The 51149-nt window shown below is 39.8% G+C and overlaps 1 protein-coding gene across 1 annotated transcript; it reads left to right on the top strand.

The window, feature by feature from the left end:
- The first annotated feature begins 15682 nt into the window (after positions 1-15682).
- Positions 15683-48243, top strand: LOC134576737 (B-cell receptor CD22-like). Its single transcript, XM_063435452.1, has 9 exons — positions 15683-15790; positions 18751-19110; positions 21589-21921; positions 31122-31415; positions 35591-35860; positions 37833-38093; positions 42677-42774; positions 47038-47112; positions 48121-48243. Exons 1-9 carry the CDS (start codon positions 15736-15738, stop codon positions 48241-48243), a joined length of 1869 nt encoding a protein of 622 aa, XP_063291522.1. The 5' UTR covers positions 15683-15735.
- Positions 48244-51149: the final 2906 nt, after the last annotated feature.

Here is a 51149-nt window from a genome sequence, read left to right as displayed (position 1 = left end):
CTTTTGGGCTCCCTTGTTTTAGTGCACTGTTCAGTTGGTTGACGATCCCGGCATTCACATGTGCAAACATCTCTCTCTCTATATATTAAGGAGGAGTTTATCAGTAGTCAAGTCACTTTTATTATTTTTTCCAGTGAGCACAGTCATCTGCATTAGTGAGTATACTCATTTTCAGCACTAACACATTAATTATTTAGTTTTAACACTGTTTTTAATTGCTTTCATCACGTATGTTTGTATACTCACTATGCTCTTACTAGTATTTAACACTGTTTTATTTATAACACTATTACTATTTATTTGTCTCCCACATTGTAGTGTAGGACCCACCAATAATGGATACTTTGAAAGTAGTGGTGGGCTTAACAACATATGGCCATATGGTGGAACCAAATCCCCATATTTATACTTAGTTAGGCATTTTAGTAGCCTTCTTTGTTTTTTGTATTGTTTTGTAGTCTGAGTGCGCCGCACTATTTATTTTTTCATTCATGTAATAAAAAGAGGGCAAAAAGAGTATGGCATACAGAATTATAAAGCCTACAAATCAAGCATATTACAATACATTACATATGTATGTTATGGAAGACTTGACATATTTAAGAACAGGTTGATGTATATATCTGGAGTAAGTGGATGCCTCCATTGTCCATTAAAATGTACCGAATATTGGAGTAATGATTGTCAGCACTGATGTGGAAGGAGTGACCTGCTTAATTACGTGACTTAAGACCTCATCTGACCATGCAGTAAAAACCTCAGATAAAGCCTGAATTTACTTATCGTTAGAGTATTGTCGTGAAAGGCTAGTAGGAGCAGATCAGGGAAACCTTGAACAGAGGTTAGGTCGTTATCCAGAATTATTACTGACAGAATTGTAAAATATCATTAGTAGTGTTAAAATATTTAAGTAAAAGGTGGTAAAACAAGTAAAATCGACCACTGTACTCAAGAAGCTTGATTACAACATAAAAATCTAGCCATAATCGGTTAAACTGTAGACCCTAGGCACAAAGCCTGTAATGGAGAACAAGATAAGTGATCAGTAACATAGTTATCAATTCCTGGGATATGGTCATATGTCGATAAAGTTGTAATTAGCAGCTGACCAAGTCAGTATTTTCATGAAGTGCATAAGACTAGATGTGCTCGAGGCACATGTAGATACGTGAGCAGAGCCATAGGTGATCCAAAATAATTTAAAAACCCCAGAGTTATGACATAAGAACTGAGGATAACTTAATCACATATTACCAACATAACAGTGAGTACAATAGTTCAAAATAATGAACCAGACTGTGAGTGAATACACGTGAGCACCTGTATATACCTATGTTTGCGTACACCCCACCCACCTACTATATACCTACGTATATATCTACCTATTAAGATATGTATGATGTATACTGTGGTTATCTACAGTTTGCGAGCCAGGCATAATACTAATCTGGTCAGTCGCCGCACCTGCTATAGAGGGGGCTAAGGTGAATGACAGTATAGAAACCGATATGTCTTCGTAAGGGGCTGAATACTGTAAGCTAAAGGAGGCATACCATAATGCTATGTCTAGATGAGAACTTGAATTGTACTAGTAGTGATAAATTGCCCTGAATGAACATAGCCTCTTCTATGTACGAGGAGGGAAGTGGTTCAACCTAAATATTATCATAATAAGATATATCACATTTATCTGCATGGAATGCATGTAATCTGGATCCTAATTTACTTATGATGGAGACAGATCATCAATATCCCGAACGTAAAGAAACATGTACTGAAAATGGAGTTATGTAACGTATGCTTGAATGCATATGGAGGACCCTGCGAGGGTCAGCGTAAGGAGACAGTCCCTTGTAAGAGTCAGAGGTCGAATGCATTTACAAGATGTAAGGGAGAATGGAGTGAGGTCTTGAATTGATATGAACGCGAATGAAATGTATGTTGATTACCTGAAATCCAAATTCATAGGGCAACCTATTTTTATCATACTGTATCTAACCAGCTATCAGCCTCTACCTGACTGGTATTTGCAATGATAGGACTATATATGTTATTGATAACCAAAGTACTGTTTGTATCTAATATAGTTCATCACGTGATATTCTAATAAAGAATTATTGTAACAGAATGAACTTACCAATACCTAATAATACCAGCCACATATCTTTAAACATATTTAATTAAGCGGCTTCACAGATTTACGTCCGAGTTAATTAAACCTGCTCAACATAATTATACAACAGGGCAGGTTTCCAATACTAGACACAGTTCTAATACTAAGCAGTTGACTCCCTTCTAAAAGCCTGTTTAGAGGTACCTACATACATATGAATATATATGCATGTGATTTGATAATTTGGTGTATATAGCTGTTACTGGTATCATTCAAAAGTTCTTCTGGGATGCGAGGTATAGTCCAAGATCTTATAGAAGTAGGACTCGCCATGTCCCTTGTGTGACGTTGTATCAGACCTAGTTGGAGTGCTGGGCAAGGATAGGAGTAGTAGTTGTGTATACCTTTACAATATACTGGCTTACTAGCTATGCCAAGTGGCGAAACCATTACAGAAGGTTGGTGACGTGTGAAGCCCTGCTCGGTGCCAAGCGGCTTGAGAGGCTCTATCTATGCATTGGGGATTTTGTGACCAACGAATGTTGTGGAGGGGTGTCGGCCTCTCAGTGACTTTTAAAGCATAAGATAGAATGTGAGTGACAGGTGAGTCCCTCTCTATGCCACCTTGCAAAGGCAAATAACTATGATTTGGGCTGATGGGCGCAATACCTCCAGATATGAGGATGGGTGTTGGCCTGGGGGGACCACTTACATAAGGCATAGAGGCCTGAGAAAGTATAAGCTAGTGGGGTCCTAGTGCACTGTTAGCCAGTAATGAAACTAACTAAGGGAGGCAGGGGAAGATATTGAATAAGTACGTGTAATTTGTCGTATCTGAGAATGAGTAGTCAGAATGCGGTATAACACAGAAGGTGGATTGGCTCAGATCTACAGGGGTAATGTGGGGTGTGTTTGTAGGAATTGTGGTATGTTATATATAAGTAGATATTCTGGTCTGCCTAACAGGATATCTAGCAAAGTAATGTACAACCATAAGTAAGAGGTTGTGCAGTAAATCGTAGATACCTAGCACCTCAAGATACAATGATGTCATGTACATGAGTGAGATGTAATGCAGCTCGTGGAGCCAACCGCATAATCTATAAAACCTACCTAATGATGGTAGTATAAGGGATATGATGAATAATGTTGCCCTAAAATGCTGAGTACTCCGTAACCTGTAATAACCATGTCATCACTAATTCCCTTGATACGAATATCCTCTAACCCATGACCCATATGGAAAAAACTAGTGACTAGCTATTGTCGTCCAGTCACTATTATTATCATTATTATTGGCATTTATATAGCGCCAACTAATTCTGCAGCACTTTACAATATTATGAAAGGGGGGGAAATTTGCAATAAATGAGACAATTACATTACAGATAGATGAGGACCCTGCTCAAACGAGCTTAAAGTCTAGAGGATGTGGGGTACAAATACACAACAGGTCAACAAGGGTGACAGCCACCAAACAAGGTGGAAAAGAAGCAGAACTGGAGGTGAGAGTGGAAAATGGCTCTTTAGAAGAGCAAGAGACAGATATGGATAAGTATAGATAAATTACTCTTGGAGTCCATAAGCATTTCTGAACAGATGTGTTATAAGGGACTTTTGATTGAAGACTAGTGGAAAGTCTGATGGGGTAGGCAGGCTGTTTCGTGAGAAGTCCTGCAAGCATGAGTTAGCAGTAAGGGTGCAAGCAGCAGACAGGAGAAGGTCACTGGCAGAGCGGAGAGACTGAGAAGGGGCATATCTACATATCAGTGAAGAACTGTAACAGGGGTTAGAGTTGGTAAGAGCTTTATAGGTAAGAGTTAGTATATAGGAAACAGGAAGCCAGTGTAAGGATTGACAGAGGGGCAAGGTATGGGAGGAGCGACGGTGGATCAGCCTGGTGGCAGCATTTATTACTGATTGTAGCAGGGCAGTTTGGCTTCTGGGGAGACCAACTAGGAGACAATTATAGTAATCCATGCGAGAGATTACCAGAGCATGAACAAGCTCATTGGCAGCATCTTGCATGAGAAAGGGTCAGAAGCGGGCAAGGCCAGGATCAAAGATAACACCAAGACATCGGGAAAAATAAGAAGCTCAGTTTTAGAGAGACTGAGTTTCAGAAAGCGGAAGGACATCCAATCAAAGATTGAAGAAAGGCAAGCAATGACACATTGTAGGACCACGGGGGAGAGATATCTTTGGGTGTCCTTCTGCTGCTGCAGTCTACTCTCAGTGCACGCCGAGGACTCCGGCATGCACAGCTTTGTGTACCTCCGACCGGCGGTCCTCTACACGCGACGCAGATTCCAGCTGAAGCTACGTGTGATTCTCTACAAAGCGCGCGCACCCGAACACCGGCCTCTTAAAGGTTCAGTACAATTGAAGTGGTTTAACCCCTTAAGGACCAAACCTCTGGAATAAAAGGGAATCATGACGTGTCACACACGTCATGTGTCCTTAAAGGACCACTCTAGGCACCCAGACCACTTCAGCTTAATGAAGTGGTCTGGGTGCCAGGTCCAGCTAGGGTTAACTAATTTTTTTATAAACATAGCAGTTTCAGAGAAACTGCTATGTTTATCAATTAGTTAAGCCTTCCCCTATTTCCTCTAGTGGCTGTCTCACTGACAGCCGCTAGAGGCGCTTGCGTGATTCTCACTGTGAAAATCACAGTGAGAGCACGCAAGCGTCCATAGGAAAGCATTATAAATGCTTTCCTATGTGACCGGCTGAATGCGCGCGCAGCTCTTGCCGCGCGTGCGCATTCAGCCGACGGGGAGGATCGGAGGCGGAGAGGAGGAGGAGAGCTCCCCGCCCAGCGCTGGAAAAAGGTAAGTTTTAACCCTTTTCCCCTTTCCAGAGCCGGGCGGGAGGGGGTCCCTGAGGGTGGGGGCACCCTCAGGGCACTCTAGTGCCAGGAAAACGAGAATGCTTTCCTGGCACTAGAGTGGTCCTTTAAGGGGTTAAAGGACTAATCACCTTCTAACCAACACTTGAAAAATAGAGAAAGTGAGGTTAGGTTTCCAAATGAAAAATAGATGGTATCCACCTCGCTAGAATTACCTCTATTATAAAAATATCATAAATGGTAAGAGACTTTATTGAAAACCAAATACACATAACATAAACAAATCCACGAATAAAAGGTGTGAACACAAAACGTGTGTAAGACAAAAAAACACAGCAATACACCTTTAAAAACCTGGGGTAAGAATAACCATATAAATGTATATATATATAGAGATCAGTACTTGTGCTATATACTCTTGGTTGAAATTAGTATGTGTAGACAGATCTCATATATATATATTAAATCAGGCTCAGAGTATAGTAAGAGCATTCATCCCATGCTCTGTCTCAAATATAGATGACAAAGTGCCTTATAATAATTAGACGCTGAACATACTGTGTCCAAGTGACAAGTTCTCTGGTCTATTAAAGTGACTAGTCTTGGCTGCATGCAGTAAAGTGGTCTAAAAAGCCCTTGTTAGCAAATTAGGATAGCTGATATGAATAGTCCTAATGGTAATGATAATAGCAATGTCATAGAGGATACGCTGTAACAAGTTTAAGAGAAACTTAGACAAAAAAAAAAGGTAAACATTTATAAATGGCCAAACAATATGGAAGTGTTGAAACAGTTTCTAACTAGTGCAAGGTGATACCAAGTTCTCAACCCCCACACAGTAGACTGACCAGCTGCCAGCAGAGTGCAAACTAGAGGCTATAGTCACTATCCAGCTACCACTGCTGCTTCAAGGCTGCCTATAATCATCACCAAGCTAACACTGCTGCTTCAAGGCAGCCTATCTAATAAGCCCCAAAGTACTGACTTGAACTTAGCGTTAAGACACTAGAGAGCCATAGCAAACAGAGAACATCTACACCATTATTAAGTTAAAAAACATAGTAGTGCATCGGCATAGAGCTCGACGCACGTTTCAGCAAGAATGTCCACTTTTCTCAAGAGCTGGTAGGCATCTGAACTGTGCCTGCTATAAGGGGGAAGTGGAACTCCTCCCTCACTGGGAAGCCTTGCAATCATGTGAAAACGGTGGGCGGTTCAGACCTCTCCTCTCATCTCCACCAGATATTAACAAGGTGCACAACCACATGGCAAAATTGGGTGTGTTTACATTCATTCCGATATAGTTAATATCGATAACCTTTTCTATGGCAACAGTGAAGGTTTTTCCTACATCTGTAGCCGTATCTCACCTTCTAACCAATAGAATGTGAGGTGGATATCTCTCCCCTATATAATCGCAGCCTACCTCTACTTCACTGCTCAGTTCTACTGTGTTTACTGTGGTGTCAAATTCAGTGTGCCTATCCTAGAAAATACATTTACCAAAAAAACAGGTAACTACAATGCAAAAATAAAGAGAAAACAGGGCAATATTGCCGTGTAGAAAGTTACATTAAAATCTGTAAATGCACACTAACAAAGCCAAATTTATTGAAGGCGTATCAATATATTGAAAGGTATCCTCATATCAAGATCACAGCATATAGGAGAGAAAATAAAGAAGTGATAGTGCAGAGTTTCTATAACAATATAGACCTTTTAATAAACATTGCACTTAATAGATAAAAGTAATAAATAGCCACACGGAGCTCCTGCAGCTGTAATTCATTATGCCGTAGTTTCTATTCCAAGCCTCATTTTCATGTGAGGTTTTTCATTTTTTTTAATTTAATTTTTATTTTATATTTATTCTTATTTTACTTCATTTGATCCACCTAAATGTCTTTCTATTAGATAGAGGTCTATCTAATGTTATTGTTCTTTAACTCATATGGGATATGTTGATAATCAATCTTTATATAATGTTCGTTTTATGTATCATATATTATGGACTGATATGTTCAATCATGAACATTGGAACGCAAGTGGAACACACTCTCCCTGTGATCGCCGCCTATATGAATGAAAACCAAAGTGAGGCTTGGCTAGCAATCCCGGAACGCATGACGCAACCGGAAGTACGTTGGAGTCCGAACCCGGAAGTATGTTACCTAGCCAGAACCGGACGGATTTAAAAGGGAGAAGTTCGGTTATTTTATTTTATGCCTGCATATGGACAGTATTGTGTCAGATGCCCCTGAAGAAGTTCATTATTGAACGAAACGCGTAGGTTTTTTTTTTTTTTTTTAGTGTTTTTGAGTATCTTTTATTTATATTTTTATTTATTTTATTTCTTATTTGGCTTTCCTGCTCCCCTGGACCCTGATATTGGGGTACGTTTTTATCTGAGCTTGATGTGCCTACTTGACACTTCTATCTAGTAAGTGTATTTGTTAATAAAGTGTGTCATTTTTTACTTGGATACTCTGCACTATTATTTATCTTTTTCCTCCTATGCATGATATCGATGTTCCACAAGTCCTGAAGTTAATACACCATTTTACTTGATATGCCTCCAATCAAACTAGTTTTGTGAGTGCAATCATTTATATCTATAACTTACATTCTGCATTCTTTGTATTGTAGATTGCCATTTTTTGGTACTTTGTCATTATTGCCTTGAGGATATAAGAGGAATCCTTTTATCTACAATACAGTCAATTAAGGGTAATTTTTGTGTCTTTTCACTAAATACCCACTAAGTGTGTTTTCTATCTGCACACAGGTGAATTTGTATCTTTTGTTGTTTGTATGACAGTAGCATGCTTAAGGGGAGCAGGGACAACACTAGATGAAAGAGAGCAGTTTAGGATGTGTGTTAAGGATGGTACAAGACAAGGAAAGAGAGATCTGATAAGGTGGGAAGGTACTGGATCAAGCAGACATGTGGTGGCACGAGAGAAGAGGAGAAGCATGGCAGGATATTGAGTCTAAGCTGGACAGACTTTAATCAATTTTGGAAGCAAATAACAAGCAGGAAGCCCCAACAAGCTCCACCACAGCCCCAACAAGCTCCACCACAGCTAAGCGAAGCAGTCCCCATTAAAATCCACCAACGCAAAAGGCGTCGAAGACGGGACCGGAGGCACAAACAGAAATGCAGAGCCTGCCCCACGTCAAGCACTCGCCTCCACCTTAAGCCACCACAATCCCGCACCGGACGGGAAGCACCACCGGGACAGATCCGACCACCCGACAAAACAAGCTTCCACCACCTCAAGCCGCGAACCCGGCACTCAGTCAGAGACTTGCCGTTGTTGTTCCCGGTATCAGGGACTCCCAGGGTCTGCACCTGGCACCCAGAAGGGATCGGATGAGCACAAGCAGTAAACAGCAGCCTGCCAAGCTTGTCCCACTATAGCCGATCCTCCACACCATGCCTATGATCACATGAACTGCTCTCTGCACATTAACTAATCGTAAAGTAGCAAGCGTTTAAACATGTCATTATTTCACCTCCTAAAGAGTTTATTGTCGTAGTTCCTTACATGCCTTTACCTTAACCGTTCATGTATTATGTTATTCACTAGTCTCATCTCATGGGGCGACTCACACTTGATTTATAACCAGTGGTGGAGCTGCTGATATATATACACAGTTGGTCTTTCACAACAATGTACTGCTATATACTAATACCCTCAGTGCAACTAGCCATGATATACGCACGTTCAGCCTAGCATGCTCAAATATAACACATTTATGTCTAAAAAAAAAAAAAAAACCCAAAAAATAAATAAATAATAAAAAAAAAGAATGCAGCTTCTGAATGAATCTAAAATGGGTGCTGTCCAGGAGGTGGGAGGGTCTGGGAGGGAGGGTCTGCTGCTGATTGGTTGGACTGTGTCTGCTGACTGTGAGGTACAGGGTCAAAGTTTACTCAATGATGACGAATAGGGGGCGGACCAAACATCACATATGTTCGCCATCCGTGACGAACGCGAACAAGCTATGTTCGCCAGGAACTATTTGCCAGCGAACTATTCGGGACATCTCTATTTAAGGACATGAGGAAATGGCAGAGATCAGATAGGTGAAAGTCATAAATAGGGAACGTCATACATTAACAAGGCTTTGAGTGCAAAAACTATCACTAACAAAAACAATTGTTTAACAAAACAAGAGTTAAGGATGAAGAGTGCAATAGTCATCAATTTAGCAGTAATACTGTAAGGGATGGAGGTAGATAGGAATACAATATAAGTAGGAAAAATAAGAAGTCCAGGTATTCTCAAGTAGAACATCCAGAAATGTTACCTCTGCTTACCTGCAGGGTTAGGTACTGTGAGTCATGGGAGTAGATTTTGAAATGCTGTACAGGGTCCAGGTTCTGCTTAAGACTGTTCCTGCAGGGTTTGGTACTGGGAGTCCTGGGAGCTGCCTACTCTGTCTATTCTTAAATCTAGCCCTGCTAATAGCCTAATGGCACAAAATCTGTCAGGGCTCAGAGTATCAGATTCTTGTGAGACACCAGATATTGCAAAAGTCAATAATAGACAGGTCCATCAGTATGTGGTATAAAAATGGTTACACAATAAAAAATATTTGAAATAATCATTTAGAAAATAAGCAGAATTTGTTTTGTAAAGAAGGCACCCATTTGAGCTGTGATGGTTTAGCTTAAAAATTCAATGTTTAGCTTGCAACGTGGAAATGCAATTTGTAAAGCAAAAACCCAATATAATATCTGAATATAATTATCTAAGCAAATAATGACTGTTTATGACTGGTAAAAAAAAAAAAAAAACATTACTATTAATTTTAAAATTTAATTCAGATGACAATTAATAGTTTATAATATTTTTATGTTTTTTTTCCAAAAAACTGGTTTATTAGATTTTATTATTTTTTTTTTTACAGAATGCAGCGTTGATATGTCAGGATATACGGCAAGTGTCCTCTTCTATGTAGTGGCAGGTAACCAAGTTGGAAATAAAAATGGAAACAATAATGGTGCAGTATGTTCCACACATGCGATAAAAGATATAAAATATAATAGATACACTCACAATCGGTAGAGCTTCTGCTAGCTCTAGGTTGTTAGGCGTGCAGCGGTATAATCCCCGCTTGCAGGATATAGATGGGTGATCTTGACGCAAATATCAATAGCTCGGAGAGAAGATAAAACAGAAATAGTGCTCTTAATAAAATCTTTGGTAATAAAATAAAATAATAAAATATACTCCCAATATATAGGGCAGACTAACTGCTCTATGTAACAGCGTAGGTGGTATAATCCCCACCTGGGATTCTTTGGAGTATTATATGCAGGAAATAAAAATAAAAGAAGTATACGGTATAAAATATATATAAAAGCCAGGTAGTAATAAAAGATGATGGTTTAAACGTAAAAAAGACCAAAATCTATTTTATTAACAGTATATAAAAACAGTAAAAATATCCAAACGCGTTTCGCCAATATAAGGCTTTATCAATGGATAGCAAACTAGGTAGGTTTGCTATCCATTGATAAAGCCTTATATTGGCGTTTGGATATTTTTACTATTTTTATATACTGTTAATAAAATAGATTTTGGTCTTTTTTACGTTTAAACCATCATCTTTTATTACTACCTGGCTTTTATATTTTTATTTCCAACTTGGTTACCTGCCACTACATAGAAGAGGACACTTGCCGTATATCCTGCAAGCGGGGATAATACCGCTATAAGCCATTCACACCAGAGCTGGAGTAAGCTCTGCCAACTGTAAGTAAGAATTCTTCTATTTTTTATACAATTGGACTATCCTCTATGTCATTGACATCTTCTGGATATCGTATAAAGTAGAACTTTGGACACAACGATACAGATCTCATTGGACTTAATATCATTATCTGTTGTATACAGTGGCGCAGACCCATCCCCCATTCTCTTGTTTTGTCTATTTATCTCCAGGGACAATAGAGGGAGTCCTTGTTTGGGACTGCTGCCTTTCTGATTAGCGCTGACTCTATTCCTTGTGGAGTAGAGGCATAGCAACTCCTGGAGTCTGGATGTTGGGGAAGCAGGGACTCCTTCCTGCTACTCCCTTCCTGTGCAGCAATTACCCCTGACCAAAGTCTTTTGGGTAATTTTAGCCCCGCCCCACCATAATTTTGACCTGCCGCATTGTAAGCCCCACCCCTCACCACAATGTTTTTTGTTTTTTTAAAATAATCTCTTGTGGGGATTTCATTATTCTCCACCAGGGAATATTAAAAAAACAAACACAATGTGTCGGGTAGCGAGACCTGTGAAGCCTGCATTTGGGGGGCACAAGAGGGGGCATGGCATGATGAAGGAAGGCCATGGCTCCCTCTGATCCTCTCCCAGCAAAGATTTTCCCTATAGGAAAGCAATGCATAATGCTTTCCCATGGGGAGGTCTAATGCGCGTGCCCGGTTATTGCCACGCATGAGCATTAGATCTCCCCCATCGGCTGACGTGGGGAGGAGCATAGGCGGAGCCTGACCTAGCACCGAGGGACACCGGCGCTGGATCCAGGTAAGTAGCTGAAGGGGTTTTCACCACTTCAGTGACATGGGATGGGGGGGTGGGGCACTCCAGGATTCTCTAGTGCCATGAAAACGACTATGTTTTGCTGGCACTGGAGAGTCGCTTTAATTATAGGTGCAAACAGCAACACTTCATGCCTGTTTGCAGCTGTAAGCAGTAACAGAGACCTTGCCATGTCATAAAAGAGACATGGGTTTCTCTCTTAAAGGAACTTTCCAAACACCATAAACACTACAGCACTACTATATTGTGCTTTGTAACGGATCACCTGTACTCCGGCCGAGTACCTTCCATTGATGGACGCTTCCTAGCTGACGCCGAGGACCACAAGCACCGCAACGGACACCACAACCACCGCAGACTCCACAGCCGCCGTACCTTAACTGGAGTCTCGCCGTCTAACTTCCACCCTGGATCAACCTCTGTCCTCCAGGACCATGTGGGAACGACCTCTCCTCCAGGAGAGTGTATCAGGAACAGCTCTTAAAAGAGCTAAGTGATTAGAGCTCAGGGGAGTATACAAAGTATAGCAATCCCCAGTGTGAATATAGCAGCTCCCTACAATAATGAGACAATGCAACGTATTGAGGGTTAAGCAGGAACAGAATGCACTGAGGCTTTTTTGCTTCTTATATACACATTTCCCCACACGGTTACCCCCCAGGTGGACCTTGTGGTACACAGGACACAAAGTTACAACAGCCAATTAATACTGTACAGTACGGTCAGACACTCCCAGACAAGGCACACAAACCCTCCCCTCTGCCTGTGATATAATTACTAAACACAATGGGCCAACTTAATTATGAACCAACATGCTCAAAAATCATGCAAATCCGTTAGTGAGTTAGCTGGAAGTCACATTTGACCGACCGCACGCACATTATCATGCCCAAAACAGTTACATAGATTTGGGCTGTGCGGCTGGTCTATTTCCAATATTAAATGCAGTGCAAATAGACGAACGTTAACCATTCATGCAAATGTCAATATTAAAGTGGCGTTCGAATTGTCGAACAGCGTTCGTGTCAAAGTCACAGTGATGGTAGAAGTTCAGCGGTGTTCGTGTCATTGCGTATCTGATTTTAGTTCCCTGAACGTGATGGCAAAACACTGCTGACCGCAATTGGCTAAATTAAAATGGCCGCTGCCACGTGTTCGTTTGTCGAATGGTGGCCACTTCGACTACTCCAGCTGTATCCGAGGTGCAAATTCACGAGTGCAGAATTGTAGCAATACCATTTAAAGGGCCAGAAACAGTATCCAAAGTACAATAGCCATAAATAAAGGCTTTGAAATGGCAATAACTCCCAGGGGCCATAGTCACATGGTAAAGGCTAGCCATTAGTCCTCTCCAGGCACAAGTGGCAAAGGGCACTTCGTCACATGCTTTGCCAACTTTCTAGGGTACAAAAGTTTGTTAACTTACCTGTGGCCAGCTGGACATCAGTCACAGCCTCCATGAGAGACAAAAGCTCCTGCACAGAGCTCACATTAGGTCCTAAAAAGTAATTCAGAGCCAATAAGCTAAACCCTGCACTACCAGCCTAGCTCCATGCAGAGAGCTTCCTGCTCATCTGGAGTTGACAAGCAAGATAAGTTGTTGCATTGTTTGCAAAAGGTTTGAATAGTTAACCTGGGAGAGTACCAGGGCACTAGTGACAACATAAGCATGCTGTAGTGGTTATGGTGTTTGGTGTTAACTGAGATATCCGATCCCCATAAGATACCAGAGAGAAGTGAAAGCACTGTACAGTGAAAGCACTGTATTTGTTCTGGTGAGTAGAATAATTCCCTTCAAGCTTTTTGCCATAAACACTGTCTTTTCAGAGAAAATTCAGTTTTTACATTACATCTTAGGCATACCACCATTGGCCAATCCTCAGATGGCTGCTAGAGGTGCTTCCTTGGGCAGTGCTGCACACTGTGTCTCCACTCTCTTGTCTAAGGTCAAGTAACAAAGGGCACTATTTCATAGCCAGATTTTCCTTAATTCTCACCGTAGTCTGTTACTGAAATTCTTCTAATCTACAAACATTATAATAAAGGATCAACAGCTTCCCCAAACCACACTGCTTGTTGGCCGAATGGTTACAAACTAGAAACTGTTAGCACATTGCATCACGTCTGTAAATGTAGCTGACTTAGAGGAGGATGTGGAGTAAAAGCAGATAACATTTCTTGTTTCATACAGTTTACACACAGATTGTTTGCCGAGCAAAACCTGTAAGTACATATACTGAGCTCTTTTTAGACTTTACTTCTCATGTTTTCAGTAATTGTGTTAAGCTAGTGGTTCCAGATATATTGTCATCACATTAAGGAATGTTCTTGTAATCAAATCAAATCGTTAATACTAATCCTTGAACTGATAGATTTATATATATATTCCTTAAAAACAAGTAACTAATATATAGTACATCTATTTATCTATCTATTTATCTATCTATCTAGTTTAATAGAAATGCAGGCTGCACTCTCTGACTTGTTGTTCCAAATAGCTTGCAGAACTAACAACAGCTCATCTGTTGATTTAGGAAGCCTCAGTTGTTTGTTTCTTCATGTAATCCCAAATAGATTTGATGATGTTGAGTCCAGGTCTCCTTGGGAGCCATAACTTGGACTCCTTGTTCTTTCTTACACTGACAATAGTTCTTATTGGCTTAGTCTGTAATATTAAATATAATGAAAATACAGCTGCTGATTTACAAAAAAAATTAAAATTCATTGCGTTGGACAGAGCCTGACCTTCAAGCTGACTAGATGTGTGGTACTGGAGCTTCTGCAGAGTTACTTGAAAATTGAGTATATGCCCCAGCTTTACTCCATCATGTGCCCATATTAGGTCAGGGGATCTCGGGCAAGTTACACAACATCCCTCCCATAGGTTTGCACTGCCGGGAGCCCGAGAAATCTAGGTGCGGCCTACGGGGAAGGAGACTGAGAGGCGGCCGATCTCCTTGCACCTGTGGTTAGGACCAGCAGCATCCCAACTCTCCCCCCAAATTGATACTCACTTGATACAAATCCAAACAGGATGGCTGACACCACAGTGCCTGTGACTTGAGGCCTAGTCCCTAGCCACGCAGAGAACTCAACAGATCCCTCATGCAGCATCTTAGCTAGACTAGATGCAATCTTTGCTTGCTTCTGGGCCATGCTCGAGGAGAAGATTCAACTGACTCACACTAATACGATCCAGGTAGGGGAAGAAGGGCACTACCACGGAGGGAGGCCTTAGGGTTCCCCTGTGCACCACGCTACTAAGCCACCAGCTGTCACTTCATCCCCCGACAAGCCCACACTGTGACTTATCCAGAGACTCCCCCCACTGCAAAGCCGAGAAACCGGCAAACTGCATGATATTGGAGATGCAGACCCCACCAGACACCCGAGCCGGCATGCTCTTTACCGGATGGAGACTAAGGCTGTGCTAGCAAGCGAAACCAAGAGGCATACTGTTCCCCTGATTTGGGACAGGGAGAAAGAAGCTCACCTATGACACAGCAGAGACAATCAATCAAGCAGACTGCACAAACGTGCAAAAAGTCTAACCAGCCTGGGCATAAGATGACTGCCCTGTTCTACCTCTCAGATGCTGCCCAAATGTGTGGACACTGTGCCCTCCTTACCTCTGACACTATAGATCTGTTCTAACAGAGCTTACACTACTTTCACACTAATGATTAGCACAGCTCCAGTATACTCTTATTCTCCACACCCTTACAGCACAACATAACTAATCTAATGGTAGCTTTCTAACTCATTCTCCTGTACTCTTTATGGTCTTAAGATCAGATCTATGTCTCAGCCTGTTTCCTAAAAATATAAAAATGTGCAACTTTTTATGCTATGACACTGTATATGTCTCTGAGTTTGCAATAAGCTTGTCATTGCTGCTATGGCATCACAAGCTTGTATGTCATTCCTTGCATAAAAATAAAGAATAAAAAAAAAACATAGTGTTATACAATAAAACAAAATAAGGAAACTGCGCAGCTTGAAAAATAATTATTATGCTGCCTCATGGTGCCTATAGTGTTCCTTTAAATAACAATTGTTTATAACTGGTAAAAAAAACTACAATTACTATTTATTTTAAAATTTAATTTAATGGAAAATCTGTACTTTAAAATATATTTTATGGTTTTCTCCAAGAAACAGGCTTATTAGATGCTATTAAAAATTTACAGAATGCAGCGTTGATATGTCAGAAGATGAATCATCCTTTTGATCCTGTGAAAATGTTGTTTTATCTTTTCATTCTCCAAGGTACGTTCATCTTATCACATAAATGTTACCTCAAAGCATGTGACCTTTCTATCCTATTACTGACTATAGTTATTTTTTGAATAAAGACATTTTATAAAGATTGAGTTACTAGAAGCAATTAACCACGAATCCTAGTAATGCAAAATAAAATTCACAACTTCATATAGGAATATAACATGCTAAAGAAAAATAAAATAGATTTGCTTGGATTTCAAATGTGTATTGTGTTTTTCATAATTTATTAGTATTTTGTGCATTATAGGCATGTGCATGGGTTCGGTTCGGCATTCTAAAATTCGGGATTTTCACAATTCAGGACTTCGGCAATTCGGCACTTCAAGACTTCGGAACTTCGGCAACCTCAGGAACTTCGGCACTTCAGCACTTCGGCACTTCAGCACTTCGGCACTTTGGAAATTCGACACTTCGGAACTTCGGAATTTCAGAACTTCGGCATTTCAGAATTTTGGGACTTTGGCACTTTGGGACTTCTATTGCTGCAGTTTAGTAGATAACTCCCTAATTCCCACGGTGTTAGGGAGTTATCTACCAAAAGGCTGAAAGGCCTAAATTGGTTTTTCAGCCAAATTTATTAATACTAAGTAAAAATTACTTAGTATTAGTAAATTTTGCCCCTACTCGCTATACCGCGAGTAGGGGCATGTCTATTAAACAGTGAGCAGCCTGTGGCTGCTCACTGTTTTAAAAAATAAAAAAATATTGCCACCCCCAGCCCCCACCCTTGAGCGGTGGGTGGGGGCCCTAAACAAGAATAAGGGGGGGCTAATGTCCTCCCCCCTGGCCTCCACCCCTGAGCGGCGGGTAGGGGCCCTAAATACAAATAAGGGGGGGGATCTAATGTCCTCACCCCTGACCCTCACCCCTCAGCGGCTGGTGGGGGCCCTAAATACTAATAAGGGGGGGACCTAAGGTCCTCCCCCCTGACCCCAACCCCTGAGCGGCGGGTGGGGGCCCTAAAAACTAATAAGGGGGGACCTAATGTCCTCCTCCCTGGCCCCCACCCCTGAGCGGCGGGTGGGGGCCCTAAATTGGAATAAGGGGGGGACCTAGTGTCCTCCACCTGGCCCCCACCCCTCAGCGGCTAGTGGGGGCCCTAAATACTAATAAGGGGGGGAACTAAGGTCCCCCCCCCTGGCCCCCACCCCTTAGCGGCGAGTGGGGGCCCTATAAAGAATGTTCCACCAGGTGACTAGGGATCCCCAAACCCCTAGTCACCCCCTCCCCCCCCAGAAAAAAGACCCCACTACCTACCCCCCTCACCCTAAAAATAATGAGGGGGGACCTATAACTAAGTACCTGTAAAAAAAAAAAAACATACCATTCATTGTTTTCTTTCTTCTAAAATCTTTTTTTTTCAGCCCCAAAAAAGGCTGAATAAAAAACCATAATAACCAACGCAATTAAAAAAAAGAAAAACAAGCGTAAAGCCTTGCCCCGCCCTGCAACTAGGCTCAGAGCACTCTGACAGGTAAATGAAGAGACTGAAAGGTAAGTCTCTACATTTACCTGTCACAGCACTCTGATTGGTTAGTTTGAAATCCACCAATCAGAGTGCTCTGTGTCATTTTACACAGCGTGGGAAAGTTCTTTGGAATTTTCCCACGCTGTGTAATTTGACTCATAACTCTCTGATTGGTTACTTAATCCACCAATCGGAGAGTTATGAGTCAAATTACACAGCGTGGGAAAATTCCAAAGAACTCGTGGTATAGCGAGTAGGGGCATAATTTACTAATACTAAGTAAGCTTTACTTAGTATTAGCAAATTTGTCTGAAAGACCAATTCAAGTCTTTCAGCCTTTTAGTAGATAGCTCCCTAATACCGTTATCTACTTATTCATTCCTGTCATTACATTGACTGGCCAAGTAACTTACATTATATATGAATGTATGTTACTTGATTCTTGTAAGTGTTGCAAATGCTTACAGCTGAATCCTGGCTATGTTTGTATACTTTTTATTTAAAATTGTATACAATGTAACATTCTTCTTCTTTCACTGGGTAAGTATATTAGTACTTAGGCAATACTGTGCTACGGAACTTTGACACTTCAGAACTTCGCCAACTTCGGAACTTCGTCACTTCAGCATTTCAGAACTTCGGCAATTCGGCACTTCGACACTTCGGAAATTCTTTAATTTCTGAACTTCGGGACCTCGGCAAATCGGCACTTTGGCAATTCGGGCATTCGGAAGTACCCGAACGTCCGAAGTGCCGGAACTTCGTTCGAATTCATATTCGGACTGAAACAAATTGCACATGTCTAGTGTATTATGTGTAGAACGTCCATGTCTTTCAAGTTTATATTATTTACACATTTTCCAAGCAGTTTGTAAATTTTTTATAAAATATAAAGATCATGCTGTGGAAATAAATTAATCAAGTAAATCTTGAGATAGTAAAAATTGTGTATGCAGAAAGATAAAACTTTAAAAAAAAACTCTCAAAGGACACCAGCCACTGCAGCCTGCTCTTGTGGTTATGGTGCCAGCTGTGCTCTGGGGCTGTCCTACAGTAAGATAGCAAACCCGTTTAGCACAGTTTAACAGCTTAAATGGATCCCATTGGGCACGGTACTGCATCCACACATATAGAACAAAGCAAGATTAAGCAGAACCAAGTTCATTGGCTGAGAGTATCAGCTTAATGCTCTAAGTCAGTGAGCACAGTTCTGCATCTACCATACTTTGCTTTGCAGAGATATCTGGCTTCTGCTAGAGCGAAGAATGCCTGTGGCATGGGCTCCCAGTGGGGCTCAGGTACATCAAGCCAAACTAAAATAGTTTGACATCTGAACATATGATGGTGTCAGGGCATTCCTGCACCACAATCACTACAGCAGTCTGTAGTGGATATAATGATTGGGTATTGTTATTTTAAACATATGACAAGTGTGCATTCATACAATATCTCAATGATACTATTATGTTTTTTTTAGGATGGTTTCCCATCTCTTTCTGTGAAGCTTGGTCTTTCAGATTCCCGGAATCCATGAGCGTGTTTAAACATTCCAATGTATTAATTCCATGCAATTTCACCTCTCCCGAAGGCTTCAGTGATGTCCATATCATTTGGTACATTTATAAAACTTTTACATACTCACAAGTTTTCAATAGCAGAGATCCGTCTGCAGTGATACCTGAATACCAAGGCCGTACCTTTCTGGTGGGAAATGAAACAAAAAGCTGCTCATTACGGATTAACGATGTTACTAAAAATGAAAAATTCTATCCAGGAATAAATACAAATATAAACTCGTATGATCTCTGCCAACAGACTGTCAATGTTAAACTCACAGGTAACTTACTTTATCACATACATAATGTCCGCAATCATACAGAGTCATGTTCTAAGCAAAGGATATCTGTCTACAAATCTTGTAGATGTTTCAGCTCCTGTAAAATTAAAGTAAATGGCAAGAATAATGTCATAATTTCTTTGAAGCACAACAAAAATAAAGAGGAATTGCTGATTTTGTAATGTGAGCTACGTCCACTATATGCCGATAGTACATCCCATGGAAAGCTTTGTGATTATCATTGAACCTCCCCTTTTTCTGCATCCTCTATCTGTTGTTGTCTCAAGCATTTCATTAGCAGTTCATATTTAGAAACCAGCTTCATGATGTGCTTCTGGATGCTTGTTGCTTCTTATAGGACAATGACCTTCATAACCATCTTCCTGCTGTAGTCTCTGGGTGTTGGATTTCAGATGGAATCCTCCATTCGTAGTCAGTAGTTTCTAGTTCTACTGGTGTTTATCTCTACTCTTGGACAGGTTATTATTCCAGGTGGGTACCTGTAGACGGATAAGGGGGTATGTGTTGTTTGCATGGATCTTGTTCTTGCCACTGAGCTTGGACATCAGGACTCTGTGAATTAAATTATATCTTTCGCTCTTCCTTGACTCTTCCTCATGCATGCCATTTTGCTTTCCTTTTTTGGTGATATATATATTTATATATTACAAATTATATAGGTGGTGCTCAAGGAAACAAATATTCGGTGCTGCTAAATTACCCGAGTATAACGTCACCACTTATACTCAAAACCAAAATATAGTGAAAATAAAAAGTACAAGCGCACACAAAGTATATAATAGGTGTTGGATATGGATAACAATAGGGATACAGCTAGATGCTATAAAATAAGAAAAAACAGCACATAGTGATGTACAGCATACAACGCTGACACGCAAGATCATAAGTAGCACACACAGAGTTGAAATCAAATGGATGCCTTGAAATCCATAAATGGATTATACTGGTCCGCCTTCCACCATTCGGGGTAATTCAGCAGGTCCAGGAATATCAGGTAGCAGAATCAGGATGCAAATAAAAAAATTCCGCTTGTAGAGCAAAGTATAAATTTATTGAGGCAACAAACTGCCTAATAAAAATGAATAAATTAAATATATAAAATAGATCTAACGTGTTTTGTCCAACGCAGTGGACTTCATCAGAGATAACATAACATAAACTGAACAGCAATGAAAAGACTGCACAGCAATACACAAAAAAAATGCATACCTGATCCCACCCCCCAACACCCTTTAAATACAACCATTAAACAATCTTAATTAGAATGCAATCCAGATGTGATCCAAGCTCCTGAGAGGTTCTATTGGTCAGTAGAGAGGTGAAGGATTCCCATAGGTCTTCAGTGTACCCTCCAATGGCTGTTTCCAATTGCCACTATCACATTTTCGCGGTCGATATCAGTACTTCCGGTTTAAATCATCCACTATCCTGGGTAATTATCAACTAGAGAATCCATTTAAAGGAGAAGATTATCTATGTTCTTGGAAAAGACATATATGCTGTATAAGTCCAGAGCCTACTTTTAACTGGCTCAGAAAATTGTGAGTGGTTTCAGCATTAACATCCACTTTACTTAATTTTATATACAGGTTACACTATGATTTGTTTGTTTGCTTATATTTTTATATAGGCAATCTGTATCCATTGCATATGCATAAAATGAAAAACTACTACCATTTACCATAACTGTATATATATTTCAGGTAACACCTACCGTATTATATATTTATATATATATTGTACTGAGAGAATGCCAAATTGACTTCCTATACAACTAAGAAGGAAATTATGAAATTTCTAGTTTTATAAAATGTATCTGATATTTGTGGGCCTTATGCCACATAATTGTAGTTGCTTCATATTTTATTTAGTTTGTTTTAGTTTATAAAAAAAAATATGTTCCTTTACAATATGTTTTTTTATGATATGCTTATTGATATAGCTAAATATAGATTTTCAATTATTTAGTCATCAAATAATTGTATATTTTTAATGTGAGAGTATAGAACCCCCAATGATTATTAATGTATAAAAATCTAAAGAAGAACTAATGAAATTTGCATTCTGGCCGTCTTTCTCTGCACAATGTAAAGCGCTATATGGATATTTATGTTTATTGTCTTTTCTGCATCAGTGTTCTCAAACTCTACTTAAACATAAACTTTAACATGTATTAGTACAGAAAAACACAGGAAGCGATGCATGTTCTGTGAGTAAGCCCAGCCTGGATTAACTCCAACAGAAAGACAATGAAACCATTTTCAAGTTATAGCCGATTATATCAGGTTGATAGATTCAGTATTAGAATAGAAACTGCTAGTTCGTGTTTTTCATGTGCTAGACAGAATTGGCTCAGGATGTGCTGGCCAGTGAGCTGAATTATATACTTATTATCATCATCCCTGCAGTATATCAGTTGGTTATTGTGTAAAACATTTATATGTTTGTTTTTTTCAGATTGGATATTTATATTCCCAGAATCCATTCAAGCATTGGGTGGTTCCTGTGTGGAGATTCCCTGCTCTTTCACTTACAAGGAAGATGATGATTTTAATTTGATTTGGTTTATGTATCATTTTACATCATATCCTCAAATCTTCAATAAGAGATTGCCCTCTGCTGTGGAACCAGAATATAAAGGTCGGACCTCGATGGTGGGGAATGGAAAAAACAGCTGCTCCTTGAGGATTGATAATGTTAAAAGTAGTGAATATTATTACCCTGGAATAGACACAAATATAAATTCATATAAAGTCAACAATGGTAAAAGGATTAGGGTCGAAGTCTCAGGTAAATTCTTTCTTTTTATCAATAAATACATTTTGAAGTATGTGATAAATGAAAGGGCATAAAAGAGCCCAACTTTGTTCTCAATTTAATTTTCTTTTCTTATAAAAACTCTACTTATATAGATGCACAGAAATCATAAACTTTAATTATTTTAAAGTTTTAATTGCAAAATATTAAAACTGATTTGTTGACCAAAATTACTATGATCACTTGTAGTTAATTAAAAAGGTATAGAGAAATTTGGTATATAAATTAACTTTTTAAAATGATGGCAAAAACAAAACATTAGCACATCATAATCTCACTATAAAATGTGTAAGAGGAAGCAGTGAATAGTTTAGCGATGCACTCATAAAATGCTGAGAAGGTTCTCTCTGTACTGGCACAAGTGATCTAAACCGTGTATGAGACGTGGTTGGAGAATAACCAAATGGCAAGCTCTTACATGTTTGTCTGATCTCATAAACGATATTCTCAACACAGAGGAACACTTACCAAGTTAATTGTTTATCTAACTGAATGAATTAAATGTACAATGTTCTGGACGTTGAATCTTAAGGCAGCAGAAGAACACAAGATACAAAGCAATGCGGATACACATTTATGCTTAGTATGTAATTTGTACTAATTTTATCACATGACAGGAGGCTTTGTATTTTGCATAATCTTTCTTTACTAACTCCATAGCAGCAAAGAAAAGAGTGACAAAACTGAGAACCAATCACAATGCAGTATAGGGTATAAGAGGCGTGACATATGACATAATTTCCTCTTTCTTTGCTGCTCCATCACAAGAGCTAAGTACACAATTTTCTCTCTGTCATATTTGCCTGCAACTGTGATTTATCATATTCATACTATCATTGGTTACCTAACTGTGATATTATCATACATATTGTATTGTTTTTCTACCTCTACCATTGTGGGGGCTACCCCTCTCCTCTGGGGTCTGTTCACCCTCCCCTCAGGGATCTCCCCCCCCCACCCCTGGTTTCTGGGGTATTTTCTGGTCCCCAAAGGGATTTTGAGGCTCCCCAGCCATTTATTGCTACTTCCAAACGCCATTTCTATTCCCGCGGGCTTCTTCTTTGTGCCGTGCGTTCACGGAAGTTTCCCGCCTCCTACTCACCCTTTCGCCTCACGTACGGCACTAAAAACTTGCCCTGCATTCGCGGAAGGACATTCACCCTTTTCTACCGAACGCTCACCGTTCGGCAGTTTTACGCAATCGCCACGTGTCGCTCACATTCGTATGCTCGTACGCACAAACACCCGAACAGCATAACTAGAACGCTCATGTTCGGCTATTTGTGCTCCCAAACGCCTGCATTCGTGCAAATCCTTGATTTTCCGCCCAAACTAGGGGAGGTACTATCCTCCCCATACCTACGGCTGTTTAGTCCAGCGGCCATTTTAAAGGGATATTGCTACCAGACAAACTGCCTATCTCTACAGCTCTGAGTCAAAGCAAACCTGTTACAATACCCTGCCTGTTTTCAATCAGTGGGACCAAATCAGGTTAGTGTCTAGCACTCAGGGTTGGTTAAGCCAGTTTGGCTATACCTTATTCTGGCCGGGGTGAGCCCCCATTCATGTGCTGCTGAACGGATCTGTTTATGCAGGACTCTGGGGACCTGGGTGAGCCCCAGTGACAAGCCCTCTTATCACCTTCCTACGACCTACCGGTCCTATAATCTCCAGATAAACCATTACCGATACAATACCACCCCTGGTCCCCAGGCCTCTCCAGTTAACGTGCCTACGTGCCCTCATGCATAAATCATCGGGTGAGACCCGAGTGTAAATTCCAGAGCAAATGGAGAATTCACAAAACCCATCAGAGCTCCAGGCCATGATCGCAGCAGCCATAGCAGCAGCTATGGAAAAGGCCTCCTCTAAGTCCTTCCAGACAGAACAGGAAGTCCATCTCCAAACTGACTCATTATGGTGCAGACTCTGAAGACTGACTCTTCCAGGGAACGCTCTCATTGGCCTAAACGCCACTGGAAATGTGAGGTCGCTACACCGCACAAATCAAAAGAAAAATCACCTGCTAAACACAGAACAGCCATGGCCTGTACGGTCCATGAACCCACTCAGATTTCCTCAGGTGAGGAAGACGCGGAACCCACACATGCACTGGCTGTGCTGGATGAATGGCAGGTGGTGGTCTCCGAACAGGAGGACTCCGACAGGGACTCCGCAGCCAACTCTTTTCTCATAAGGGAGCAGATCCTGGGTGAGCCCTGGGACTCCATGACCACATCCATGGGTAACCCACAGGAGGGTACAGAGATTTTCCTTGACAGTTCGGGCCTCCAAATGTTTGACCCCAGAGACATTCGTGATCCCCGCTCGAAAGAGGGATCCCCTCCTGAACATAGATGCAGAAAGTTTTCCGCAGCCCTAACACCCGAGGTGTTTTTGGCAGGGCTGGTCAGCAGAGGGGCCGTGCTGCCAGCCGCTTCTGGCCGTCCGGCCCCTGCACAACTAGGACTCAACCCTTCTACCAAACAGACTTGTCTACTCGACATCGATTCCACCAATTCAGGGGATCAGATGTGGTACGTTCAGCCATCTCAGCGGCCCATACTCCAGCCCACGGGACACCTGCCCGTCAGGACCCGCTCGTCTGCAGACTCCTCCACAGCATGCACCTTCGACGCCCCCGGAAACCAAATATTCAAGCCTTTGGAATGTCGGCATTGTCTTACAATTCTTACGGGACTGGCCTCCCAACAAAGATTTGTTACTACGCCAAATTTACGCGAAATTCACCTTCTTGCTCTGTCTGGTTTCCTTTCGACAGGTATCCAACGTATGAGCCTTCGACGCCGACACATTTTCCTTTTGCCCAGCAGGGGTAATCTTTCAGGTCTCCCGACGCACCAAGTCCAACTCTTCCTCGGTCTTCTACCCCTTCTTCTCTTCAGACCCACAACTCTGCAATGTCTCTACTCTCCGTCACTACGTGGAAGCCACCGCGATGTTGCGGCAATCTTCCAATCGTCAACTTCTCATCTCGTACGTCCGCCCTTACGGTCCAGATGGGTTAGATGGCTACTATCCCTTGCCAGTATTGACCAAACTTTTAGAGCACATTACGTTCGGGGGGCCGCGGCCTCTTCCGCTTATGCGGCAGTTGCTTCCCTTTCAGACGTCTTACGGGTGGAAGACTGGACCAGAGAATCCACTTTTAGGACATTTTACTTCCGTCCTCTTGATAATCCAGCTTTTGCGCTACTTTCCCAGCGTTAAAATAACAAAATACGAAGCCTCCTGACGTGATAAAATTGAAGATTATGTTAGCTTCAGTGTACTGATAATCTTAATTTTAATAATGACAGGAGGCGAGTATTTTCCCTCCCTACTCTCTTTCGTTCTTTCGTTCTTCCCTCCCCATTATTTTCATATGTATCTACGGCATTTTTCTCATATTATTGTATAAATACCTAACTTATGGTCGCATTGTATTAATTCCTTACTTACGTTCATTCAAAGATTTTATACATATACTCAATATGGGTGGGATATTTAGTTAACACCGTTAGACGGGAGGACTTTTTGTTATTATTAATGCTAGATGTATTAATGCTTATTAAGGGATAGACATTCATTGTTTTACACAATCCATTTCGGAATACCTTTTATATTCTCATTTCAGCTTAATCAGAAACCACAAGGAAATATTAAAGACTCCATGCCAAGTTTCGTCATCATCACACCATGGAACCTTATCATCAAGTCATGGAGGATCATCGTTTGAAAGCAGGATGCCTTCGTCTGCATTCTACCTGTTCCTGTTCAAGTTATTCATATTAATTTTCTTTTATCTTATTCTATGGAGTTTTACAAGTTGTTTTATTATTATTCTGCATTATGACCTTGTAAAGTCGCAGCTTTTAAAGAGGGAATGATGTCATATGTCACGCCTCTTATACCCTATACTGCATTGTGATTGGTTCTCAGTTTTGTCACTCTTTTCTTTGCTGCTATGGAGTTAGGAAAGAACGATTATGCAAAATACGAAGCCTCCTGTCATTATTAAGATTATCAGTACACTGAAGCTAACATAATCTTCAATTGTATCACATAAACAAAATCTGTTAAAGGTAAAATATGTGCACAGAACAAGTAGTAAGGTCTCTTTGTCTGAATTATGGACCTGCTTCTTCTCTTCTACTAGTATTGTCATTGAACAGATCAATTCACAATACATATTGTCTTTTAATATGCTGTGACTTCCTCAAATATTGTAACCAGCATGATTTCACTGCAACATCACAGCGAAAAGCAGATCACAGATGGAAGTCTCACACACTATAAAACAGATTTTTGTCTTTAAGAATTATGTACTTACACGGTTTTACCTTTTACCTGTAAGAATTTTTTTTTACATAAGTTTAATTTTGTGATATTTTAAAAGATTACATTATCACTATTAGCACTGCAAAAAAATCTGGTTCATTTGAATAGCTTCATCCAAAAAAAACAAACATTTATTTTTTGGGTGATTGGAGATTCATCCATGCAATCGTTTTCAGCAAAATTGCTTGGACAATCCAAACTGGCAGGAAGATGTTATAAATATAGTGTGTAAATATAATATACATATGAGATATTTTAAAGTACCCGTATATACTCGAGTATAAGCTGAGTTTTTCAGCAAATTTTTTGTGCTGAAAGAGCCTCCCTCGGCTTATACTCTGGTGAGGGTCTGTATTATGGCAACTTACATTGCATAATACAGACCAGGACCGCCGGGCTTGTCATGAGCCTGGCGGTCCTGGGGGGGGGCCCGCAGAAGCTCTTACTTACCTTCCCAACAGCTTCCTTCAGCTCTCCTGTCTAAATCTCATGTCTCGCGCCCGTCAGAGGGTTACCATGGCAACGCTTTGCGCAGCACGCAAGCCGCAAGAGTTACACAGGGGAGCTGAAGGGAGCTGCTGGGAAGGTAAGTAAGAGCCTACTGCTCCCCCCCCCCCCCCCCCCACTGCACAGCCCATGCCACCGGACCACCAGGGATTTACATATTCCCCCTCCCTGGCCAGGTATGAAGCAAGGAGAGGGGACTAAAAATAAAAAATTAAATTTTCTTATATTTAAATAATAAATACAAATATTAAAATAATAAAAATGCCCTCCCCCCACCCAGTTTACACACACTGCACAAACACACACACTCTCTCTGCATTATATAAACACACACTGCATTCACACACACACTCTGCATTATATACAAACACACACTGCATTCACACAAACACACACTCTGCATTCATTATATACACACACACTCTGCATTATATACACACACATTCTGCATTCATTTTATACACACACTACACAAACATACACACATTCTGCATTCATTACACACACACACACTGCATTCATTATATACACACTACACAAACACACACACACACTCTGCATTCATTATATACACACACACTACACAAACACACACTCTGCATTCATTATATACACACACTACACAAACACACACTCTGCATTCATTATATACGCACACTACACAAACACACACGCACTGAATTCATTATATAAACACAATACACAAACACACACTCTCTGCATTCATTATATACACACTACACAAACACACACACACTGCATTCATTATTATATACACACACACTACACAAACACACACACTCTGCATTCATTATATACACACACTACACAAACACACACACTCTGCATTCATTATATACACACACTACACAAACACACCCACACTCTGCATTCATTATATACACACACACTATACAAACACACACACACTCTGCATTCATTATATACACACACTACACAAACACACACACACTCTGCATTCATTATATACACACACTACACAAACACACACACACTGCATTCATTATATACACACACTACACAAACACACACACTCTGCATTCATTATATGCACACACTACACAAACACACCCACACTCTGCATTCATTATATACACACACACTATACAAACACACACACACTCTGCATTCATTATATACACACACTACACAAACACACACACACTCTGCATTCATTATATACACACACTACACAAACACACACACACTGCATTCATTATATACACACACTACACAAACACACACTCTCTGCATTCATTATATACACACACTACACAAACACACACACACTGCATTCATTATATACACACACTACACAAACACACACACACAGCATTCATTATATACACACACTGTAAATAAATATTCAAAAACATTTAACCTACTGATGCCTCAATTAATTTTATTGGTATCTATTTTTTTAAAAAATGTATTAGTAGCTGCTGCATTTCCCACTCTAGGCTTACACTCGAGTCAATACGTTTTCCCATTTTTTTTGTTGTAAAATTAGGTGCCTTGGCTTATATCCGGGTCGGCTTATATTCTAGTATATACGGTGCACTGATAGAGGCATATATGTACAATTTGGTTCACCAATAAATTAATAAGAAGTAACTAAAAGATAGATAGGAAAAAAGGTGAAGCAGTAAAGAAAAAAACCAATATATATATATATATATATATATATATATATATATATATATTTTTAGGCATTTATTAATTGTATAAAATATAAAGTTTAGCCAATTCTCACTTGATATTTGAATAAAATCAATATTTAGTGGCTGTGCCTTAACCATCAGTCATCTTTTTATGTGGCGCTATGGCTGAAACTACAAATCACAAAAACAAAACAGCACGTTCAGTCCCCTTTAAGTTTGCTGTGTGATTTGGTCATAAAGCACTTTAGAGTTATTGAATTCAAATAAACTGCCAAATTGCTGAAATTTCAGAACAATCGCTATTTGTTTGAAACCTATGCACACGTTTAGTCACCATATATGTTCTGAATTATTTGTTGCCTGTAATGCTATTTCAGTGCCTGAACTTTGAGGTCTTTCTTATATGATAAACTAGAATGAATTACGTTCTGTTTTATACAAGAGCATTGTTTGATTATTTAATATGAACCTTTTAATTTTTTCGGATGTCATAGGCAGCACTATGATTTCTTATATTTCTGAGTTTTTTTTATATAATTCAGGAACTTAGTTTTAATCCGGATTCTCAAAAAAATGTTTTAAAAAAATGAAAAAGCTCATAACATTTTCTAAGCAGAATGATCATTGAAGAAGGTATAGACCTTCCGATGCCTTGTATTCTCATTCAGAGTGCTGTGATAGGTTGACTTGGAAGCCACAACATTGCCATGATCTGATGGAAAGTCACACCTCTCAAGAGAATAGTATAGTAGGCAAAACTTGTCCATAATATGGGAAAGCATTGGATTGTCAGAGATCATCAATTATAATGATCTCAGCCAAGGAGGTGGGGTGGAGCAGTACGCTATGCTGGCCGGTCAATGTCAATATCTAGACATGCATTGAGTCAAAATATCTCTATGAGGAATGTTCAGCATCTCCACGTTGTACAGAACTGACTAAGCAAGCACCTCTAGTGGTTGTGTGAGTGACTACCACTGGAGGTGTCCCTAGGCAGCAATGTAAACAATGCATTTTCTCTGACTAGGCAATGTTCACATTAAAATGCCTGCAGGGACAGGATATAATCACCATAAAAACTACATTAAGTTGTAGTTGTTCTGGTGACTGTACCAGAAAAGCACAAAAATAGTAACAAACAAATACTGCAGTGCTTTATGAGGTTAATAAAATGATACCTTAAATCAATCAATATAAACAATCCAAGTGACTTAAAAATATAAAAAAACAAAGCATAGTGTAGATCTATTAAAAATAGGGGGTATAAGCTAAAAAATGCAAACGCAAATAACTAATAAACCTAGCTCTGGTTGAAATTGCCTTCGGGTCCGTTAAGGCATTAATGTGACAGTAGTGGTAAGGCTTTGTTTAATTCCAACACAAAACTTCAGTAGGTAATCTAGGCTCATTGCAAGGTTCTAGGTTCATTTAAAGGAGATAAAGATAGGCAAGATTTATAAATAGGGTAGTAAGATTTGGATAAAGGCTGGGGAGAGAACATTGGGCTGGATAGAGGATAATAAGAGATTATAGGAGGAATTGCACAAAATATATTTGAAGTAAGAAGTGTAGTGTAGTAGAGGTGGTTCAAGAATGAAAAGTGAATGGGGTAAGGTGGCAGATGAGGCTAAAAATAAGTGGCCTGGGCCCTATCATTTATTATTCAGCCCTGCACATAGATTTAGTATTGACAAAGGGACTTTGGTAACCCTTGCAGAACTAAACACGTGTGTCATTCCTCCAACCAGCCCATGAAGTTGTTGCGGTTCTCCTCTGCATTCAGTTGATGCCAAATGATCGCATGCTGCTCCCCTATAGTCAGCAAACTCCAAATGATCACACAGCGCACATTTTCATGTGCACACTATGAGGTGTGTGTGCTGACAGAAGACTTTGCTCTGACATCAGTGCTGAAGTGGTGTCCTTAATGATGCCTAAACGGTTGTGAGCAAAAAACTATGACTAATTATATATACAATGTATCCATTATATTCCCAGCCAATTGGTACCTACCTGAGGCTATAGCAGCACTCCTCTGACCCACTTCCTTCCCTTGTTGTGGTCTCAGTAGTCCGAGAGGGCTTTTTAGTGTTTATTGTGTTTTCTGGTTTTGACTTGTCTCTGTAGGTTGACTATCTCTGGAATCCTTGACCCCGGCTGAGCAATACTTGAGCTCAGCCTGTTTCTCGTTATCCTTGTTTTCTCTCTGGACTATATTTTATACTTCTTACCTTAAGCCCTAAGGTCTGTTAATACGTAATATCTTAGTATAGGATACTGTTGCTTCTTGGAAGTGGGGTAGTAAAGTGACAAAGTGTTAGTTAAAACATGTTAATGTTAGCTGATCTCTGGTCTGTTTAGTTTTGAGGATGAATCATTGTGCATGTTCCTTGACTGCCACTCACAGATGAACATGACAGCATTGTCTTCCATTCCAATGAATACATTAATTCAGGTGCACAGAGTAGGTACATGTGGTTCCTATTCAATCCTATAAGATAAATAAAGCATCTGAAAAGTGTTTGTTTCAGAATAAGACATAGCAAGATCAGCAATTATCTGACATTTTAGCTACTACATATATACATAATAAATATTTACACATATATATATATTAAGTAATGGTTTAAATATTCCTTGCAGATTCGTTTTTTATGCCAGCAATAAAAGGAGCAGATGACATACAAGAAGGGAAGACGATCAGTATGTCCTGTTCTGTAACACATACCTGTGCTTCCAGCCCACCGTCTCTAGAATGGAACAAGGCTGGACATCCTATCAGTGTGCAGCATGAAGACATCTCAGGAGGCTATTGGCGAGTTCAATCAGAAATCAGATATTCTCCTTCCTATCAGGATCATAACACAAGCCTGCGATGCACTGCTACATTCCAAAATGGGAAAAGGTTTTACCAATACATCATCTTAAATATCAAATGTAAGTGATTGCTCTATTTGTTTTGATTTTTATGTAATTTTAACATAATAATATTAAAGGGACACTATAGTCACCAGTGCAACTACATGTATTCCTGACCCTATAGTGTTAACATGACAATCTAGCCCCCCTGGGCCCCTCATGCCTGCATAAATATAGTAAAAATCTTACTGTATTCAAGCCAGAAGCTGTAAATCTGCATGCTGAAACTCAGGAAAAACAAGCAGTCTGCTGACATGTGATAGCCTGATCCAATCACAGTGCTTCCCCATAGGATTGGCTGAGACTGACAAGGAGGCAGATCAGGGGCAGAGCCAGCATGATTCAAACACAGCCCTGGCCAATCAGCATCTCCTCATAGAGATGAATTGAATCAATGAATCTCTATGAGGAAAGTTCAGTGTCTGCATGCAGAGGGAGGAGATACTGAATCACAGGATGCTCGTGCACAGCAGATCTGAGTGGATGGAGGCATATTATGCCTCCACCAACTCAGAAGTCCCTCTAGTTCACTCTGAGTGACTGCAACTGCAACTTCTCAGAAAATACAGTGTTTACATGAGAAAGGCTGCAGGGAGCTATAGTTCTCACCTGAACAACCTCATTAAGCTGAAGTTGTTCAGGTGACTATAGTGTCCCTTTAATGACACTCTATTGTTAATACTATGTTAATTACTTGGCTTGCCAGGTAGCTCACATTGTGTAATGCTAAGTGTAATTACTATTAATTCTGTCAGTAACTGTGCTTATAGACTTTGTATTGACTTTTGTCAAAGTCACATCAGGATCATAACACACAACATACGATGCATTACTATATTCTAAATGAAGAAAGTGCGGAAAGCCATCAAATGCAAATGACTGCCATATTTGTCTGAATGTATATGTCTTTATTACAGACACATAATAACTGTTGTTGTGTTATTAAAAAACACACCACTTTATATATGACCCATCAGTTTATTTTTAGTATATATAGATGAGAGTGGATAGCAGTACAGAACAAGTAGTATATAAAGCAAAGAGTAGAGTTTACCTTAAATGTGAACCAAAGGCTTAGAATGAATGACTATACCAAGCAGAGTATAGTAGGCAGGAGGTAAATCAAAACACTATGTCCCTTACATGCCCCTAGAGTCTAAAAGGCTATGTAGGGTAGTATCTGGGAATAACAGGCGAAAAATCGAAATAGATGCAATGAAAAAACAGGTAATTGCCCTGTTAGATGGAAATATGCAATTCCCCAGTAAGATATTAGATTCACCCTACATATAAGGGGTAGGGGGACTATAAGTCGACCTTCTTTTTACTCTGGCAATTGTATTGTGGCTTAAAATAATATCGTTAGAAAGCATAAAGTCAGTGCTCTTGTGAAGCCTCTGATATTATTTTGGTGTAGCACAATCAAGTAACAAAGTATCTCGGAAACGAAAAATAGACGCAGTTTCCCAATTTAGACACTTATTGCTGTGCTATAAACACAGATCCTGTTCGCTGCAGGACTGCTAGCTGACTGTTAGAGACTATTATGTCAGCTGCAAAATGTTAGAAAGTATAGACTAACAGCATAAACCTATAACAATCTGTGTAAACAATGATATAAAGTGCTCCAATTCAGTGAAAATCACATATATATGAGCAGCAAAATAGTATAAATAATCAGCTCTTTAGTGGAAAAACATGTGAACTGAAAAAAACACTTAAAGTGATATTATGCAAGAAATATGTAAAAACAACTTACACTAGCAGCAAATTTTCAGGTAAAACCCCAGTATTAGGAACATAAAAAACTTAAAAATATATATAGTGTAAAACTGTAAAATACACAGAATATAAAAGTGTAGGTGAGATAGGTAATGAACTCACAAACGCAGAGCAAATGAGTCTGCTCTACCTTTGACAGCCTTAGTACGTAGACTTTCACTCCAACCAGTGGAAAGATGAACAGCCTTTATTGAAACAAGGATAAAAATCAAAACTTCCAATGTCACCCTGATCCCTTGTAGCGAAGAGCGGTCCTGCTGTTCAGTAAATGCAGTTGCTGGCCGGCTCAAAACGTCCTCCGCGTGGCTTCCTTGTTCCACCAGACCTGCCTCCTACTGGAACCTGGAGCCTGGTCATAGGTCCAGGATGGATAGCAGACAGCGAGATTCCAGCCCAGCGGCGGCGGTTCGTGGAGTCTGCAGTACTTATGGTGTCTACGGTGCTGATGGTCCTTTGGTGAGAGCTAGGAGCATCCTTTCTACGGTCCAACTTTCAGCTAGCCTGGAGGCAACCGTAACAATCTATTTTTTTCAAATACCTCTTTCTATTTATCCTTTTCTTTTGACTAGCAGCTCCTTAGCTAATATTCTCCTTATTAAAAATTCACTTAAAGAATCTCAAGCTCAGCTCTATCTGAAGTAATTAAGAGAGCTTGTGACATCATTGTCACTGTTACCTACTTTTTTCTTGTCTCTTTAAAACCATCAATTCACTTAGTGAACGGAGCTACAAATAGTATCTAAGCATATCTTTTATAATTGAATACCAATTTTTCATATATGTCAGCGAAAGAATTGCTGTTCAGTTATGGCATTAAGTATTTGTTTTAACAGAATCCAAATCTATTTTGATAACTCTATAATATGATAATCCAGTAGTTTAACGTGGCACCAGTTCTGGCCTAGAAGTTGAAGTATCTTTGAGAGCATATAAATTAAACTCCCCACATTGCTATTAGTAAAATGATTGTGGTGCATCACCTGTATATCTCAAGTTGCGCTTTGAAAGTCCACCATGGGCACAGAAATCTGAGAAATCATGTTTCTATATCTATCCCAGATTGACTTGTTTCAAACTTCGTTCTTCATTAAAGCAGGCAACCTTAGGAATGGATGTTGTTTGACATATCAAAAGGATCAGTGACCAGAAACCAGCCATGGACCTGCAGTTTCTACTTTGTGGGTCCCATCAACATGGCACCACCTCTGGCCTGGTCGTTGAAGTTTCTCTGAGAGTGTATACATTTAACTCCCCACAGTGCTATTAGAAAAATTATTGTTGTGCATCACCTGTATATCTCAAGATGGGCTTTGGAAATTCCTCCCTGGGCAAAACTTTAGTCAAAAATTAGTCAAAGTGTTGGTGTGGACAACAGACATAGAATAATGAAAAAAAAAACTTGGACAATAATGCAGAGATCACACTAAATAAGAAAATAAGACAAAACTCAGCAATTTTATCAGAGGAATTCACCAAACTCAGAGAGCTAAACAACAAAAGAGGAAATTTGGCTGTTTATAGTTAGCTGTCATGTGGTCCCATAGACCAATGTTGGTGACCCTGCAAAATGTAGCCCATGGCTCTGCAATAGGAACTGTCAATGAGAAGATGTCAGTAAATGATAAGCAGATAGAAAACCCAGCATTTATCTGGAAGGTGAAAACGGTTACCAGAGAACATAAAGGAGACTGTATGAGTTTGATCAAAAGACCTTTAGGATGCGTGTATTTAATATGTTTTATTATGTTTTTTTGGAATGCATAAAAGTCTGAATGAAGAATAAACATAAAGTACTTAATAAAAATCACAATGTCAATAATAAAAGGTAAGATATTCATACAACCTATCTAACAGCAAAACATTTGAAGATCAAGAGGGATCTGGTCAGGACATCATTTATACATAAATAAAAAATGAAATTGGGGACAAGACCCTGAACATGCATTAATTAATAGTGGTACTGCTTCAATTACCTACATTTATAGGAAATGCATAGTAAGATATAGCATGCACAAAAATATAGTTTTGTATCTTACAAATGTATTTCAAACCAAAATCATAAGCAAAAATGTCAAGTATTTATTCACATCATAAGAACTTACTATGGCAACTCATCTACTGTTTTAAATAATCTACTGTCATTTTGAGTGATCACAGAGTTATCTTTTAATAAAGGATATCGACCATAATCTTCCTTAGTGGAACCCAAGATCGAGGTAATAATTTGGTAATACAATTCTTTATTGTAAATCAGTGCAACTCAAAGACATTGTTTAACACCTGAAGGTTTTAGGTTGTGTTATACCTATTGTTTTACTTAAATTGTTTGAGCTAAATTAGTTACTTACTTTAGTTACTTAAAAACTTTAAAATGTTGTTTACATTATTATTATTATTTTTCTTCTAAACAGTTCCTCCCAAGAATACGGGTATTAAAGTATTAGACAAAACTGAGATGAGAGAAGGAGATACTGTGACCTTACAATGCATTACTCGGGCTAATCCTGCACCATCGTCCTACGAGTGGTACAAGGTTGAGAAAAACTCAACTACAAAGTTAAAAAAAAATGCTGAAAAATTACAAATCTTGAATGTAAACCTGGACAGTAATAAATATTACTGCTCTGCAAGGAATGAGCTCGGTACAGGAAATTCTTCTATTATAGAGCTTCCTGTAAAATGTAAGTACTGACTGAAAGACAATTATTATTATAATTATTCACTTTAAACAGTAACTCTAACAGTAACTCTAACACTATTTAACTGATAAAAGGTTAAGGGGAAATGCCCACTGTTATTATAATAATAATTATTATTGTTATAATTATTATTATTATTATTATTATTATTAGCATTTATTTACAGTTATAGAATGGATATTTGACAAGTCATTGATATACATAATATAACAGAGACAAGAGATGTAGAAGGCCATGCTCAAATAAGCTTACAATCTTCAAAGACGGGGTAAATACAAACAAGAGAAATAACAGCAATACAAATAACAGCAATAAAACTCCTTATTTTCAGCTCTCCACAGGTCTGCCAGTGCTGGCCCCGCCCCCCCCTTGGTGACATCATCAAAATGGCTGATTTTTAGCCAATCCAATGCTTTCCCTATGGGATTGGCTAAAATCGGCAAGGGGATGGGGCCAAACTCCATTTTGGCCGATCAACACCTCCTCATAGAGATGCATTGAATCTCTATGAGGAAAATGCAGCGTCCCCATGCAGAGCGTCAGGACGCTGAACGGCAGGGCTGCTTACTGTGCAGCACAGAGCCAGGAGGCCCCTCCAGTGGCCATCTGAGGAGTGGCCCCTTGGAGTTGTCCCTAGGGGCAATGTAAACAATGCCTTTTCTCTGAAAAAGGCAGTGTTTACATGAAAATGCCTGAAGGGGGCTATTATACTCACCAGAAAAACTACATTAAGCTGTAATTGTTCTGGTAACTATAGTGTCCCTTTAAGTTCTGCAAGTTGCAAGGTTGGACCTCATTGAATTGCATTTGTTATTCCAGCACATCCCACAAATGTTCAATTGGATTAAGATTTGTGGAATTTTTGAGGCCAATGCAACACAACTGAACTCTTTATTATGTTCCTCAAATCATTCCAGAACATTTTTTGCAGTGTGGCAAGGTGCATAATCCTGCTGAAAGAACCCACTAATTCCGTAAAACATTATTTTAGAATAATTTTATTGCGATAACTGAACATCTGTTTAGCATTAAATGAAAAGTAGATAAAGTAAAATATGTAGAAGAAGTAGTTAGATGGAAAAAAAATGAAATAAAGCAAAATACCCTCCTGTTTACTTACAAAAAAAAATAAAAATTCAACAAGATGTTGACCCTAGCTATTATTAAATTGGATGATGTTAGGAAGCGGTCAATGTGCTGTATGTGCCAAGTCTATGTCTGCATCTCAGTCTTAGTTAGCTGTAGATCTGTAAATGGAGGTCAACAAGGAACAACCAACCTTGAGAAAAACTGGCAAGAAGAAAAGGTCAAACTCCCTCTGATATTGGACTGGATTCTACTACATGAGATAAATGTACTGGAAATATTTCTTCTCCTATTGAGTTTTCTTTCATCGTGTATTATTTTCTCACTTATTTATGATAGCAGCGATCTGGAGTTAATTTTAGTAAAAATGGAAATTTTCCATCTTGCGTCCTTAAGAGTAGGACTGCCATGACGTAAATTTCTGTCCAGTGTCATGATAGGGTTAAAATAAAGTGACAGGGTTGTTCACTTAAGCGAGGATTATCTGAACTTTAAAGTGTATTCAAAGGGAATTTCACATTTGAGATAAAATAGCTAAACAGAATACATTACTGACTTGTGTATTTTTTACAATTGTGATGGATCCTACATTTTTTTTTATTTTCTTTTGATTCACTTTTATTACTCACCTCTTCACTTTTTAGTGAACCCTTTTATGATAGGAATGTTTAGCCAAAGTAGGTATGATGTAAGTAATATTTTATCCATCTCTAATAGTATAATATTCAGTGAAACAAACGGAAAGATACATTTTGCACAAATACATCACAGTAAGAAAGCTTTACAAGAGAAAGATAGTTACGACACAACCCGTATATCTCTTAAAATGGTAAGCTAGTAAAAATAGTGCGTACATGTGTTTCCACAGATAGAGCCAAAGGTGTCAGAATTCATCTGGAAAAACAAGGAGACAGCGTGAAAATGGAATGTGTGTTCAGTAGTGGTAACCCAGAACCAACTCAATATGCCTGGCTTCATAATGGTTCTTTGAAACACAATAAAACTGAAAAGATTCTGATCATTAAAGCCACAGTAATATCATCGGGGAATTATCAATGTGAGGTTTCCAATGACGTTGGGAAATCCATGTCTGAACCTGTCACTGTTACCATCACAGATCCAGAAACAGGTATGCAAGTAAAAAAATAAAAACGCATTGCATAAAGCAGAACTAGCATAAAACATTGATCTAATTGGTAGATCTTCTCCTTCTCTGTGTGGCTATCTGTTCTTTGTGTGATAACCTGTTTACTGATCTGGAGGAATTTAAATGACCCTTCGGCTATATGCTGTACTGAAACATCTTTAACCCTGTTTCTATACCTGAGCCAGTGTACTACCTAAAGAGGCAATCTTGAATTTTTCATGGCTGTGCTTTTATTTCCCGTGAATGCTTCCACTTGGAACTTACAGCAAAGGTGGCATCCTATGACAGTGTCAGTGTGCTGTAGTGACTATGGTGTTTAAAGTGCCCTGGTACCCTCCAATTTTAAGATGTCAAACCATTTTAGGATGACGTGACTTCTTACTTGGGGTCCATCGTTCTGCATTCAGCACGCTTTAGTGATTTTAGTGCTTGAAATATTCCTTTAGGAATGTTGGAAAAGTGAGGCAATACCTAAATGTGTAATCCCCAAATGATTTCTACTCAAGTTCTGAAATGGAAAAAAATTGTATTCATTCATCAAATGTGCAAAATATGCAAGGTCCCTCCAGTAACTTTGTTTAGTTTTGCTCATTATTTTAGCATTTTATTGTCATTTGGTAACTGTATCAGTAAGATTTTAAGTAATTAAGTACTGAATACTATTGATGTTTACCACTCTTAACAAAGCCAGGTGAAAAATAGTTTTGACACATTTTACTAATCTGGACATGTTTCTTTTAGTCAACAACCAACACACTCTGATATTTGTGGTGACTGGAATCATCTGTCTTGTTGTGTTTCTGGTGATCATCGGTCTTTGTTGGAGGTAAAATGTTTAAGTAGTTATCTATCCCATTAAACATTTTAATAATGAAAGTTCACCATCACATAATTATTATAGATATTATTCCAAAACCTGTCTGGGACATAAATTCTTTCATATTGTTGGTCAATTTCCTCTACTCTAGATGCAATAAGACTGGAAATTTGACACTCAATTTAATATTTTTGGAACTTTTAAAACTATTTAATATTTGTGGATAAACTTTTTAAATGATTTTCAAAATATATTGTATGGGGGTGGAGCTTGCTACCTGACCTGTTAGGACACTATTTCTATCAGCTCCCCAAATCTATGAAGCAATCCCTTCAATATCGGCTTTTCTAAGACACGTCCAGCCGTACAACATATCCAGCCCTCCTCAGTGCAGCAAACCGCATCGATCGATGTTTTTCTTTCAGCCACAAAAGCTACCGAAACAGAGATGCAAGGCCTGGGCCTACCTCATGCCATCGATCCTAGACCTTGAGGAGTTCCTGCACGGACACTCAGCAGAACAAGCCGACATCACTCACTCACCGGCGCTAGCCGACATCCTTGTTTACATGCTGGCTATGGGACGCCGCTCCCCCAAAAAACACAGCGCGGCTGAAGGCGCGGCTGAGGGACACTGCTGCGGCTGAGGGTCTGTATAGCTTTAGCCTGCACCCACGGAAGCACCGCCGGCGCCTGACAGAGCACCCACTCCAGCACAGCAATGGCCTGAATTACCTTGGCACCCTTCGACATTACAGCCTGACAGTGCATACAATCCAGCACAGCAAAGGCCTAACTTACCTGAACACTCTCAGGCACAACAGCCTTACAGGGCAAACAACCCAGCACAGCAAAGACCTGACTTACCTGAACACCCTTAGGCACAACAGCCTGACAGGGTAGACACTCCACTACAGCAAAGGCCTGACTCGCCTGGGCACCACCGGAGTCTTCAGATGACTCTGCTTCAACTACTAAATGTGAACTAAAGATCCTCTTGGCAGCCACCCACAAACTCCTGGTGGCCGACAGCCCTCATCAAAACTAAATTGCACGCAGTCACGGAATGGGTGGGAGCTACTGAAGAAGAGGTAGAGACCGTACATGCCCACCTAAACACACTGGGAGACTGAATCAAACATATTCACAACAACAAACGTATCTATCACTCAAAATGACAGCCATGGAAGACCAGCAACGCTGCTCGCACTTATAAATGCGAGGCATCCCCTTGGGGGTTTCGGCCAAAGAAATACCACATTACATCAGGCGCATTCTACCTGCTGTGCTTCCCCATGCCGTGACAAAGAAAATCACTATTGACATGGTATACCACCTGTCAGGCCCTTCCCAACCAAGGTCCCCGAAAGCCAGAGATGTCATCCTCCGATGTGCCACAGTACAAGACATGATACACATCATGTCGGGATTGAAAGGCAAGAGACCCTTGACACTCGAGAACTCCTCACTAACGTTCTACCAAGACCTGTCGAGAGCCACACTCCTGTGGTGCAAATCATATGGTCCAGTCACCACACAGCTAATATCAGCAGGCATATCCTACAGGTGGGATGCTAACGGGACACTAGAGGTAACCCATGATGGAACTACCAATGTCATACCTATGTCATAACCTTGCCACCCAGGGACTGCCCAATCCAACAGCTATGCCGCTGGGGAGACCTCCTTTTGGAGGCATGGGATCCCAAAAACATAACTTTGTTTGTACAAAGACCCAGCAGATCACGACCTCCTGTGCCTTGAACGGGGGAGGACTGATAACACAAGTCTGGCTAGTATAACTGTTGCACACGTTTCATTTTGAGTTCCTAATTTGTTTTGCATATGTTCCACTCCCACAAGTCACTGTCCTATTAACCCGGGCTCCTAAAACAAATAAGAGCCAGCACAACATTTGCATAAACACTTAGCATCTGAAACACTCCCCCCACCCCACCCCCGCTTCCCCCTTGGTTAGGGGCAACTACTCTAGATGTATCCCTCATATGCTCAACTTAGTTAAACACAAACAGGCACTCTAAAGTAGTCCAGCACGAAGAGCCCAACCCTAAGGCATCCTACTTACTAACGCAGTCTTGTTTGTTTACAATCTACTTCATCATTTTATGCCCACATGGTGTGCTTAACCCACTAACACCTCTCTACACATGCACTTCCTTCGTACAACATGTCTCTTTCTAACTCGAAGGATACACAGAACATATTATTACCTTTGCATTGAACATAATGTATTGTTGAACATGTTATTGTCATTCCTGAACCTGTTCATGCCTGACCTAAAATATGGTGCAAATCTCTAACGACATATTACCTGTAGTTTACTATTGAAACAACGAACATATATGTCTGTACTACTTAAATATGATGCACCAAAAGATGATAAATAAAGAATTAAAAAATAAATATATATATATATATATATATAAATAATTTTCCATAACGTTACTATACATTAGGAAATTAACCCCTTATGGATGGTGGGTGTGCCATGCCGTCCATGGGGACCCAGCTCTAAACGCCGGCGGGCGGCATAGCACGTCAACGCCGTCCTATGCACTTATCTGCTTGTGATGGGGGGACTTACCTGACATCCCAGGGAGTCCCCCTGCTGCCGATCTGGCACTCCTGGGCCATATGATCACATGGACAGAATAGCCGTCCATAGCAGTACCAGCAGCGGGAGTGCCTAGAATGACAGGTTGTCCCCCTGCGGCCTTTAAAAGTTAAAATAAAGTTAAAACACAGTTTAAAATTAAATGATCTAGACTTAGATCATATATATATATATATATATATATATATATATATATATATACATACATACATATACACATACACATACAGAGAGAGAGAATATAAAATATATATATATATAAATATATATATGTGTGTGTGTAATTTCGTTCTAACGGTATTTTGATACTAATATATATATATATATATATATATATATATATATATATATATATATATATATATTGATATCGAAATACACTTAGAAAAAAATATTATTTATATATATATATCTATATACATAATTATATATCTATATATCACTATGTATATATACCTATATATAAAAATCATTTTTAAAAAATTATATTTTTATTTATTTTATTTTATTCTACCTATATATTTATGTAATAATTTAACATAATTAAGTCATTTTATTATTATAAATTTGTGGGACCTGCCTGGTAACCCAGGCAGAAAGTCTAGAGAATTTAATTTGCTAGCACTATATTTAACCCTGTAACTTTCCAAGACACCATAAAACCTGTACATATGGGTTACTGTTTTACTCGGGAGACTTCGCTGAACACCAATATTAACAAACGTCTCTGAGGAAGTAGGGCTATTCCCTACGAAACGCGTCAGACGAGTCATAAGAATTTCTACACAGCACAACAGACTGAGGTATCAGCACAAGAGCACAGCCAGCATCCCGGATTCCAGGCATCTCACGATCATCATCCGACGAGCAGTGCAGCTTCCCCCCCAAGTGAGGCTGAGGTGGAACGCACTGTGGCACGCATGCCGTCCTCACCGGCGATCGGATTTGAGACTTTGGAGTGTGAAGAACATCCGCATCCATCTGTACCTGTGAATAAGGTTTCTGTGCAATTTTTACCTCAAAAGATCTGATGTTGTGACAGTGGACTGATTTCTACAATTATTTTTATATTTAATTATTTTTATATGCAATAAATCTTATTCTTATTCCCAGTTGTTTTGGGCGATAGTTCCTATATTGCTTATGGCAACCAGTTCCTAATACTGGCTTTTGCCTTATTATATCATTTATGTGATTTGTACCAGCAACCAGTATTTTTATCTTTCATTGTATGGAAGTATATTATTTGGTATTAAGTTACCCCTGCCCTGGGATATTTCTATTTTTCAGGTGAAGGGTATACATACCATACAGACGTCTTTTGCAATTTAATGATTGGAGGTTTACACGTCTCATTACATTTTTATTTTATTTTATTATATTCCTTCTCCAGATTCAACAATATTGTGCTATATTAGATGTTTTTGCCACAACTATTTATTGGTTAGCTCCTGGATTCTTTGATTGCTATTTGTTCAATGCAATTTCTCCCTATTATATTGTCTATATAGGTTTTGGTGGATTCCTATTTTTTTCCAGTTTTAGAGCGTCCAATATAGGATCTTTTTTCCCTCTTCTTTCTATACTTTTTTAGTATCAGAACTCATCACAAATATTAATGCTTCAAAACAGTAAAATGTAGTACAACAATGATATCATCAGTGAAAGTGATGTTTTTTGCATTTTTCACACACAAACGGCACTTACACTGACGATATTGCTGCGATACATTTTACGGTTTTGAAACACTAATATTTGTGTTCAGCAAACTCTCCTTAGTATAACAGTACTCCTCGTGTACAGGTTTTATGGTGTCTTCAAAAGTTACGGAGTCAAATATAAGGCTTTTATTTCAGTTTTTTCACATTGAAATTCGCCAGATTGGTTACGTTGCCTTTGAGACCGTATGGTAGCCCAGGAATGAGAATTACACTGGCCAAAATTGGTGTTAAAATTAGTTTTTTGCATTTTTTTACACACAAACAAATATTAACACTAACTTTGGTCAGTGTTTGTGACTAAGTGGCTACTAAAAAAGACTGGACTTACCCCATTTGCAATACTTTGGGTTGTCAACTATTGCAAATGGTATGCCATCATGGGGGTAATTCTTATTCCTGGGCTACCATACGGTCTCAAAGGCAACGTAACCAATCTGGCGAATTTCAATGTGAAAAAAAATGATAAATGTAACATGCTATATTTGACCCTGTAACTTCCCAAAACACCATAAAACCCGTACATGGGGTGTACTGTTTTACATGTGTGACATCACTGAGTACAAATATGTGTATTTTATTGCTGTAAAAGCAAACAGTATTATGACATTCACAGTTAAAATGTCATGCAGAACTAAAAAAAATAACATTTCTTAATTTCTCACATTTTTTTTTACATTTTATTCATATTAAATTATGTTCTATAGCTAAATTTTGATGTTAAATGAAAGCCCTATTTCTCCTGAATAAAATGAAATATAATAGGTGTGGGTGCACTTAATATGAAAGAGGTGAACAGACATATAGTCAAATTCCAAGTTTTGTTTCCGTTTTATTTTGATCACAATGTGTACATTTGGCTCAGACCTTAAGTGGTTAATTGGATACAAGTAATCTACGCACCGCCCTTGAGGTGTAAAAACAATACATTAGCACCAGAACTTGAACAATAAAGACTGTAAAAGGATCGGACCAAAGGACAAGTAGACCTAGATCCAGCTCAACAGACCCCTCAATAAAAGAGAATGTAGCCACGTATGAATGTTACCTCTCTTGTTTATGCAAAATGTAATAAGCTTACTCTGTTCCTACAATCAAACACTCATGCTTTGAGTTGTGTCAAGTATGAACCTGCAGTGTACATCAACCACAATGTTTCTTTCTGTTACCTTTTGGACTGAAAAAAACAATAAATAAGGAATTAAAAAAATAATAATAGGGGACGTGGCCTGACCGCTGAGCCGAGAGGACGCTTACCTCGGCGGCTCCTGCAAAATGGGGCGACAAAATGGAGGAAAACCTCCCTAACAAGGCATCAAATCACAGACAAAAGGCCTCCCGGCGAAAGGGAGGCTCGAGGCGCACAAAACCACACCCGATAACCAACATCAGCTCTGGTATGTACCGATAACCCCAGAGAGGCCTACCAGCATGGCGGGCATGGGGGAGACGGCCGCTCTCCCGCCGCCGAATACGGATGAAACCCCACATCGGAACCCACGTTCCCCCCCCTCTTGCCCGGTGGGGGTTATCCCGGGTCAGCCCCACAAGATCCCCACACCAAGAGAACACCCAAGCAACAAGCCCACAGGGCCCAGAGAGAACCAGTACAGATCTCAAAATGGCGGATGGCTCACGCAACGCAACCCTAAGCGCAGCCTGGTGGGTAACAGAGCAACGTCTAAACCACATACTCAGAGCCTTCTGGGGGAAACTGGAGGCCCTCACTTGGCCCACAGAGCAGGAACCCCCACCGGACCACACAACACGGTGCCTGCCGTGGGCAGATCCGAACCGGGACACAGCAACCCCACGGCACTTCTTTCCCAAGCCGAGCAGACACAAAAAATGAACCACTCTGCAAGCAGGCACCGGGCACCGCAACAAGAATAGGAGCAGCCAACAAAAAGCAGCCAAAGTTAAAGGGGCACCCACAGCCATGCGCCAAAAGTCACTTCACCCAAGCGCAGAGATCCTGGACCGGTGCAGCCTACGGAGCTAGTGGGGAAAAACGGCGCACCATGACCCCTACATCAACGGCAATGGCTGCTCACCTGCACCGGTTTAACAACAGACCGCGAACGCACCGACCACTGAGACAGCTAAAAGGGGCCACACAAAGCGCGCCAATGGGACTGCCTCCCCACAAAGGCACCGCTCACCCCACCACCATCGGTCCACAGAGGACGAAGCACCATCCAACACAATGGGAGACCAACACGAGCCCACAGGGCATAGGATGACTCATTACTGGGATAGCCGCACAGAGGCCAGGACCGCGGCCACACACATATTAAAGATTCACCACGTATAACACCGCAGACCTAACATTGTACACAGGCACCCTCCACGCACACATGCACCTGGCCTCAGCACGAACCCATTTGCACTCTAACACAGGGGAACAGAGGGGGGTAACACTCTTATGCCACTCACACGATGAACCTTCCAATATCACTAACAATAGACCTAAACTGTGTAAACAGAATGTAATGCCTACTATACCTGGTCGCACCTAATAGCTAGCGCAACACTCCACGGAAAATGTTTACTTAGCATCGAAAGACTATCTTATACCTGCTGTATTCCTGTCTAGTAATGTTCTCAAACTAGCGACACACAATTTGTTACCTAGTCTAGACTATACTGTACAGCATGAAGTACACATAAAATATAATAATTGTGCACATACTCGCTATGTTACCGTTAACACATGTATGAAACTGCTTTGTTTGCCCCGCTGTTGTGGCGATGCAAGCCGAATATGTTTATTCTTTGCATAACAAAAATAAAGAATACAAAAAAAATAAAATATTCATTTTCAAAATATTAAATACTTTAAAAGTGTATGCAAAAATATTACATTATTTGAAAAGCTTTTGCACTAAAATTCAGGATTTCATTATAAAACTAGATGTGCTGAACTAAAAACTAAATTTAAAAAAAAATGATCATAAAAACTCAAGCTTTGCTAGTCTTCAAAGTGTACTACTTTGTCTTTTTTAATTTATTTTTAAATTAATCGCATATAACTGCTCAGTGAATAAACCCCAAGGAGCCAGTAAATTAGGTTACAGGAAATCTAGCAACGTTACATTGTGTAATGTCTCCTCTCACCAGTTTTTCTTTCTGTGCACTTGCAAATGTAATACCCATTAATAAAAAGTAATGATGTTTTTTCTTTCTCTCTTTCTTTCTATCTTTCTTTGTTACTTTCTTTTCCTTTTCACGGAATAGGTTGAAAAAGTGTCAGGGAGTTTCATGCTACACCACACATCACAATAAGGTGGGAATAATTATTAATATGATCTGATTATTTACATTAATTTTTTTAGGTTAATTTAAAAGAAAATCATCCTTAAATATTAATTTCTTAGTATTAATCCAGGTATTTGACAAATGAGAATAAACATTTGCCCCACATTTTTCTATGAACCTGTCTCTCTCTTATTTTATCTCTACTTTCTTATTTCAACCTCTCTCTCTGTTCTCTCCCATATGTCTCTTTTATTGACTCATCTCTCTATTCCTTCTCTCTGCCTTTTGTCCATCTTTGTTTCCTTTGTGATATCTATCCTTATCTTTTGTTTCTCCACTAAATTAAGTGGGAGATTTCTATCTATTATAATGTTTATAAAGCATGTGAACATAACTACATTTTCATGAAACCCTTACCTTCTCTTCAAAAGAGAATTTTAATTATAAAAAATTAGCATCTAACTGTATTTATTACTTTATTTTTGTTTATGTTTTCAGGATTCCTCCAACTATGATGCCACATACAGTGATCTTCAAAGGAATGATATAGGTCCAGATTATGATGAGTTAAAGGTGACTCTATTATTCAATATCTGGTATTTATTAATTAATTCATTTAATTATTTTAATTATAAATTATAATAATGGTACGAATGATCTAGTCATGAGATTTTAGTCACTATATCCTGTCCTTACAACCCCTCATACAGTGCACTTCAAAATGAAGATACAGGCCCAAATTATGAGTGTATGTACTGTCTTTTAAAAAGCATAATTATTAAATGTGCATATACAATTTACATACGCTACTGTGGAAAAGTGTTAGGAAGGTGTACAAAAAGCTAATGTGTGCACATGCTTTGAATATTTTGTGCCCGTGAAATAATTAAATCATTCGGGTTAATAGCTCATGTGTGTGACCTACTGCCTGGCTTTATGAGTCAGTTGGAAGTTGGGGTACTGTGAGGGGGTACTATGTGGTCTGCCTAAGATAGGAAGACCTCCAGCATAATTATAGTGCTTTGAGCCCCAAGTAGGTAATTCATGCACATGAGATAGTACAGCTTGCACATCATGTATAACAATATATGTGGCATCTCTGAGGTTGCTTACAAAGTCAGGGATTTTGCAGACATCTAATCAGATGCATGATTAAAAATGATGACTGATAGGTGCTATTGCTCATTCGTTTATTATGTTGGCTAAACAACAATCATTAAGTGAATACGCAATAGCCATGTAGAACGAATAAAAACTAGATGAGGAAAAGCCAAGCTAACAAGGTGAGGGTAATGAAGACAGTTTAATGTCAAACGTCGTAGACTATGGCAAGAATATACAAGGTAGGTATGCTGCATTAGCGAGGCAACATTTCAGATGTGCTGTCCAAGCTTCTGAAGACAACAAAAGAACGGGCAATGTTGAGGAATGTAGATGCAGGGGTCAACCAAGGAAATGTAGTGCAGCATATGGAAGACATACAATGCTTGTTTCTTTTCACACCTGGAAGATGTCCAGCCATGCCATAAGCACAGAATTAGCATTAGCCAAAGCTACCTGGTATATTAATCTACTGTTCAGGGAAGCTTAGACAGAAGTGGTGTTCATGTAAGACTTGCCACAAAAAGCTATTCCTCTGATATGGAAGACATTATGCAGCAATCACAGGAACTGGGGTGTAGAAAAATGGCAGCAGACCTCTGAACTGATGAATCATAATGTTATATCTGAGACTGTAACGGGCCAACATAGAAGAATCCAATGCTGTTTTAAAGACAGTCGGTGGTCACACAAAATATTGATTTGATTTACATTTTTTTTGTGATCACTCACTTTATCATTTTCTAATTGATGAAAACAAACAATTAACATGTCCATCATTTTAATCACCTACATAAAACTTTTGCATCTTTGTGTATATATACACATGTATTAATAGTAATAGTAGAGATTATCTCATAGTTTAAAGTGCTTCTTTATAAGTGCAAGACATAAAGATCAACATTTCAGTGATATATACTGTATATTACATTCTAAGGTTTCTTAGGACATGGTCACATATTACCTTTGTTATATTTTTCATTATCTTTTTATCTTTACTGTTGTCCTGCTTCTATATAAAAACCAATAGTTCTACAGATTTCTATCGTTTCCATCGTTCTATAAACTATGAACATATATATTTATATATATATATTTTTTTTTATTTCAGCCCAGAATTTACGACCAAATTTATGTTGAAGAGACCAATTTCAAGAAGCCATCACAATAAAGAAATCTTTGAAAACATAGCTGGATATGTCCTAGTGGATTTTCGGGAAAAAAAATATAATACATATAATTAATATACACCTCATTGTGGAAATAACCTTTTCTAGTAAATAACAACAACATATGCAACCTTTCAAAGATTGTTAAATCCTAACACAGTAGAGGATTTTAAGCATGTGTGGGATATGCATAAGGCTATCCTAACTATAAGATAAGGCCAGGGACTAATGAAAGTATTTAAAAAATTGGGCAGACTAGATGGGCCGAATGGTTCTTATCTGCCGTCACATTCTATGTTTCTATGTTTCTGTCTGTAACAAGCTTACTCCTGTGCATTGTATCCTGTGTCAGACCTGTTTGCTAGTAACAAAGCCACAATTTTCACAAGTGACATTCGTCATCTTTTTCTTTCTTTCAACATATGATTGCCCAGGATGTGGCTTTGACATTAGTCTCACTGTAAGTCCATATTTATCTATCGCTCTTCCTCTTACTTGCCTACTTTCCATCCCATCTTCTTCCCTATTGCTTATAATTTAACTGGTTCATCCACTCAGCTCTAGACTAATTAGTTTATTTTATTTTATTTAGAAACTTCAATTGCCATAGAATAAATTTTAACATTAATATAGACAACCTCCAGGAGCCTTAACTTCATAGCTTTCAAGGTTATTTTCACTTGAATCTACCAATGCCTCCCTCACATAGAGACACCTATAGGATTTTGAATATTTTAGCCTTATTAATATTTCATAGTTTAGTAATATGATGATATTATTATGAATACAGAACATGTGCCTACAGACACCACTCGGTCCAGGAGATATTTGCTAAGAACATGGTCTTAGATTGTCTATTGAAGTCTGTGCTTCCTGTGTCTCCTCCTCTTTCTCCCATAACTCCCTCTCCCTCAGTGTGTAGAGATCATTGCAATAGCCAGAAGACTTTCACCACATTTAGTTTTTCTATTTTAATTTCTATGGTTTGAGGCAGGGGAGGGCTGGCAGCCTTAGGCCTGGGGGGCAAATCCAGTCAAGTGGCCCATTGCACCAAGAGGAGAGTAAAAACACCTTTCCCATGTGATTGAAAGTGTGTGTGGGGGGGGGAAGCAGTCACCTAAACAGACAATCAATGACAGGCAAACACACTTGCTGATTTGGCACACACTAAAAAACACACACTCACTGACAGGCACACGCACACACTCACTGACAGGCACACAGACACACACAGAAAGACACATTGTTACAGGCATACTGACTCAGACAGACAGACATACTGACACACACAGGCATGCTGGCTGACACAGGCAAATCGGCACACACACAGAGACATACTTGCACACACACAGAGATACATACTGGTACTCACACAGACACACACAGAAAGACACTGTTACAGGCATACTGACTCAGACAGACAGACATACTGACACACACACACACACACACACACAGGCATACTGGCTGACACACACACAGACAAACTGGCACACACAAAGAGACATACTTGCACACACATAGACAGACATACTTGCACACACATAGACAGACATACTGGCACACACATAGACAGACATACTGATGCACACACACAGACATACTGATGCGCACACACACAGACATACTGACATACTAACGCACACACAGACATACTGACGCACACACACACAGACATACTGACATACTGACTGACACAGACATACTGACACACACAGACATACTCATACACACAGACATACTCATACACACACACCCAAACTTTACACTTTTAAAACCAGTGGACAGGGGCTGAGTAAGGGGACAGGGCTGTAGTGGGGGACAGGGGGTGGTAGTGGAGGCTATAAGCTGTAATTGGGGGTTTAGGAAATGTACGGGGGGATAGGGGCTGAAGCAAGTTGATGGCTACAATTTGGGAAAGGGGCTGTGGTGTGGGTAATATGGGTTGCAATTGGGGGAGAGGAGCTGTAGTGGGGATGTTATGGGGCTGTGGTGGGGGGCATGGGGCTGAGGAAGGGGGCAGGAGCTGAGAGGGGGGAAAGGAGCAGGGAAGGGTGGGACAGGGGCTGACCAAGGGGACAGGGGCTGACCAAGGGGAAAGGGGCTGAGGTAGGGGACAGGGGCTGACTAAGGGGACAGGGGCTGACTAGGGGGACAGGGGCTGAGGAGGGGGGACAGGGGCTGAGGTAGGGGACAGGGGCTGAGGTAGGAGCTGACTAAGGGGACAGGGGCTGACGAAGGGGAGGTGGGGACAGGGGCTGAGGTGTGGACAGGGGCTGAGGTGGGGACAGGCTGAGGTGGGGACAGGGGCTGAGATGGGGACAGGGGCTGAGGAGGGGA

Source organism: Pelobates fuscus, chromosome 11 (assembly GCF_036172605.1).
Source record: "Pelobates fuscus isolate aPelFus1 chromosome 11, aPelFus1.pri, whole genome shotgun sequence".
Lineage (NCBI taxonomy): Eukaryota > Metazoa > Chordata > Amphibia > Anura > Pelobatidae > Pelobates > Pelobates fuscus.
Note: the sequence above shows the minus strand (reverse complement) of the source record. Positions and strands in the feature narration are given on the sequence as shown.

Bases quoted from the DNA above. Each gene is read 5' to 3' on its own strand.
- LOC134576737 (XM_063435452.1), top strand. From the start codon at position 15,736: ATGAATCATCCTTTTGATCCTGTGAAAATGTTGTTTTATCTTTTCATT. The intron at 19,111-21,588 runs GTAACTTACTTT...TGTTTTTTTCAG, and splicing joins TGTCAATGTTAAACTCACAG to ATTGGATATTTATATTCCCA. The intron at 47,113-48,120 runs GTGACTCTATTA...TCTACTGTTCAG, and splicing joins CAGATTATGATGAGTTAAAG to GGAAGCTTAGACAGAAGTGG.